The 72,089-nt window shown below is 36.7% G+C and overlaps 1 protein-coding gene across 1 annotated transcript; it reads left to right on the top strand.

Annotated features, from left to right (window-relative positions):
* Positions 1–7,890: 7,890 nt before the first annotated feature.
* Positions 7,891–57,631, top strand: NME8 (NME/NM23 family member 8). Its single transcript, XM_028525995.2, has 15 exons — positions 7,891–7,932; positions 8,011–8,068; positions 8,263–8,369; positions 11,299–11,363; positions 15,487–15,610; positions 23,502–23,568; positions 25,069–25,142; positions 34,176–34,268; positions 35,589–35,776; positions 45,826–46,001; positions 51,575–51,719; positions 52,410–52,517; positions 54,447–54,598; positions 55,170–55,314; positions 55,963–57,631. The coding sequence occupies exons 1-15, from the start codon at positions 7,900–7,902 to the stop codon at positions 56,198–56,200; spliced, it is 1,773 nt and encodes a 590-aa protein (XP_028381796.1). The 5' UTR covers positions 7,891–7,899; the 3' UTR covers positions 56,201–57,631.
* The last annotated feature ends 14,458 nt before the right edge of the window (positions 57,632–72,089 follow it).

Genomic DNA, 72,089 nt, shown 5'->3' on the forward strand with positions numbered 1-72,089 from the left:
TTTGGGGAACATTTATACATCCAACATAGGGGTGCCTATATATGTAAAGTAAATCTTGATGGCTAAAAAACAGAGATTAACAGTAATATAGTTATAGTAGGTGATTTTAACACATCATTGATGTCGATGGATAGATCTTTCAGATATAAAATCAACAAGGAAACAGTGGCCTATTATGAAACACTAAATCAGATGACTTCAGTTGATATCTTCAGAGCATTTCACCCCAAAGCAACAGAATATACATTCCTTTCAAGCAAACATGGACATTTTTCAGAATCAACCACATGTTAGGAGACAAAGCAAATTTCAATAAGTTTAAGAAGATTGAAATCATATAGAACATCTTCTTTAACTGTAATGATAAGAAACTAGAAATCAACCCCAAGGATAACACTGAAAAACCTACAAACTCCTGGAGGCTAAATAGTGTGCTACTAAATAATGAATGGGTTAACAATGAGATAAAGGAAGTAACAAAAATTTCCCTTGAAAAAAATAAAAGAGAACACAGCCCAAAATCTATGGGACATAGTGAAAGGAACCCTAAGAGGGAAATTCATTGCATTACATGCCTCCCCCAGAAAACAAGGAAAAACTCAAACATTCAGCTCTATCTTTAACAAAGCTAGAAAAAAAAAAACCCAACAACAAATTGGGTCCAAAGTGAGTAGAAGGAAGGAAATAATAAAGATCACAACAGAACTAAACAAAATGAAGTCTAAAAAATTACAAAAGATCAATGAAACCAAGAGCTGATTCTTTGGAAAGATAAACAAGATTGAAAAATCTTTAACAAGACTCATCAAGAAAAAAAGAGAGAGAATCTAAATAAATAAAATCAGAAATGAAAGAGGAGAAGTAACAACTGACATCAAAGAAACGCAAAGGATTTCAAGAAATGAACAACTACATGCCAACAAATTGGACAATTTTGGCAAAGTGGATAAATTCCTAGAAACATACAGTCTTCCAAAACTGAATCAGGAAGAATCAGAGAACCTGAATAGATGGATTACAACTAGTGAAATTGAAGCAGTAAACAAAAAACTCCCAACAAATAAAATTCGTGGTATTGATTGCTTCACAGGTGAATTTTACCAAACATTGAAAGAACTAAAACCTATCCTTTTCAAACTATTCCAAAAAATTCAAGAAGACCCCCAAACTCATTTTATAAGGCCAGCATTATCTTAATTCCAAAACACATAAAGACATTGCAAAGAAAGAAAATTATAGGCCAATATCCCTGATGAACATAAATGCTAAAATTCTCAACAGAATATTAGCAAATCAGATCTAGCAATATATTAAAAAGATCGTACACCAATACAGTGGGCTTTATTATGGGGTTACAAGGGTCATACAGTATTCACAAGTCAATAAACTTGATACATCACAAAAACAAAATGAAGAATGAAAATTATGTGATCATATGAATAGATGCAGAAAAAGCATTTGATAAAACTCAGCATCCATTTATGATAAAAAACCTCTCCCCAAAGTGGAAGTTGGCATAACATATCTCAACATTATGAGGGCTATATATGACAAGCCCACAGCCAATTTCATAGTCAATGAGCAAAAACTGAAAGTGTTTCCTGTAACAACCAGGAACAAGACAGGGATGTCTGCTTTCACCAGTCCTATTCAACATAGTACTGCAAGTTCTAGCCACAAATAGCAATAAAATTAGAAGAAGAAATAAAAGGCATTTAAGTCAGAAAGGAGGAAGTAAAACTATTATTGTTCACAGATGTCATAATATGGTACATAGAACCCTAAAGACTCCACCAAAATGCTACCAGATCTATAAGGGAATTCAGTGAATTAGCAGGATACAAAACAATTATTCAGAAATCGGTGGCATTTTTATACACCAATAATGAACTATCAGAAAAAGAAACTAAAAAAAAATTTCATTTACTATTATAACAATGAAAATAAGATGCCTAGGAATAAATTTAACCAAAGAGATGAAAGACCTTTACTCAAAAAAAAATTACAGGATACCAAAGAAAAAAAATGAGGAAGAAACAAATACATGGAAGCATATATCACGTTTATGGATCAGAAGAATTAGTATCATTAAAATGCCCATACTACCAAAAGCAATCTATAGATTCAACATAATTCCTATTAAAATATCAATGGCTATTTTACAGATCTGGAACAAATATTCCAAAAATTTACGTGAATCCAAAAAAGAACCTGAATAGCCTCATCAATCATGAGATAGAAGAACAAATTTGGAGGGATCACAATACCTAATATCAAAGTATACTACAAGGTCATTTGACATACATTTATCAGCTTTGACTTATAACTACTATCCGGCTATACTGTCAGGCTACTAGGAAGTCCTTCCACTCCTGAACAGAGACCTTTTTTAAAGCTGGGAACAACTGAGCTGCAGGACCACTTGGAAAGCTGTGAGTCCCAGACCTTTATGTATCCTACAAATGGGGGTGTCATTTTGGAACTATGGTGGAAGATGATTGAGAAAAGACAATTCTGAGCCCTAGAATATGAGATTATAGCTTTTTGAATCTTTATATATCTCTAGTTATTCTGCAGAGTATTAGTCCTCCAAATGGGCAGGGCAAAAGGGCTACAGAGGCTTGGCAACAAGATATGGTCAGAGATGTTTGACTTCATAGTGAGCTGCTTCTCACCTGCCACCACAAAAATATAATCAGACACCATATGGACTTTTTGATAAGTTGCACTTACACATTATTGCTTGTAAAATTCAAATAGTGCTGACAGTAAACAATGTCATGAGTTGTTTTTATAAATATGTGCAAAAAAATCAATTCACATAAAGGCCTCAGGCAGAATATATTTAAATGGAAAGTTTTGATTTAGATTTCACTAAAGATATTAAATAGTAGTAGCAAAAGAGAAAATTCTCAGAGCTCTTAAAAATTTTAGCATTTAGGAATTTGTCCTTTTCAAACTAGGATCCAAGAACATTTTATTAGAAAATTCAATTTCAGTTATTGTACTATTTGTGACAACCAATTTTTAAAAAATTCTGTAGCTATTGTCAGGTTCTGTCTCAGAGGGGAAAAACCAAAGGAAGCAGAGGGAGAGAAGATAAACAAACATGCCAACCATGGAACACACTCTACATTAATTAGGCACTTTCTGTTATTTATGTTATTAATCTCATAAACATGTTACTATAATTCCCATTTGAAGATAGTTAAATTAAGGTTGGAAAGGTCATAGCAACTTGTTCTAGGTTAGACTGAGGATAAAGGGAATGGCCAGGGTTCAAACCTAAATTTTTAGACTCCAAAGTCTGTGCATGCTCAGACAGATCAAAGAGGGAGGAGAAAGTACTTTTCAAAGGGCACTAAGTTATCTAGTAAAGGTAAGAGGGTGGTATTAAGATGCTTCTGTAAAAATGGCTATTAATAATGGCCAAAAAAAAGATGTCTATGAAAAAATACCCATTGGCTTAAAAAAAGGGCAATATCCAGAAAATAAGTGAAATGCCATGTTAAAGTAGTGAGGAAAACAGATTAAGTGAAAATTAATCTTCATTATTAAAATAGTTGAAAGTACTTGAGAAAGAACCTAAGGACAATCAAAGAAAAGTGACTATAAATATACTGGGAAAAGTGGATTTAAAAATATTTACTGCTTTTTCTGGTTCTAAAATAAATACACTTGTATAAATTATGGAAAATATAGAAAAAGTATAAAAAGTAAAAAAAGATCAGAAGTAATTTTATCACTCAAGGATAAGCAGTAGTATCTTTTCAATGCATTCATTATATTCATCTGTAAGTATTAATCATCTTTAATATAATCTCATAATACTAATATCATTTGGGTCATTTATATTGCTTCCAATTTTTATTCTAATAAATAATCTTAAACATTAGCAATTATTTATTTAGAATTAATATATTTAATTATACAAGTCATACTTAATACTTGACGATTTTCAGTGTCAGTATCCAAATATTGCGGGTATATTTTATGGCTTATTCTATCTACCCTTTGTCACCACTCTATATAAAAGCTGCTATAATCTGGTATGTCTGTATTTTGGTATATTTGTATATATTTAAATGCACAAAACATCTATATTTTATAATAACTGTATTTAAAAAGGCAGGTTGCAGTTTCTGAAGAATTTTTATTTCATCTAAGTTTAAAAAATTGGTAGCATAAAGCTGTTATAATATTTTATTATTGTCATTTTAATTGCTGTGAGATCACTAGTGATACCTCATCTTTTATTTGTGATGCTGGTAATTACTGTTTACTCTATTGTTCTTGATCACTATAGTTCTGAATTTATCAATTTTACTGATCTTTAAAAAAAACTTTTGATTTTGTCAATATCACTTTATTTTTGGTTTTCTGTTTAAATGATTTTTTCTAGTCTTTTTTATTTTCTTTCCTCACCTTACTTTAATACATTCTTTTAGTTCTTAAGTTGTAACTTAAAGCATTATATATTTTAAAACCTGTCTAATATGTCTTTATTATTATAATTTTTCTTTAACCACTGAATTACCAACATCTAACAAATTTTGATATGTTGTGTTTTAATTATCATTCAATTTAAAATATATTCTATTTTCCCTTTTGATTTCTTGATTAATGGGTTATTTAGCAGAGTGTTGCTTAACTATTGGTTGTTTAATAATTTACCAAATATTTTATTGTTTTTGATTTCTAGTTTATTTTCTATTGTGATTAGAGAAAATATGCTGAAAGATTCCAAGTTTTGAAATTTATTGTGCTTTTTAAAACTACCTACTATATGGCCTTGGCTGGTGTGGCTCAGTGGATCGAGTGCCATCCTGGGAACCAAAGGGTCACCGGTTTGATTCCCAGTCAGAGCACATCTCTGAGTTGTGGGCCAGGTGCCCAGTAGAGGGCATGAGAGAGGTAATCACACATTAATGTTTCTCTGTTTCTCTCCCTCTCTTTCTTCCTCCCTTACCCTCTCTCTAAAAATAAATAAATAAAACCTTTAAAAAAAACAGGGTAAAAATTACCTACTATATGATTCATTGTGGAAAATATTCCAACTACACTTGAAGAGAAGGTATATTTTGCAGCTGTCAGTAAATGTCAATTAAGTCAAGATGATTGATAAGTTTGTTTACATCTTCACAAAGCTTCGTGTTTGTGTATACTTATTCTATAATTTACTGGGAAAGGGATGTTAGAATCTCTAATTATGATTGTGGATTTGTCTATTTTATTCATTTAATTCAGGCAATTTTTTTTGCTCTGTATTTTTGAGCTCTGTTGTTAAGTATATACACTTAAAAATATTTGTCTTCCTGATAAAACTTTTTATCATCGGGAAATGTCTATCTGTGGAAACACTCTTGTACTGAAGTCACTTTGTCTGATATTAATATGGTCATGACAACTTTCTATACTTACTATTTATATTATATCTTTTTTATCATTGACTTTCAACTTATCTATATTTTTATTAGATGCTGCACATCATGGGGTATTTTAACTTTGCATTTTGAGTCCAGAGAAGAAAGTTAATCACCTGCTAGAACATTTAAATAGCAATGTTTAAAATAATACAAGAGCCCTGGCTGGTGTGGCTCAGTGGATTGAGTACTGGCCTGTGAGCCAGAGGGTCGATGTTTCGATTCCCAATCAGGGTACATGCCTGGGTTGCCAGCCAGGTTCCCAGTAGGGGACATGTGAGAAGCAACTGCATATTCATGTTTCTCTCCTCTTCCTCCCTCCCTCCCCCTCTCTAAAAATAAATAAATAAAATCTTAAAACAATAATACAAGAGAACTCAGCCAGTGTCTTTACAAGGCTAACATTATTATCTATAATGCCCAGTTTTTGACTAAAACTTACTAGATATGCACAGAAACAGAAAAGTATACCTTTTGCTCAGGAAGAAAAAGGGCAATTAATGGAAATTGATTCTGAGTGTGCCTAAATGTTATATTTAGCAAAGATTTTAAAGCAACTGTTCAAAGAAAGAAAAAACATTTTTAAATTAATGAAAATGTGATATCAATGAATGTATCAGATGGGATATCTCAACAGAAAATGCTAACTATTAAAAAATGGTATTGTAAAGTTGAAAGATAAAATAACTGAAGTAAAGCATTAATTAGATGGACTCAACACATGAGAAATGACAAAGAAAATATTCAGTAAATTTGAAAAAAGACAGTTCATTTTCTCTGGGTCTTCATACATATTATGTTTAGACAGAGGTTGAATGAATATACAAATGAGACAGGTGGCAATAAATCTATGACCCAAGAAAATAATTAAATACTATAAGTAGTGCTGTGCTAGGAGGAAAAATAGGCAGAGCAATGTACAAAAAAACCACTTTCAGCCCTGGCTGGCGTAGCTCAGTGGATTGAGTGTGGGCTGTGAACCAAAGCATCGCAGGTTTGATCCCCAGTCAGGGCACATGCCTGGGTTGCAGGCCACCGCCCCCAGCAACCACACATTGATGTCTCTCTCTCTCTCTCTTTCTCCCTCCCTTCCCTCTCTAAAAAAAAAACACTTTCAACAAATCTTGAAAGATAATGTCAAATACATGCAAGGAGCAAACATTCTATTAGATCTCTTCAGGAATAACATCTCTCATAAGCCACTTGGCATGTATAATTTATGTTTTGTTTTAATAAAATACCATTGCAGTTTCTTATAAATAACATTTCGGAGTGCACTTGTCCTTGAAGTCAATTCTAGGAAGACCCAAATCAAAATCTCATCAGGTTTATGTTTCAAAGCTTTAACATTCAAGCTTTTTGTAATCAATAGCAGTGATGTTTAAAAACCTAATTTCACCTATTGTCTTGCATGGAGGGACCCAGACAGCAGGAGACAGCTGAGGGAGACGGGGAAACAGGTCTTTGTAGTCCCTTCAGGGTGGGGGCACAGGAGGGCTTGATTTTCCTGGCCAAAGGCCAACCGGTCTAAACCGTCAGGGTCTGAGTGCTTGGGTCGAAGCTCGAGGCGCAGGCCGCAGGGAGGGGCCTGAGTGCTGGTGCGCTGGAAACATTGGCTCCCACCCCCTTCCCGGGCCACTCGGGTCCCTCTTTCCGGCTGTTTGCCCGAATTAGGGCAGAAAGCACAGCAGAAGCCCAGCCACCCTGCGGTCTTGCCTGTGGGGCATTCAGGTACACCGACTTGGTGGAGCTCATCCCACAAAGGCCACAAGCTTCGGCAAAGGGGCCGATTTTGACCCTGTTGGGGTGGTTCCTTCCTATTCTTTAAATGTCCCAATCGAATTTAAAGGAGGCTGTGTTTTGTGTAAGGCTTTTTGCAGATTCCAACATGCTTTGTTGAGATGTAGTCTGGTTGTCGGTGGACACACCTCTGTTCCACACTAGTGTCTACTATCACACACACAGACCACACTCTCAATGCTCCTGCTGCCACTGCATAGGGCATTTGGGCCTCACTGATTTAACAGGTGTGACAGTTTATGTTGTCACACAGCTGACTAGTGGCCTTATTCTAAAAACTAAATCTCCTTGGAGAGGGACCCAGAAAAGATCCATGAGCATGTCCATAGACAGTTAACGTGTGAGATTGACAAATAGAGAACACTCCATAATACTTCAGGAAAACAAACACAACTGTTTTTAAGAAATTGTAACTCCTAACATGCTTAGCTTGCTTCAGGAATCTTGGGAAAGTAAGAAGTGTGACTGTTGTAAGTAAGTAGGTTTTTCAACAGCATGAAGAACACTTCAGGGACACTGGGGCCTCTTTTTCTAGAGAGGGGGGAAGCACATAGCTGATACTGAAGGAAAATTTCTATGGTACATTAAGATGCTGTTTGAATGAATAAACAACATTATTTAAATGTATCTGAAATATTTTCTATTTTGCTTCCCTTTTCCATGTGATAGTGGATAAATGGCAGGCAAAAAGCGTGAAGTCCAGTTGCAGGTGGGCATGACATATCAATAATTCTTTACTTGGTACATTGGAGCTTGAAGACCTTTTACAGCACCTTCATTTTTGCAGGCAGTCATCAATAATCAAAGCCTATGGGATGAGATGTTGCAGAACAAAGGTCTAACAGGTACTGGGGCTACCCCCTTGTCCAGTCACCTGTAGTTTGGCCCAGGACACCTCATGGCACCTCAGCACAGAACGTGTCTCCCTACTTCCATCATAGAGCCTTGCTATGTACTTTGTCTTTGCCCCTGGAGCAATAGCCCCTGCTATTCTAGAATTTTTGACTATGTTCTTTTCATAAATACCATCATCTTCTAGTGATCGATGTTTACCAAGCCTGGTGTGGACCTTGCAAAGCAATGCAAACTTTATTCAGAAAATTGAAAAATGAGCTGAATGAAGACGAAATTCTGCATTTTGTTGTAGTAAGGATTTAATTTCTATTTATTGTTTTCTTGTTATTTTCAGTATTGAAGCATGCTCTCTAAGGATTGTTAACTCTTCAAATGTATACTGTTTACTTGGTACTTTTGCTATATGTTTAGTTCTATCTGATCTGAGAACAAATGTGATTTTCATTCCATTCCTATAGTGTTAAGGTTATTGACCATGGTTGTGAATGTTAGAAAAGTATAAAAATGGCTATCTGTCTATTGACCTGTTTCTTTTCACCTGATAGTATGCAGTGTGTCTCTTAGAATACCAGCTGCAAATGCTGTTTACTAAATAGCTTTGGGATGGACTCAGGGCATATACCACATAGTGGTTTCCCTTACTTATTTGCCACCCAAATGTGACAAGAAATTAATTATATTGATTATTCAATTTATCCACATTAAGTTATTAACTACTTAGAGCTTTGTTATTTAATATGGTGGACACTAGGCAAAAGTGCCTTTGGAGCACTGAAATGTGGCTACTGTGACAGAGGAACTGAATTTTTATTTTTAATTGACTTATTTAAATTTAAAAATATACTCAATTCAGTTATTGTAAAACTTTTAAAATTATTTGGGGAAACTTGGGTATGTGAATCTACTTTTTGACTAAATTTTATGAAATCAAATTAGAGATCAATTATTTATGGCTAAAATTTAACCCATAAATTCAGATGTACTGTAAGTGTAAAATAAACATGCAATTTGAAGACTTAGTATGATGAAAAGAATGTGAAATATCTCAATAATCTTGACATTGATCATGTGTTAAAATGATCATATTTTGGATATTATTGTATAAGAAATTTGTATTATTAAATATATTATCACATTAGTTTCCCTCATTTCTTTTTAGGTTTTAAATGTGGCTACTAACAAATAACTGTAGCTCACATTCTACTTCTATTGGACAGAAATATGTTCAAACCAGCTAGACCTAAGATGCAGAAGCAGATAACTGATTACATATCTCTATTCCTTATCCATAAAATGTATAGTCCCTGATGCAAACATGAAACCTCAACCCAGTGCATATTCTCAGGCTTTCCATGACCCCTCCCAACCCAGACATTGGGAATGAAATTCCTTACTGACCTTAACTTGTGTTTGTCCGTCCACCCTCTTCTTCAGACACATTGTTTACAGGACCTTTTTTTTCTTAGTTCTACATTACAAATAAGCAGTATAAAGCTTAGAAACTCACCTCTTATTATTATTTCTCTTCAAGACAGTAAGTGGCAAAGAAAAAACTAAAGAACCAACAAAGAAAAATGTTAAAAAATGAAATAGAGGTTGGGTTGCCTTATGAAAAAAAGGCCCTGTAGTGTTTTAAAAGGCAACATTACATAATAACCTGCTTTATTTACTCTGAAGAGTCAGAACCACCTGAATGAGGCTGGAATGTGATTCTAAATTTGATCCTTGGCAGGGAAGAAAAGCTAATTTTAGAGGACAGAGAATGGGGCCTAAACAGGATTGCCACATGCAGTAGACAATACGTTGGCATAAGAAGTTAAAAGGCAGTATCAGGAGGATCTGACAGCTGAAAAATGGATCGTAGATAATTGAGCATCATTAGAAAATTCTCATGGATCCTAGCAGCTGTCTGGTTGTGGTAGGAGTGCAGTTTCATGGACCAGGAACCGTGGGGGAAATTCCCGTGTCTAAAAGCAAGCTGGGGGTCAATAGAGAGAGGCTGACAACAAAGCAGGCCCCCCTATTTACCTGTCAGGCTAGCTGGAAAGGAACTTGTGCAGGGGAAAGCAAGGAAGACATCCTTATGCAGTGAGGTAGTGTAACTGGATGTTGTGTTTCCAGGTGATCTAGAGTCATCATAACTCTCCTTGGTTGTTGAATCTAAGTTGGAACAAACCTGGGGTGTGTGTGGGGAGGGGATGGTGATGGAGGCTGCCAAGTGGGTGCAGAAGAAAAATTAGACCATTTACATTGTTCGGCTCTCATCTCAGCGCAACTCAGAGCTGTGAGGATATAGGCCTGATGGTTATGACTGTCCTCCCACCAGTACCTGGATCAGACAGAACTCCATAGCCACGAGGCATCAGTCCTGTGACTATGTCAATCCCATTGGAAAGTCTGGTAGTCTCTCCAAAATATGTTGTATTTATAATACTAGCATCCATTGAATTTAACAAAAAAAATTTGTGCATTGTCCCTGAATGGTTTTGTTTCTGTTTGAGCACACTGAACAATGGTCTAGTCACATAAATTGGTGCTAGTTTTATGATATGACTTGCTTGTAAAGGGTGAAGAAAATTCATAGTTTCCAAACTCCACTGTAGCAATGGAGGGGCACCCTTTGCTGGGTATTTTTCTTAGCCAAGGAAAGGGAACCTTTCAGAACTTGTAATTTTAATCCAAAATTAAAGCCTATGAAGTTGATTAGGGTTATTGAAATAACCCTAAGCTAAATGGTCAACATAAATTTTATGTATTATGCCCCCTTTTAAAAGACTTTTACTAACATTATACCTATGCATATAACAATTCAGTAAATATTATAGTTCTTTTACAATATTAAATGCTTTACTTGTTAGTACTTTATTATGATATAAACATTTTTTGTAATGATGATACCTAATTAGTTTTAAATATAATCTTTGCCTTCTGTTCTTTAATATTATAGTTTCTTTCAGCCCCTTTCGTTCTCTTTTTGGGTGGGTGGGTGGTCCATAAATGTGAACAGCCAGAAGTCAGGCTGAGGCCAACTGACAAACGGCCTGACTTGCCAGTGTTTGCAATTTGATCCTTAAAACAACTATAACATACTAGAAGAATGTTGAGTAAGTATAAAAATAAAAATTATATGTGTATCTGTGTTTTTATATATAGTGTATCTAATGACTTGGATATAGTTTCCTTTACTAACATGAGAAAGATTAATGTGTTTTTTTTCCAGGCAGAGGCTGACAACATTGTGACTTTGCAGCCATTTAGAGATAAATGTGAACCTATTTTTCTTTTAGTGTTGTAAGTATAATATTTATTGTCTCAAATGTATTATCAGATTCCAATTTACAGTTAAGAGCAAGTAGCATTGTAAAATTACCACAGAACTCCTTTTTGATGATATTAATTGTAGATTTTTTACTTTGTCTTTGCTTATCTGTTAATGTATTTTATAACCTGACCTCTAAAAGCTAATAATGGATTGAGTGATAAAACTACCACACACTAAACTGATTGGGGAAAAGAAAAACAAGGTGTATTTATCTTTCTTAAGGAAATAATCAAACATTTATATGATGAATTATTTAAAGAAGTGAAAAATCAGAAATTTCTTAGATATGCAGCAGGAGAGAATTGCTTATAGATATTCACATATATCAATCAAGGAAATAGCTGTATGATCACCATTGTGTAATATATATCACTTTTATCTCTGTATTTACAAATAAATGAAGACTGTGTAATCACGAGAATGTCACTAGTTTTCTATGTATGGAGGAAGATTGCGTAATTTCAGTTTTCTTCTTTATACTTACCAATGTTTTCCAAATATTCTGTAATGAACACAACAGCTTTAACAATCAGAAAACTATAATAAATGCTGTTTTCTAAAAGGCAAATATACAGTTAAGTGCTAAGTTGTGTTACACAGAGTATAGCTGCTACATAGAGAGCTGGGAGAACTGGGATCCTAAGGAAAGGCTTCTCAGAGAGGGCCTGGATTTTTCCTGTGTTGCTGGACACCTCAGTTTTCATTTTTGATGATAAAAATACTTCTGGATATAACTTTTTACTCCTGTTAAGTACTACTCTTGCAATTATTTCAAGGAACTGAATTACTGGGTTACTTGAATTGAAAATTGCATTATAGATCTGGGTACGTAGGATTTGATGAGTTAGATGAGGGGTCAGCTAGCTACGTATTTTTAGCTTTCCCAGAATACTGGCTCTGTGTTGGGTCATAGTTTGCTGACCCTTGGCCTGGAGGTAGTTTAGGGAACCAGAATGAGTAACTGCATGAAGCAAAAATGGACTTAGACTCATGGGACAATGAGGAGACTGCAGCAGTGGGAGCGGTTAGGAGCATGGAAGTGAGGAAAAAAGACTGGGTAAGTGAACTACCATGTAGAGTCTAGAGCTCTGGGATGACCATCATCCTGCCAAGTTAGTCAGGTCTAATCAAGGGACTCGTGTCCACCCTTCTGAACTGAACCATGCAGTCAATGTTCTTTTATGTGCAATCAATGCCCAAATTATAAGACCACCTCTCCTTTCAGCTGTGCATGCTCCATCCCAAAATTCAGAATACTTTTCCCTGACCCATTTCTCTAGTACTCCCCCATCTCTCAAACCCTTTCACTGTGTGACATCTGGAATTGTTATAAGTAATTATCAGACTTCAGAAGCTTTATCCTTGGCCCTGAACTTTTGTTCCACTTTCCTGACTTTCCTTAAGTCTGCATCCTTACATAGGACATTCTCTCTGCTGCCCAGAAATAGTGACTATTTTCTCAGATTCTTTCCTGAGGCCAGGTGTAGAATTGATGTTCCTTTACTTGTTACTACAATAACTTTCTTTTCCTTGTGTGTTGGAGGTCCACTCTATTTGACTTCTCCTTCCCCACCTTATTTCTGTCATTCTCTGGCCTTTGGATCAATTGTGTAGATGACTGAAGACTTTGGCATGTGGTTTAAAGTCTTCCTTTCACACCAAGTCCTGCCATCACCCTAGGACTTTATACTGACAACCAACCCAAAATCCTGGACTCTTAATTCTTGGCCACCTAAATTTCAATAAAATTTTCTTGCAGTGCACCTCATCCAATCACTCCTGTGCTTTATGCCTCAGACTTTGTTATCACTCATGTTCCTTATCTGTAATCATTAAGTGTCTCAATTGGTCAGGAACTACTATAAAGAACACATGGACAAAATGAAGGGGAATGGTGGAAGCAAGGGAGGGAGGTGGGTCTGGAGGGGGTGGGGGAGGGGTGAGGAGAAATATAGACAACTGTAATTGAACAACAATAAAATAATTTAAAAAAGAAAAAAAGAGTCTCAGCCTGTAATCACAAAACCACCATCAACCCCACTGTTTATTTGTTCAAATAGTTCCACAATGGCCCTTTGTATTGGTGAGCATGCTAAGCTGACAAAAAATTTATTTCAGCAAATTCCATCAAGATGGGCTTTTTCAAGGGACATTAGAAAGCTCACAGAATTGTTGGAAAGTTCCTTTCAGTGGGAAATGGTTATTAGAATGTCAGATTTCATTTAAATCTTTCTCAATGGATTCTTCTGTTTGGTCTTTGGATATAATTCTTTTCTTTTAAAACAGAATACTTCTTTTTGCTATTATGTCCCTCTCTAACTTCTACCCATCTCTCTCTTTTAGTTCTCAGCTAAATTTATCAGAAGAGTTTTCAATTTATTTTTACTCCATTTCTTCTCATCCCATTAACTCCACACCCATTCAATCCAACTTATGTCTTATTATTCCACAAAATTTTTCTTTTGCTAATGTATCCTGTTACCAGCTTATTGCTAAATATACCAGATACTCTTAGGCCTTCATCATACTCTGCCTCTCAAGTGTATTGAATACAGTGACCATGTCTTTCTTTTTGAAACATTTGCTTCCTTTTTCGACTTGGTTTTTCTTTTGTCTTCCTAGATGCCACCCCCTCTCCATCTCTTTTGCAGATTCATCCTTCTTTATTCAACTGTTAAATATGGACTTTATCATGTCATGTACTTTTCTTAGAAAATCTCCTCTACACAGTTTCAGTTTCTCCTCATATATCGATGACACGTTTACATCTTCAGCTAAATCCTCTTCCTGAGCTCCAGACCTGTGTATCTAACTTATGGCTTGACGTTTCCTCTTGGTTGTCTCAAGGACATCTCACAATGAACTGATTCAATCCTCCTCCTCCCAGAAAACATGGTTTTCTAGTGTTGCTTCTTCTTGTGAATAACCTCTTAATTTATCTAGTTTCTAAAGCCAGAACTGTAAGGTTATCTTAGCAACTTCTCTTTTTAACATCATAAGTAATCCACACCGGAACTTGGACCTGTCAATTTTACCACCCAAGACTTCCTCACACTCATCTCTTCCTTTTCATTCTTTCCATCTCATCACCACTGCTGGAGACTCAGCAACCTTCCCTTTCATCCTCAATTCTAGAATAGCTTCTAATTTGTATATCTTCTGATTCTACTCTAATTCTTTCTCCACATGGTAGGTGAAATGTTCTTAACAAAAAACAGTTTTAAGTATGGTCACTGCCTATTTAAATATTTGAAGTTTTCTCAGTGCAGTGACAATAAAGGCTGCATTCTTCCATGACCACAAAGCTCTGCAGGGTCTGGCTTCCCTGGCTGTGAGCTTCATCTCAGACCTGTCATCCCCCACTTTCTTTGGCTGGCCTTCTCATTGACATATTCCCTTTGGCCTTTAGATGCTTTCATCTCTATTCCCTTTTGTCTAGAATGATCTTTCTTTCTCCTTTTTGCCTAGTTATCTCTGCCCATACTTCATATTTTGTACCAAGAATCACTTCCTGGTATTGATAAATACCTTCTGTGATCAACTTGATCAGGATCCAATTCTTATAGATGCTCCAAGTTCTTTTTTCCTCTTCTGATGGTGCCTGTCATGGTTGTTATTTTGTGTGTGTGTGTGTGTGTGTGTGTGTGGTAATTTAACTAGGTCAGGTATTAGTAGGTCAGGTAGTAATGGGTAAGACTATTATTCCATAACATCATGCCTGGTACAGTGCTAGTAAACAAGTATTTAGTAAATATGTGTTGTAATACAGGTAAAAGCAATATATTGTCAGCGATAATTAGGGACGGTAATATTGGTAGGCCTACAAAGGACCATTAAAATATAATGCAGGGATGGCCTGTCTTTGGTTGTAGGAGGACAGACAAACTGCAGGTAGAACTCAAAGAGTGTGGTTTACCAAATCAAGACATACTTTCACATCACTGATATAATATTTTAAAATGGCTAATTTCAGTTGTTAATAAAATATTGGTGGAGGTGTGGGGTCAGAGAGGGGTTACTTAGTTTAGTTCAAGTATTAATTTTGACTTATCTGAAAATGAAAGTTTTCTTCATGCTTTTTTTTTCCTTTATAGAATGGCAAATTATTGCAAAGATTGAGGGTGCAAATGCACCACTTGTTAATAAAAAAATTATTAGCTTGATCAATGAGGAGAGAAACATTGCAGCAGGTAAAATGGTTCGCCCTCAGGTAATACTTAGACTACTGACTATTTTGTTTTAAAAAATTGCATTACATCTTTTTGTTTGTTTGTTTTTTCCCTAATTTATAATTCTCTAGGTGTCTAAATGTTGCAAAATCTCTGGGAAGTATTTTGGCAATAGGAATCAAAGGCCTTAAAAACACACATACCTTTGACTGAATGATTAATTTTTTTCTAAGAAGACAATGGAGACAAATATAGAAAAGAATATTTATCACAGTGTTTTCTGCTATTAAAAACTTTGAATTAACCCAAATGCTAGCAACAGCCAATAGATTACAGAAAATGTCAATAATTTATGTCATAAATTATACAAATTCATAGTAGGATGTTATTTAGTATGTTTTAACTCTATATTATTGATGTAGAAAGAAGCCAAGATAGATGAATTAAAAAAGAGTACACTTAATAGGGATTTTAGAAAAGATCCTATGTATGTGAAGAATATTACATATGTAATAAGGATGAAATATTTTAAAATCACAAAACAACCATAAAATAAAGTATATGGAGGTATGAACATAACAGTATAGTAAATTAAGGCCACATAAAAAAAGTAATCAGAAATATAGGTATATAAATAGGAGCAACCGGTGTTATTGAAATACACATATATACACATACAACAAAACAACAATAACAACAAACCCAAGGGAAATATGAATTTAAAAAACAGAAAGTTGATATCAGCCACGAAATATTAAAAAATAGAAAATGTTGAGAAGATATAAGCCAACTTTTATAAGGATTTGCTATAAAATGTCAGTTTAAATCAGGAAAGGATACACAATTCAATAAATGGCTTAGAATATTTGCTTACTATTTGTATAAGAAGTTGTGTCATTTCCTCAACATAAATAAATAAATTACATATGAATTAAAGAGCCGAATATGAAGAAACTAAGTATAACAGTAGTAGAAGGAAATATTGTCAGATCCCTATATGTCATAGATTGAGGAATGCCTTATAAGTATAACAATAAACCAGAGATATCAGAAAGGAAAACTAGATTTAATTATTTAAAACTTTGAGGTGCACTCTAAACATGTAAAGGAAGGCAATTAACTGGGAAAATATGCTTGTGTCACTGTGCTAATATTGACATTATATACAAAGAACTTTATTAAGAGCATTAAAAACATTTTATGGAAACTGAAACATGACAAATGTAAGAAGTTTATATCTCTAATAGAGATTTTTTATCATCCAAGGAAATTTTTCTTCACTTTTTCAGATTGTCTTGTTTTTCAGGGAATCTTCTTCCTTCTCTCTCGCTTCCCACTCTCCCACTTCTTTTAAAAATTACCATTACTAGGAATGATTGGAAACTTACTATTTGCTATGATTTGCAAACAGATCTCATTAAATCCTTACAGAAATCTTTTCACCTCTAGCTTTGTGAGATATATTCACAAATAAACAGTGTATAGTTTAAGATGAATGATTTTATATATGTGTACATTGCAAAATAGTGTATAACACCAAGGTTAGTAACATCTGTCACCTCTCATGATTATTAGTTTTTTCTGGTAAGACTTCTAAGGTCTTTCTTAGCAATTTTCAAAGATAAAATATTGTATTTAATTATAGTCACTGTACCCCAGAACTTATCTTAAACTGGAAGCTTGTACCCTTTGACACCTTCACCCAATTCCCCCACTCCACCACCCTCCTCTCTGGCAACAACCATTTTGTTTTCTGTATTTATGACTTTGGGTTTTTTTAAGCTTTCTACATATGAGATCATACAGTATTTGTCTTTCTCTGTCTTATTTCACTTAGCATAATGCCTCCAAGGTCCATCCTATATTGTCAAAATGGTTAAAATGTCCTTTTTTATGGATGAATAATATTTTATCATTTTTATATACTACATTTCTTTATCATTCACCCATTTATGCAAACCTAACTTGTTTTCCATATCTGGTTATTGTAAATACATTTGACACTTGGGCAATGTAGGGGTTAGGGGAAATGACCTTTGCTCAGTTGAAAATCCCCATATAACTTTTGGCTCCTCCAAACCCAGTCCTTCCTCTAAGTGGTATTGGTTCTAGAACATCCTGCAGATACCAAAACCCATTAATGCTCAAGTCCCTTATATAAATGGCATAAAGCAATGCACATAGTCAACCCTCTGCTTCCATGGATTCCCATTCTTGGATTGAAAAGACTGTTTTTGATTTGAATGCCAAACCCAGGGATATGGGTGGCCAATGGTATGTTTACTGAAAAAAAAATCTGCCTATAAGTACTCATGTAGTTCAAATACAGGTTGTTTAAGCATCAAGTATAATGCTGTAATGAACATTAGAGTGCAGATAACTTTCTGAGATAGTGATTTAACAGTTGGTCCTAGCAGTCTCTTAAGATTCTTTGTATTTCCCTTGGTGTCAGTGGTATCATTTATAATGTCTGCCCTTTTATTTTGTTCTATTTGAGTTTTTCTTTCTTTTTTTCTTTCAAGTCCATCTAAAAAGTTTGGCCATTTCCTTTTTAAAAAAATAACCACATTTAGTTTCACTGATTTTTTGTATGTATTTATAGTTTCTATTGTATTTACTTCTGCTCTGATCACTGCTATTTTTTTCATGTGCTAACTTTGGCTTCATTTATTCTTGTTCTAGTTTTTTCATTGTTGTTGTTGTTCTAGTTTCTTGAAGTGTAAAGTTATAATGGTTATTTGAAATTTTTTTAAAATGTAGGCATTTATTGCTGTAATCTCCCCTCTTAGAACTCTTTTGTTGTATTCTTTAAGTTTTTTAAAAATGTATTTTATTGATTATGCTATTACAGTTGTCCCATTTCCCCCCCCCCCTTTATTCCCCTCTGCCATGCACACCCCCTCCCACCTGCATTCCCTCCCTTTAGTTTATGTCTATGGGTTGTACATATAAGTTCTTTGGCATCTACATTTCCTATACTATTCTTAACCTCCCCCTGTCTACTTTTTGCCTACCATTTATGCTACTATTCCTTGTACCTTTTCCTCCTCTCTCCCCCTCCCATTCCTCCACTGATAACCCTCCCTGTGATCTCCATTTCTGTGATTCTGTTCCTGTTCTAATTGTTTGCTTAGTTTGTTTTTGTTTTTAAGATTCTGTTGTTAATAGTTGTGAGTTTATTGTCATTTTACTGTTCATATTTTTTATCTTCTTTTTCTAGATAAGTCCCTTAAACCATTTCATATAATAAGGGCTTGGTGATGATGAACTCCTTTAACTTGAACAAAAAGTCAAGTAAAGTGTTCACCTTACCTGGGAAGCACTTTATCTGCTCTTCCATTCTAAATGAAAGCTTTGCTGAATAGAGTAATCTTGGATGTAGATCCTTGCGTTTCCTGACTTTGAATATGTCTTTCCAGCCCCTTCTTGCCTTTTGAGATGTCTTTTGAGAAATAAGCTGATAGTCTAATGGGAACTCCTTTGTAGGTAACTGTCCCCTTTTTTCTTGTTGCTTTTAAGATTGTCTCCTTATCTTTAATCTTGGGTAATATAATTATGATGTCCCTTGTTTTGTGCTTTCTTGGGTCCAACTTCTTTGGAACTCTCTGAGCTTCCTGGACTTCCTGGAAGTGTATTTCCTTTGCCAGATTGGGGAAGTTCTCCTTCATTATTTTTTCAAATAAATTTTCAATTTCTTGCTCTTCTCCTTCTCTTTCTGGTAGCCCTATGATTTGGATGTTGGAAACATTTAAAGTTGTCCTGGAGGTCCCTCAGTGTTTCCTCTTTTTTTTTTCAATTCTTGTTTCTTCATTCTGTTCTGGTTGAATATTTCTTTCTTCCTTCTGCTCCACACCATTGCTTTGAGTCCCAGTTTCCTTCCCATCACTGTTGGTTCCCTGTACATTTTCCTTTATTTCACTTTGCACAACCTGTACTTTTTCCTTTGTTTTGTGACCATACTCAACCAGTTCTGTGAGCTTCCTGATTATCAGTGTTTTGAACTGTGCATCTGATAGGTTGGCTCTTTGTTGCTTAGTTGTATCTTTTTTGGAGCTTTGATCTGTTCTTTCATTTGGGCCATTTTTTTTTTGTCTTGGTGGCCTGTTATGCAGTAAGAGGCAGAGCCTTAGGTGTTCAGTACAGTGGGACAACCCAAGCCACTGCACTTTGGTGCTGTCAGTGGGGAGAGGGGTCTGAGAGGGAACAGTGCCACTTGCTCTGCTCTCTGCCGGTTTTTAGTCACTTCTGCTGCTACCCACAAGCAAATTGGGCCCTTCTGATGCTGATTCAAGGATGGATGGGTTTGTGTACATTCTAGGACCCTGTGGGTCTCTCCAGTGAACTCTCCTGTGAGGCTTGGAGTTTCTCCCACCACCACAATTCTCACAGGTTTTTTCAGTGAAAGGTTTTGAGGCTTTATTTCCCTGTGCTAGAACCCTGGGTTTTGTGGTCTCTCTCCCCAGTTGTTCCTCCTAGTTTATCTGCACACAAATGTGAGACTGCCTCCTCACCAGCCACCACCTCACCCAGTACACCAGCTGCCACCTTGCATTACCATGAGTCCTGTCCACCCTGGCTGCCCATCTCCACCCCTCCTACTGGTCTGGATGAATATTTCTTCTTTAACTCCTTGGTTGTCAGACTTCCATACAGTTCAATTTTCTGTCACTTCTGGGGTTTTTTTTTGTTGTTTTGTTTTGTTTTTAAATTTTTTGTTGTCCTTCTTTTGGTTGTGTGAGGAGGCACAGTGTATCTACCTACACCTCCATCTTGGCTGGACATTGAACCATGTTCTTTAAATCATATTTCCATTTTTATTTGCCTCAAGAACTTTTTAGATTTGTGTTTTGATTTCTTTTTTTGAAATCCATTCAAAAGATCTTCTTTGATCCATGCAGTAGCATGTTGTTTAATTTTTATATATTTAGGAATTTTCTAGTTTCTTTTTATAGTTGATTTCTAGTCTCATATCATTATGGTCAGAAGATGCTTGATATGATTTTCATCTACTTAAATCTATCGAGACTTGTTTTGTGACCTAACACATAATCTATGTTTGAAGATGTGCCATGTGTATTTGAAAAGAATGGTTATTCTGTTGCTTTGGATGCAATGTTTTGTACATGTCTATTAAATCAATCTGGCTGAACATGTAGTTTAAGTTCAATGTTTCCTTATTCATTTTTCTGTCTGGACAGTTTTACCCATTGCTGTCCCTTCTGGATCAACCAACAGCAGTCCTGCTGGGTGCTAGAGCCAGGCTATCATGGGATGTGTTCTCTGGGAAGTGGCCACAAAAGCTGATGTACCAGATGTGCACTCAATTTATCTTCAAGTTAAGACCAGGGACAGGGATAGGAGAAGAGGGAGAGTGCAAAGATGGCACTTGCTAGCCTCCCTGGATTTGGGGAAAGATTTCAGTTAGTTCCCATCTGTTTTTCAGACTAAGAGCCTGATGCTGAGGCTGTAGCCCCCCAGACATGGAAGTAAGATTCCCTCAGGGAAATATTGAGAGTTGGGTGCCTCTGGCTGCTGCCTGTTTACTGTGTTGAGGGGTAGCCAGTCAAGAACTCTTTTATTGTTAGTTACAGTCCTGAGGGACCTGTGAATGCAAGCTATGCTGGCTACAAGAGCCAAGTGATCAAGGGGTGTGTTTCCTGAGCAGTAACTGTAGAAGTCAGGGTGCCAGACACATGCTCACGCTCCCTCCAGGGAGACACCAACAACCTGGAGCGGGGCAGATGGGCAGCATGAGATGGCTTCGGTTGACCTTCCCAGTCGCAGGAGAAAATTACAGTCAGCCCTTAGACCTTTGTTAAATTAGGAGCCTGACTCTTGGGCTACAGCTTTTTAAAGATTTCCAAATAGGCCTCTTTCAGGGGAAAAAAGGGCATTTCAGTCTGCTGCCACTGCAGTGAGCCCTGGGAGGACAGTCACAGTGAGTCCTCAGGGGTGTGTTGAAAATTGGTTAATTTACTGTAGTCTGGTGGATTTCATTGATGCAAGTCCCGCTTGGCTTTCAGAACTAGGCTTTTAGGGGCCCATCTCCAGTTGGAAGTCTTAAAATTGAGGGCATTACACATTTACTCCAAACCATTCACTCATCAAGAAAATGCTGGAGTTGTGGACTCCTCTCCTGATTGTATGTCATTTTGCCAAGGCTGAAGTCTATGGCCAGACTCTCAGCCTCTCCCAACCATTACATATAGTCGTGTTTTGTTTTTTTTTTTCCATTTGCCTGAGGGGTAGAGTCACTCAGACAGTGCTTGGATTTCTTTGGAAAGAATTGTGCCATATGTAGCTAAGATCTGGTGTGTCCATGGGAGGAGGTGAGTTCAGGAGCTTCCTATGTGCTGTGATAAACTCGAACCTCAAGAAATCTCATGAGATATTTACCAATAAAACAATGCTTGACAACATTAAGTCCTTTCCCCTATAACAGGGAAACTAGAAGGTCATGAGACCAGAATTTGAAGTCAGGCAGAATGACTCCTAAACATTCTAATTGCTATATTCTATTCAATTTTCTCCACTGTGTTCTGTGGTTATATTGTTGTTATCATTTTACAGAATGAAATCCCATTTTAATTAATAAGAAATTTATTAATATAATTTTTATTTTATATTATTCCATTTTGGGGGACAAGTCTGTTCTTTACCTTTATTATTTAATTGCCTGACAATAATAAACTATAAGCCCACAATGTGAGCCACATACATAATTTAAAATATTCTACTAGTCACATTAGAAACAATAAAAACAAACAGGTGAAATTAATTTAATAATAATAAAATTTTTATTAATCCACTATATTTAAGAGATTCCACTTAAAGATATACTTAATATAAAAATAAGGCATATTATCTTCACTTTTAATACTAAATCTTTAGAATATGCTGTGTTTTTCACTTACAGTACATTTTATTTTGGACTAACCTTATTCCAAATGTTCAGATAGGGTTATGTCATTAGTGGCTACCCTACTGGCCAACAAGCCAACAAATACAATGTCAGATTGATTTTGAAGTTATACCTGGCATAATTTTCTCATTCCTGATTTTAATAAGGGTGCATGCTTCCAGTATAGTTATGTCCAAATATTTTTGAGTCTTTATTCTGTTAAGAATCTGAAGTTATTCATTCTTTTGCCAAAACAATGTTTACATATAATATATTAATATATACAGAATCACAGAAGAACTTTCAGGACTTCTCAAGTAATTAAGACCTTCCACTCCCTATCCTTTCTAGTATTTTACTCAATGGTAGGAAATTAGCTATTGTTTTTGAGCAAGCTTTTTTTTTAAATAAATTAAGGTGGTACCTTTCTGTTTCTGATCAATTAATAGCAATGTTCAGGAATGGACCATGAAACTTACTGCCTTTTGATCTTTTAACATAATAATTATGTATTTATTATTTCCTACTTGTTAATTTATGCTTATTTTATTCATTGTGCTCTTCCGAAGTTATAAAGCTTTTTGTTTTTAATCATTTTCATACAACATATATGCATTATTTCTGATGGTCCTCCTACTCCAACTGTTTTACATTTTCTTTTTTTTAAAGATTTTATTTATTTATTTTTAGAGAGGGAAGGGAGGGAGAAAGAGAGAGAGAGAGAAATATCAATGTGCGGTTGCTGGGGGTCATGGCCTGCAACCCAGGCATGTACCCTGACTGGGAATTGAACCTGCGACCTTTTGGTTCGCAGCCTGTGCTCAATCCACTGAGCTACACCAGCCAGGGCTGTTTTAAATATTCTTTATCTATTCTAATGGAAAGCTTGAGAAAAGTAGTGTTAGATAAGTGAAGGCATATTTCCCACTTACCTTTTATCCCTTAGATTATAAATATTTATTATAAACAAATTTCTAAAAACTCACTATCACATTACAATATAACTGTTCTATTTGCATTTTCTTCCATAGTATCATGAAATTGCATTTGTAGACTCAGATGCAGAAGATACTGGGGAAGCATCCAATGAAAATGTTGGTAAGTAAATTTAAAGTAATGACAGAGGATTTGTGTACATGGATGTTCATTGCAGCATCACTTAAAGCAGCAAAGAGCTCATAATGACATCAATATTAATTGATAAGGAATTGGTAGGATAAATGATGAGTTGTGCAATACTAGACTTAGCTATTAAAATGAAACCTCTTATAAGTGAGATCATATGTTATTTATCTTTTACTACCTGGCTTATTTCACTTAACATAATGCTCTTCAGTTCCATCCATGCTGTCATGAAAGGTAGGGGTTCCCTCTTTCTTTCTTCTGTGTAGTATTCCATTGTGTAAATGTACCACAGTTTTTTGATCTACTCATTTACTGATGGGCACTTATGCTGCTTCCAGCACTTGGCTATTGTAAATGACACTGCCACAAATATATGAGCAAAATAGAAACAGAGACATGGAAATAAAGAACAACTGACAGTGACCAGAAGGGACGGGGGAGGGGACTGATGAGGGGAAGAAGGAGAAAGTAGCAAGTAAAGGAACATGAATAGAGGACCCATGGGCATGGACAGTAGGGATTAACTGTGTCCAGGGGAAAAGAAGGGGCAGGGGAGAGCAATGAGGAAAAAGGTGGGACAACTGTAAGTGAACAATAAAAAATAAAGATAAAAAATAAAATTGTACTAATTTATAGAACATTAAAAAAAAGAAAGAAACCTCTTTTGCTTCCCTCCCATTTATCCTTGGTTTCTATGCCTGGAGCCTTTCAGGGTTATTTAGGCAGTACCACAGGTAACTCATCTGAACAGCAGCTTTCTCTTATTTCATCCTTCAACTTTTGAAAATAATCACTTTCTTGATGACCTACACTTCCAATTTAATTTACAGTTAACAATTTCCTGGGTTCACTGGATTGTCTATGTGGGTGTATGAGTATACATTCAATCCTACTTATGTAGTAGAGGTAAAACATCTAAGAATATGTAGATAAATGTGAATAAATCCATAGTGGTAAATTCTTTAGTGTGTGATGTTTGCTTGCATTTGAGACTCCACTCACAAACAACACTGAACTGAATGGATCATGGGTGTGATTCTAATTTATGTGAATTGCATTAAAATAACCAGTGCTTGCTTGCTTCCTTGCTTCCTTGCTTCCTTGCTTCCTTCCTTCCTTCCTTCCTTCCTTCCTTCCTTCCTTCCTTCCTTCCTTCTCTTTCTCTCTTCCATCTCTATTTCTTTCTTCCCTTCCTTATTTCCTTGCTTCCTTGCTTCCTTTCTTCCTTCCTTTTTTCTTTCTTTGCCTGTTGACTATAAACTCTTGAGAGTATTTTTCTTGTATGCAAATATGAAAGTGCACTTTGGTTCTAAATAGAAACTCTTTGGTAGTTGAAATGCCATAATAAGAACAAAGCTGTCAATTGACAAAAATTCAGTGGGCATTAGTTGTTTACATTTTTAATGGCCAAAACCTTGATTGTCTAGACTTTGTACCAAGAAAATAAAATTGGTGTATTTATTTTTTTCATAGACAAAGTGCGCAATATTGTCATTATCAAACCCGAGGCTATGGTTACTGGGAAGACTATAGAAATTAAAGAAAAAGTAAGTAATATTTTGCCATAATAGTTTAAATTAGTTGAAAAATAACAGCCCCTTAATTGTCAGTTTAGAGGCAATCTTATCATTTAAAGTAAGATAGAACATAATGAACTTCTGGTGCCTCCAATGGCTTTGAACAATTTGTCTTTACAACGGCTAGACCAGGGGTGTCAAACTCATTTTCACCAGGGGCCACATCAGCTTCACAGTTGCCTTTCAAGAGTCAAATGTAAAGCTCCTTGCCCCTAGTTAAAGAGTAGTTACATTTATACAGTCTGAAAATTATATTTAGCCCTTTGAAGGCAACTTTGATGTTTATATGGATCCTGGTGAAAATGAGCTTGACACCCCTGGGCTAGACCTACTCAAGTATCTTTACTTAAAGAACTCTGCTCTACCAGCATCAAATATAAATGATAAAAATTATAGTTATTTTTTAAAAAAATAAGAGTTTATTTGAGCCAAACAAAAGACATGCCTGGAAGCAAGATTTCGAAGAATTGAGAAAAATGGTTCCAAAACTATAGTTCTTACATTGGATCATAGCAATTTTTTTCATGTTGAGTAATTAGCAATTGATATATGTTAACTATTGTATAACACATTTGTTATAAGCTCACATTAGCTTGCTTTATTTCCCTGTATGTTGTTAGAAATGAATGATTCTTTTATGTAGATGATAGCCTAAGAACCCTTTTAATGTTTTGCTTTAGAGCATTCTAATGCAAAGGTCAGCAGACATTTTCTTTATTTTTTATCATTTTATTGTTGTTCAAGTACAGTTTTTTGCATTCCCCCCCCCCGGCCCACAACTCCTCCCCACCCCAGCCATCCACACTTCCCTTCCCTGATTCCAACCCCATTGGTTTTGTCCATGTGTCCTTTATAGTGTTCCTGAAAACCCTTCCCTCTTTCCCCCATTATCCCCTCCTACTTCCTCTCTGATTACTGTCAGATTGTTCTTAATTTTAATGTCTCTGGTTATATTTTGCTTCCTTGTTTCTTTTGTTGATTAGGTTCCACTTAAGGTGAGATCATATGGTATTTGTCTTTCACCACCTGGCTTATTTCACTTAGCATAATACTCTCTAGTTCCATTCATGCTGTCCCAAAGGGTAGGAGCTCCTTCTTTCTTTCTGCTGCATAGTATTCCATCCTGTAAATGTACCATAGTTTTTTGATCATTCATTTACTGATGGGCACTTAGGTTGCTTCTAGCACTTGGCTATAGTAAATTGTACTGCTGTGAACATTGGGGTGCATAGGTTCTTTTGGATTGGTGTTTCAGGGTTCTTAGGATATACTAGCAGTGGAATTGCCAGGTCAAAAAGCAGTTCCATTTTTAGTTTTCTGAGGAAATTCCATACTATTTTCTGTAGTGGCTGCACCAGTCTGCATTCCCACCAGCAGTGCACGAGGGTTCCATTTTCTCTACATTCTTTCCAACACTTGTTGTTTGTTGCTTTGTTTATGATGGTCATTCTCACTTGTGTGAAGTGGTATCTCATTGTGGTTTTAATTTGCATCTCTCTGATGGCTAGTGATACTGAGCATCTTTTCATATGTCTCTGGACCCTTTGTATGAGCCTTTCTTGGAGAAGTGTCTGTTTAAGTCCTTTGTCCATTTTTAATTTTTTTTGTTTGTTTTCCTAGAGTAGAGTTGTGTGAATTCTTTTTATATTTTGGACATCAAACCCTTGTCTGAGGTATCATTGGTAAATATGTTTTCCCATATGGTTGGTTTTCTTTTCATTTTAATACTGTTTTCTTTAGCTGTGAAGAAACTTTTTATATTGATGAGATCCCATTCACTTATTCTTTCCTTTATGTCCCTTACTCTAGGGGACATATCAGTGAAAGTATAGCTGTGTGGAATATCTGAGATTTTCCTGCCTATGTTCTACTCTAGGACTTTTATGGTGTCATGACTTATATTTATGTCTTTTATCCACCTTGAATTTATTTTTGTGTATGGTGTAAGCTGATGATCAAGTGTCATTTTTTTGCATGTAGCTGTCCAGCTCTCCCAACACCATTTGTTGAAGAGGCTATTTTTATTCAACTTTATGGTTCTGCCCTCTTTGTCAAATATTATTTGACCATAGAGACTTGGGTTTATTTCTGGGCTCTCTATTCTGTTCCATTGGTCCATGTGTCTGTTCTGATGCCAGCACCAGGCTGTTTTGATTACAGTGGCCTTGTAATACAATTTGATATCAGGTATTGTGATTCCTCCTACTTTTCTCTTCTTTCTCAAAATTGCTGCAGCTATTTGGGGTTGTTTATGGTTTCATACAAATTTCTCAAGTGTTTATTCTATGTCTGTGAAATATGCCATTGGTACTTTAATAGATATTCCATTGAATCTATAAATTGCTTTGGGTAGTATGGACATTTGAATGATATTAACATCAAAATGTTAATTCTTCTGATCCATGAACATGGTATGTATTTCCATTGGTTTGTGTCTTCCTGAATTTCTTTCTCAGTGTTGTGTAGTTTTCTGAGTACCCATCTTTTACCTCCTTGGTTAGGTTTATTCCAAGGTACTTTATTTTCCTTGTTGCTATATCAAATGGGACTTTTCCCCTGATTTCTGTTTCTGATATTTCATTGTTGTTATACAAAAATGCTTTTGATTTCTGAATATTGACTTGGATCCCACTGTTTTACCAAATTCACTTACTAGGTTGAATAGTGTTTTGGTGGAGTCTATAGGATTTTCTATGTACACTATCATGTCATCTGCAAACATTGACAGTTTTGTTTCCTCTTTTCCAATTTGTGTGCCTTTTATTTCTTTTTCTTGTCTGATTGCTGTGGCTAGAACTTCCAATACTATGGTAAATAGGAGTGGTGAGAATGGACATCTTTGTCTTGTTCCTGTTCTTAGTGGGAAAGCTTTTAGTTTTGCCCATTGAGTATGATGTTGGTGGTAGGTCTCTCATATTTGACCTTTATTATGTTGAGGAATAATCCCTCTATTCCTAGTTTGCTGAGTATTTTTATCATAAATTGGTGCTGTACCTTATCAAATGGTTTTTCTGCATCTATTGATATGATTATGTGATTTTTGTTTTCCTTTTGTTTATATAATATATTACACTTTTTGATTTGCAAATATTATACCATCCTTGCATCTCTGGTATGAATCCTACTTGATCATGGTGTATGATCTTTTTAATTATTGCTGGATGTGGTTTGCAAATATTTTGTTGAAGATTTTAGTGCCTATGTTCATCAGTGATATTGGCCTGTAGTTTTCTTTCTTTGTTATGTCTTTATCTGGTTTTTGGAGTAGGATGACACTGGCTTTATAAAAAGAGTGTGAGAGTCTTCCTTCATGGATTTTTTTTGGAATAGTCTAATAGTTTATATTTGGTTTATTTTTTACAGTGGAGTGTTAAAATCCCCTACTATAATTGTGTTGCTGACAATAACTTTCTTGAAGTCCTCCAAGTATTTCCTTATATATTTGGGTGCTCCTATGTTGGGTGTATATATGTTTACAATGTTTATGTCTTCTTGATGGGTTCTTTCCTTGAGTATTATGAAGTGACCTTCTTGGTCTCATTCTATGGCCCTTGTTTTGAAGTCTATTTTGTCTGATATGAGTATTGCTATCCCAGCTTTTTTTCCTGTCCATATTCTTGAAATATTTGTTTCCAGCCCTTCACTTTCACTCTGTAGGTTTTTTGTTCTGAAGTGGGTCTCTTGTAGGCAGCATATGCATGGGTCATGATTTCTTACCCATTTAGCTATTTTATGTCTTTTGATGGGAACATTTAATCCATTTACATTTAAGGCTATTACTGATAGGTACTTATTCATTGCCATTTTACTTCTTTTGTACCAGTGTTCCTCTCTCTCTCCCTCTTTTTCTTCCATTTATTTGAGCCAAACCTTTAGTATCTTTTGCAGTGCTTGTTTGGACAAGGTGTATTCTTTGAGCCTTTTTTTGTATGCAAAACTCCTTATTTGGTCTTCCATTTTAATTGAGAGCCTTGCTCAATTAAAGTAGTCTCGGTTGCAGGCTCTTGGTTTTCATTACTTGGAATATTTCTTTCTATTTCCTCCTGGCTTGGAGCATTTCTAGTGAGAAGTCTGCTGCTAGTCTTATTGGGGCTCCCTTGTGTGTTACTTCCTGTTTCTTTCTTGCTACCTTTAAGATTCTCTCTTTGTCTTGGAATTTTGCCATTTTAATTATGATGTATCTTGAAGTGTGCCTTTTTGGGTTCCTCTTGATTGGGACTCTCTGTGTTTCCTGGATTTGTGTGACTTTTTCTCTCATCAAAATAGGGAAGTTTTCCATCGTTAGTTTTTCAAACAGGTTTTCTATCCCTTGCTCTTCTTCTCCTTCTTGTTCCTTACTACATGGATATTACGTTTGATGTTGTCCTGCAGTTCCCTTATCACCTCTTTGTTCTTTCTGAGTGTTTTTTCCCTTTCTTGCTCTTCTTGCATTTTTTTCTATCTTGTCCTTCAGCTTGCTGATTCAATCCTTTGCTTCATCTAGCCTGCTTTTGATTTCTTCTACTGTTCTTCAATTCAGAAATTGTATTCTGCATTTCCTTTTGACCCTCATGGATAGTTTCTATTTCCTTTTTCATGTTGATATAGTTTGCAGTGAGTTTGTTATAGTTTCTCTGTAGTTTTTGTTAATTCTCAGTGAGCTTATTGAGCTTCCTTATAACCATTGATTTGAACTCAGTGTCTGATAGTTGAGTTGGTTCTATTCATTTGGCACTTTTTTTTCTGAAGCTTCCTCCTTTCCTTTCATTTGGGGATTGTTTCTTTGTCTTTCCATTGTTTGTGAGACTCCGTGTTAGCCTCTGCTTCTTGTGTTTGTGGTGTGAACTTCTATGGTAGGAGACCTGAAGGAATGATGCAATCTCCTTGATCTCCTAAACTTGCTGATCTCAGGCTGTTATTTATGTTGGCTCTCTGGATATTTGGATTTTGATTGCTGTTGTGTCTTTATTTGGTGGGTCCTTCCCTACATCCAGTTAGCTGAGGGTCACTTTGCCCACCATGTCTTGTGTCTGTTGTGCAGGTGTGGACAGGTTGTGTCAAAGCTGGTTCTTCTGTCTGTCCAACATTATGAGGCTTCTCTTTTGCTCTTGTTCAGTTGTTTGTTTTGGATAATTTTTCTACCATTTAGTTGCAATTCCAAATTGGTCCTGGGTGATGGTTAGTGTTGGTTTTCTCTCACTCCTCCACCTTCTTCCTTTATTACATGTTGGTGGTTCCTTTGTTGGTGGGTTTCCTCTTCTAGCAGGTATATTGGCATTTACAGCTACCACCTAGTCTTTTGGTGATCAGTTGGAGGAGGAAGGCAAAATGGATTAAGACATTGGGAGAGTATTCTAGTAAAGTACCAACCCCTAGAAAAGAGATAGGAGATCCTTTGGATAAGTATTGTGTTAACTGTGATATTTCACCCAACTAGCCACTTTTTAGAAAGTATGGAAAAGAGATAAGACTCTTGTTAAAAGGGAAAAGTTTTGTGAGTTGAATCTAGAAAATAGAGAGCTTATGGGAGGTCAGAATAGGAGATATACTTAGAGTAAAGGATAGAAAATAGGCATAGAGTGGAGAGAATAGAATTAACCACAACAGTAATAAAGTCCAGAAGATAGTGAAATGGGCTAAGATCTGTGAGGGGTGGGGGTTGCTGTGTAGTATTTACAATTATATGGAACAACAGTTATTTATAATACTGGAACAATAATCATATTACAGAAACAATGTTATCTGAATAAGAAGAATAGGAAGTACATGACCTATAGTAGTGTGCTATTGAAACACAAGTGAAGTGGAAGAAGGAAAATTAAAATACACTATGACAGAGAGAACCAAGGAAAACCAGTCAATGCAATTAAACAACAAATAAAATGAAGAAAACTAAATAGAAAGAACAATAAAAGATACTAATAAAATAAAAAGTAAACATAATGAAAAATAATAACAAATAAATAATAACATGCAAGTTCTCTGGAATAGCAAAGTGAAATTTGTCTTGGTTTCTCAGTTGTTGGGATTAGCTTTGTAATCCCACTTTGGGTCTCACTCTGGTCATTTCACAATTCCAGGTCTTACTGTCTCATTTGGGGGGGAAAAAAAAGAAAAGCCTCCTGCTGACTTTAAACTGGCCAAGTGGATTCTGTGGGTCTTCCTGACTGCCTCAGGCAGAGGGGCTTAGGCTAAGATTTTCTCCCTTCTTATGGTTTTGTGAGGATGGGGGCCAGGTCTGGGCCTCAATATTCACAGTTACCCACCCTCTAGCCCAGTTCCTCAGTTCACCGCCACACCCCCACTGCCCATCTGTGTCAGGCTGGCACCTTCAATCCACCAGTTGTGCTGTCCTTGAGGTACACTAATTAGGGGCAAATCATACACCACCTTGTTGTTCTTTGCTGTCCTAGTGCTAGGCAATCTTAAAGTCTCTTCAGGGTAGTTCAGCTCCCCCACTGGGGACTGCTAACATCCTGAGCCCTGCTGCCTTCTTCTGCAGGTGCACCTCCTCCTTCCTCTTATCAAGTCAGCCTGGCCTGGGGGTCAGAGGAGGGTGGGGGCATGTGCAGGGCCTAGTCTGCTGTGGGGGGTACAACCTCTGCTGCTGAGGGGTGGGGGCAGGGGCATGGCCTCAGTTGTGGTGGCGGGGTGTGCGTGCAGCCGCCATGGGAGACTTCCCTAAACAGCCACCAGGAAACTTTTTTAAACAAAATCCTTCTGTTCAAGTCTGCTGCTCCTAACGAGTGCTTGGTCTCTCACACAGCCCAACTTTCTAACCAGACCAGAGGCTATCTGGGTCAGGGTCTGTCATAGCCCAACTTATCTCTTCTCTAGGTATCACCTGGCTCCTCAATTTCTCTGGTAATGACCCAGCCAGCATCCACAGACTCAGTGGATGAACACTGCCTCTGTGCATCTCCCACTTCATTTTTATTCCCCCCAGTGACTTCAAGCATCTAAGTCTATCCTGGCGCCACTTTATCCTCCCTTTTCTGTAGGGGAGGGAGCCATTGGCCTGGCTCTCTTCCAAGGATCCTGTGGCAGGTGGCAGATGCCAGCAGATGCTGAGCCAGGGGCTTCAGCAGCCCTGGTCCCCACGCTGGTTCCAGGGACCTTACCATCCCAAAGCAATTTCCTTACCATCTGTTTTTCAATGTCCTCTATAATTTTGGCCTCCAACCTTCATATATGCTGTGATACCTTTGGCTGTTCACTCTGTTCCTCAAAGATTGGCTAGGTGTTCCACCTGTATGCAGGGGGAAGTGGGCTCTGCTCCCACCTACCTCACCACCATCTGCAAAAAGATCTCAGAAGACATTTTCTATAAAGAGCCATTTGGCAACTACTTTCACGCTTGTGGGACATATAATCTCTGTCACAACTGCTTAAGTCTGAGATCATATGGAGAAAGCACCTGCAGGCACTCTGTAAACAAATGGGCATGACTATGTTCCAATAAACTTTATTTCCAAGAGTAGGCATTGTGCCAGATTTTGACTGCAGGCTATAGTTTGCTGACCCCTGAACAATGACTTTGTGTTGAAACAACAAAATTATATAGAAATTTGAAAGAATGTTTCATGCATAGTAGATATCACATAGGGAGCTATGTCAGGAGGGGTTGGGTATCTCTTGAAGAACTTCCCATCATGCATTCTTTCTTTAGGTGTAGTAGCATTATCATTGATTATGGTCCATGAGTCAAGGTAAACATAGTCTCTCTCCAATAACCGGTTGATTTAATTAATATCACTCCCTAAATATAGCTCCCCACCCCCCTCCCCTTTTCCAGATTCTACTGTATACGTGGAAGAGGGTGTTCCAGACCATATCCCAGATCCCATATATTGCTTATACTTTTTAAAGTTTTCAAAAATAATATAACATACCAATGGTTTACTCTTCCTTATTTCAGTATATGTAATAGAGAAGATTTTTAAAATCATATCATTTTTTACCTGAGGCAATACTATTAATCATTTGGGTTTATTTTTTTGTTTTGACATACTAAATGACATTTCAGAAATATAAATTATGAATATCTATTAAATACCTTTGCTCTTTGGAATACCATAAAAAGCTACATAAATTCTTTTTTCAATTTTTTGAATAAAAAGAAAATGAACACACTGCATTTTCAACTATAGTAAAGGAGAAGCTATCAAGTTTCAATGTTGCTTGGATATTATCTTCTTTTGTCAGACACTTAGTAACTTAACAGGCATGATTTGAATATTTAGAAATTTTTCAAATTGGAATGTCAGGAGAGAGGTCACTAAGATGCAAGTACAGCTATGCAATATCATACAAGCCCATGGAACCAGTTCAGGGCTTGCTTACATGATAGAAGCAGAGGTAGTTGATGCTGGGTACTCCCAAACAAAACTGAGATCAAATTATTGGTATCATTTAATGTAATTACTAAGTTGCTTTGACCCCAGGCAACACTTATATTTAATTGTTTAATAACTCATTGGACTTGTTGTATTAGCTTCAAAACTTCTACCTGTTACATTTTATTATACTTGAATGACATGCAAGTTGAATTTGTCATTAAATTTTCTTTGAGACAAGTAAAGCATCTCTAAATCTTAAATTCTGTCCTTTCCCATAATTTGCATAATTTTTGTTTCTAAGAGGAAAATATAATAGATTATAAGTTATAGCCTTAACAAAGTAAAGCTTTAAAGAAGTTAAAATGATTTTGAAAATAGATTATTAAAAATTGCTTGTAGATTTATTTTTATGAATGATTCAGAAATCTATGATACTTTTTTTGGAATTCAGTTAGTTTTTTAACATCTTGAGGCAACTCACTTAAATAATATAAATATTGTGGAGTTTGTTTGTTTATATATTTTTGAGGCTCTTCAAATCTAGTGCCCAACAGATTGTGTTGAGGTTCTTACATGAAATACATTGAAATCTGGGTGATATGTTAAGCCTAGGGAACAAATCTCTTTGACTTGTTTTGTATGTGGTCCCACAATGTCTGGATCTGACCATACTCTCTCATTGAAGATTATCAATGGAGGATTTGTCATAGAAGCAGAAGATACAAGAGTGCTCACTGAAACGGAAGTGAGGGACTTCTATAGTCAAATAGTAGACCAGGTAAGAAAGTTTAAAGAAAGCCACTGTGTTTTCAAATACAACAGATTCTTATAAGTTTTAGATCTTCATTATAGAAAAACAAATGAATAAGTGTGACCAACCAAATAACCTCCCAGTGTCACTGTTGATGTTCATATCATGGTAATACCAAAGACAGTGACTCAGGAGAAATCTCTAGTAGAAATAGTAGCAGTCAAGCAAAAGTGGATGGATGATCTGATGGCGTTATTTTGGAGTGAAAACCTTGTTATGTTATGTACTTTAAGGCTCCCTGCATCAGCCCTGGAAGTTAATATCTAGGTACTTCCTATAGATTTTTATCCTAGGTTGAAGTTTTCTTGTCATACACTTTACAGGAAAGTTTTAATTCTTTCTGTAGTCAAAGGCCTTTCTTTCAAGCTATTTTTGAAATTCCTTCTTGCCCAGGGGAATATAATAAAGGCAGTGCTGTATATTGGAGAGGGCACTGGCTTGGGGGACAGGAGACATAGCTTCTACAAATTTACTGTCCAATATGGTGGCCATTAAGATACTTGTGTCCATTTTAATTTAAATTCATTAAAATTAAATAAAAATTCTGTGTCATTTTCACTAATCACATTTCAAGTGCTCAATAGCTGCATGTTGCTATGTATGTTAAAGAGCACAGAGTATGTTTGTCATCACAGAAAAGTTCTACTGAACAGCACTTTGTAAACTAGCTGCACCACTCAAAACATCTCTCTTGGCCCCAGGAAAGGGTTGGACCAGCAACATCAGCATCACCTTGGAGCTTTTGTGAAAATCCAAATCTAAGGCCCCTCTAAGTTTACTGAATCATAAACTCTGGGACCAGACTCCAGAAACTGGTGTTTTGTTTTGTTTTTTTTTTTAAGATTTTATTTTTATTTATTTTTAGAGAGGGAAGGGAGAGAGATAGAGAGAGAGAGAAACATCAATGTGCGGTTGCTGGCGATTATGGCCTGCAACCCAGGCATGTACCCTGGCTGGGAATCGAACCTGGGACACCTTGGTTCCCAGCCCGCGCTCCATCCACTGAGCTATGCCAGCCAGGCAGAAACTGGTGTTTTAACAAGCCCTTCAGATCATTTGGAAACATCCTAAAGTCTGAGAATAGTTATTAGACAATCTTTAAGGTCAATCCATGCTAGCTGTGAACTTTTATCCTTGAAAGACGTGTTTGTTAACAGAAGCTTTATAAAGATACCGTACTCTTGCCCACTGATTATAATGGGGAAGATGCCATTTAACAGAGGAAGTAGCTGCCATGTTAGTCTATCCATTTCAGGAGACTGAACAGTTTATCACTTTATTTTGTAGCCTGAATTTGAAGATTTTGTCCCTTCAATGACAAATGGCCTAAGCTATATTCTAGTTATATCTCAAGACAATAAACAAGAACTTCCCCATGAAGAAAATGTACCTAATCCTGAGACTGAACATAAAGAACCATCTGAGGATCAGCATGAGATGGCCACACCTACAGTGATGAAAAAGAAGTGGGACAGGTAGTTCAAGACCAGGAAGTGATTTACAATGTCTTAGTAGATAATGAAGTATAATGTCCAAATATTTCAAAATCTAAAGGAAAACATTTGTGTTGAAGCCACCAGTATTTCTCTCAGTCAATCTAGAATACCATATATTCAGCAAAGCTGGGGTTGCCCTGAAAGTTTATATCAAGAGGATTAGCAAGAGAAAAAAACTCAATTCATCTTTCCATAGCTGGGCACACCAGTCTGGCCTCACTGGCTGGGTCAGCAGAGGTAGGCTAGGACCATGCATAATCCCTCCTAACCCTGTCTCCTCTCCCATTTCCCCACATTCCACTTCTACCTTCCCTGTGTCCTAAAGACATCAAACATACTCTGCTCTTCTATTTAATGTAGTTAGGGGTTAGACATTAAGAATTAAGTAGTTATATGTTATTGTTAATGCATTTTTAAATATTTGAAACCAAATGTAAGTAATTTATAGAATGTTGGTTTTATGCACTACTATTTGAGCCTTTTATTTCTCTGTTGACTCAGAAAATCCAGAATTTAACACAAAGGTTGTCTGAGTGTGCCTGAAGGAAAGGTGGTGAATGGGAACATACTGAGATTAGTTAAATCTTGAGGCTTCATTGTTACCAGATGAGGACCAGGCTGGAGTGGGTCTGCCTTGGGTCTGCTGATAGTATGTGGATTCTTGACTCCATGCAGGAAAGATTTCACAATATGAATCCAAGTGATTTTGAGGGTATGTTTATTAAATATGGGGACAGTGAAACAAAGGGCTTAAGGTATAGGAAAGAAGTGAGCTTAGGCAGAGTTGCTTTGGCTTACTGAGAAATAAAAGTCACAATGAAAGAAGTGAGCCAAGGCAGGGCTGCTTTTAGTTCACTAGAAAGTCAGAGAAAAAGGAGACAGACTCAGGGGGTAAGCATGAGATAAGCTGCCACTGCCTACTTCTCCTCCGGTTGCAAGCCTTATGGAGACCCTTTGAGTTTAGCAAAGATACAAGTTATGGGTGTATTCTAGTGACAGTGATCTGTAGGTCCTTTGTCTTGAGGCTATTTACCTATTTTTAGCCAGAGTCCTAGGGGAGGTCTTTACAGGATATTTATTAGATTTTCAGGTATTTCCTTCAATATGCTGATTCATCAACATGTGCATAAAGAGGGATCAGGGTTTATTTTCTGTTTAGTTTTATTTTCAAAGAATGTCATCAAGAACATCATTGAAGATGGACTGGGATCAAAGCTGATCTGTCCCAGGAAGATCTGGAATGTATAAACCATTTTTTTCTAAGTGTCCTTGATTAGGGAAGATAAAACCTTGTGATTCATTAGCTGGCTGTAAATTGCTCAAATTATTTTGCCTTGTTTAATTATTTTTGTCTCAGTTTCTCTCATTCCACTTGTCAAGGAATTTCCCTGGCTTCTTACTATCCTGCTTCATTTCCCCCTTAGTGACTTCTGTCCCTAAAGTCTTTTAGGGTAGGTTAAGGAAGATGATTTGTCTTCAGTAACTTCTTCCTGCCAATAAGGTATGTGGTCCATGCCTATATAGGGTATGGAAGTTTCTCCCTATCTGATCTAAGGCGGGCAAGGGAATGGGATCTGAGACCAGACCAGAGAGGCCATTGGCTGCTTCTTTTAAAATACAGATGGGTTGAAATTTTTGAAGTGTCATCATCTTGACGTGTAATTATAGCATAGAGGTGACAAATTTGACAAGAAGGTTAGTGGAGTGGAGAACCTAGGACTTTATCTGATAAGGGTTAAGTCCAACAGGGACAAAAAAATTCCTTTCCAGGGGAAGGAGGCTGAGTTAGAAAGAGTGTCAGAAATTTGAGAAAGAGAATTATATTAAAGCTCCGCTATTGGCCCTGGCTGGTGTGGCTCAATGCATTGAGTGCCAGCTTCTGAAACAAAGAGTTGCTGGTTCAATTCCAAGTCAGGGCACATGCCTGGGTTGTAGGCCAGGTCCCCAGTAGAGGGTGCGTGAGAGGCAACCACACGATGATGTTTCACTACCTGTCTTTCTCCTTCCCATCCTCTCTGTGAAAATAAATAAATATATTTTTAAAGCCCAGCTATTATATTACTTATCTACAACAGGTTTTTGTTTCTTGAAAAGGAGTTTGAGGTCTTTGATGGGTTTGCAAAACAGGTTTCAGGTTGTGATTCCTGTGGGGACTCACAAGAAACAGGTTTAATGTGAGATAAATGAACATAACTGCATATCCCTGCGAGCTTTACTACAGTTGAGGTGCTTAGTGGGACCTTATATGGACCTTTCCATCTGAATTGTAACTAGGACTTAGGACAGTTGTACCTCCAGGTTTTTAAATAGACCACATATACCCTGGTTTAATTCATTTGTATTTGTGGTCTTTATTGTGGGCAGGTAGAGTTTCTTTCTATATTCCTGTAACACTCTTTGTACCTGCACTAGATTAATGGGGTAAGACAACAGTTGGAGGGCTTCCTCACTTATTAGCAGGTCAGATCTGAGAAAGGGAATGCCTGACCCTTCTATACTCACATTGCATTTTCTGGCTGGGAATCTCTAGAACTTTCCTTGTTGTGTTGCTAATGAATTGTATTGGCTTTTCACAAGTAGTTACATCTGCTGATACCTAGCAATGTCATAGATTTTTAGGTAACAGAGAAACCCTAACATCACTAATTCCAATTCTTAAGTAGGGTAGAGGGACTCATTAAGGTAAGCCAACTGCTGACAAAGGGCTTTTTAAACAGTGATACCTATTTTGAGAGTTTCAGGAAAAAAATGATAATCAGTTATCAGAAAGAAGGTTTGGATGGGCAGAGTTAGGCTCAAAACAGTACCAGATTTTTGGACAATAAAGTAAAGAAGAGTTCTGTGCAATTCTCATTAATGAGAAGTCAGTATTGCTTTGGTGGCATTGCTCAGGTAAGTCTCCATTACATCCAACTTTGAGAAGGAGTTGTCTCCAGTTGTTCAGTAACCACATAACAGAATGAACAATTTATGCAACTGGCAGGGTGGGAGTGAAGTGAGATGTACTAATCTTGTTTTGACAAAGTCTGCAGTATTTTCTTTCTAGACTTAGAGATTCCTTTCGCCTTTGGCCGTGTTTATCCTGAGCAGTGGCCACAAGGGGGCAGCATGGAGTGGTGAAGAGCTTGTTGGTGGGACTCGGATTTCACAGCTCTTGTTCTGGAGGCAGGGCCTAACAGTTGCTGTGTACTTCCACTTGCCATCTTTTAGTAGATCTGGAAACTAAAGAATCAAGGACAAAATCTCTCATGAGTAATTTACACATTTGTTCACTGTTCTTTTTCTTGCCACCCTCTCCTACCTCAAAGCTTCCTTGCCTTCCTCTCTAGGTGGTAGGGGATAGGGGTGAGGCAGAATGGAAGTTAAAAACAGATTAGTTATGCTGTGAGTGATAGGTGGCCCCTTGTGTAAACATGAGCTAGTCCCAGGACAGCAGAGCCTCAGGTCTGTCAGGTTGGTTATCCCTGCAGAGAAAAAACACAGGTTGTGAACCCACATGGTGTGGGGAAACTGTCCATGCCAACAATAACCCACTTGATCCAATAGTTGGCCAGGGAGGAGTGAGAAAGAAACAGGAAAGTAGGACACAGGAACCCAAATTTTTCACTCAGAATTCCCAAATTCATTTATGATGCCTTTTTATCACATAATTTGTGTTATCTGTTTACATGTCTGTCTCCTTACCAGTCTGTGTATTAATAACCCGAGATACAATGTCGTTTATCTTTGTTTTCCAGTCATCCTTCAGAAGGGGGAAGGTGTGGTTCCTCAGCTGTATTGCTCAGTCATATAAGTAGTTTCGGGCAGTCTTCACTCATTCATTCATTCATTCATTCATTCATTCACTCACTCGCTTATTTATTTTGTTTTGTATCCTTTCATTCATCTCATATTTATTAAAGTCTTATGTGCCCAGTCCTGAAGATACAACATGAAGAAAAAATTAGATGATTTCTAAGGTTCCTTTCAGCTTTACATCTTTGTGACTGAGTGCAGATAACAGTTCCTACTTCCTATAATATATTGTATTTCTCTCTATATAGAATGTATGTATGCTATATGTATCCTATTCTTGGTAACCTATTTATTTCTGTACATGTCATAGCTACAGATATTTTACTTTTTGTTTTACAAAATTCTCTTTTAAAAGCGTTCTGGGATCAGAGCAGTCTGAATTCTATAACTTCACCCTCTACTCCCCAACTCCAGACCTTTCTTGCCTCTTTAGAATCAAAGGAAATCTGTACTAATAAGCAGCTGGCCAAAGGTCAGGCCCGGAGTTCATTAGTCTTCCTGACTCCTGAAAGTCCAAGATAGAGCTAAGCAGGGTTAGTGAATTCCTTGCCTTTGAAGTCCAGCTCTCTATGGCTTTTTCCAATTGTTTCTGTGGGGAGATGACACCCTGCTGGCTTGTAGCCTAGAGGCCATTTTTGCCTTCCAAGTGAGTACAGGATTTTTAACACACCAAAACCCAGACATTAATCCTCAAAAAGCTAATGCAGAAAAATGACTATCCACCTAAGGGAGCCCAGCATCCAGAGAAAGGAAGATGTACCAGAAATCAAAACAAGCCAAGTGAAAATGAACTGCTAGGGACAGAAAAATCCTTAAATGAAATGATAGTAATACTTCTACTACTACTGACAGTAAACTTTCAAATTTGCATTATGAAAATCACAATCTGAATTATAAATTAAGTGAGAATTAGAGGGCATGATAGTCATTTGAGACTTGAATTAAGGACTTGGAAAATGAGCTGCAAGAAATAACTCTAGATACAGAAAAAAAAAATGAGACAGACATTCTGAGAACAGACATAAGTAATCTGAAAAATATGCTGGAGAATCATGTTGTAATAAAAGACTCCATACAGAGAAGAAAGGATAGATGGACAAGCTATAAATCAACAAGTAATAGGAGGAAAATTCCCTGGAATGTAGAAACACATGCAGATATCCTGGGGAAAACACTGTACACTGTTTCTAAAGAGGAAGAACAGGCAGTGGTATACTTAATGTTTGAGACTTAACACCCCTTTCCATTACATGGAAATGTTAAATTCAATTATTGAGTGAGACAAATTATAATGGACAGAAAAAAAAGACATAGTGAAAATTGTCTTTTATGGCATTTGTGTATAAATGAACAAAAAACCCCACAAAAATGGAAACAATAGGTTACTACTGTTTAATTATATCAATGCATTTTAAAAAAGTATAGTTTTTTTTTGATAAGCCTTAACTTTGAAGACTTGTCAGTGACAGTCTCAAAACTGATCTCCGCTATTTGAAGTCTGTCCAGGAAGTACTCAACCATGTAATATGAAAAATGGAGATATTTATTGATGAAGGTACAAGATACAAGAAATATTGTACCTAGGACAATGATGCCTCACTCCCTATAAAGTTGGCATCATGGGACCCTCACACAGTTCTCCTAGCATCTCTTCTACTGTTCAAAACATGGCAAAATCCTTTGTTAGAATTGCCATCATCTGCCGCATCATATTTTCCCCGAATCTCATCGACATATAAACCTCTTCTTTTTCAAAGGTGATTCTAGTTTGGGAAAAAAACAGAAGTCACTAGGGTGCCAAATCTGAACTGTAGGGGAACTGAGTCACCGGGTGATTGATGCCTCACCGAAAACTCTACACAAGATGTGAAGCATGAGTGGGTGGGTTGTCGTGATAAAGCAACCAATCACCAGTTGCCCATAGCAGTGGCTGTTTTCATTGTATTGCATCACTCAATGAGAAAGAACATTGAGGTAATACTCCTTATTAATTGTTTGGCCTGGAGGGGGTGTACTCATGATGGACAACATCTTCCCAATCAAAAAACACAGTTTAACGTGGTTATTATCTTGCTGTGACTTTGCCACACCTTTTTCAGGCATGGAGAACCAAGTAATTTCCCAATTTCCATTGGGATGACTGGGCTTTCATTTCTGAATTGGAGCCATAGACCCACCATTCATCTCCTGGTTATGACCTTGAGGAATCCGGTTCATTGTTAATCGTTTTAATCAAGTCATTAGCAACTGTAGCACGATATGATATTTCTTCTCTGGTAGCAGATGCTGTGGAATAAATTTTGCCATGACACATATCATGCCAAGATCCTGCATCAAAATCTTGGACACAGTAGTTTTTGGAATCCCTAGATCAGCTCTAGTTCTTGTACTGTCAGTCACCAATTTTGTTGATTGTAGCCCATACACAGTCAACATTCTCAGGTGTTCTGCTTGTTGCAGGCCTCCAGAACATGGATCACTTTCAACAGATTCTCGACCATCTTTGAAGCATTTGTGCCACACTTTTATTTGTGCTGCACTTATTACATTGTCCCCAAATCCTCCTGAATCATCCAAATAGTTTCTGCAGAGGAATGTCCAAGCTTAACACAAAATTTGATTGCAGACTCATTTCCTCTACTTGCTCAGTCATTTTGAATACATTGACCAACAGTACACATGCTAATTCAATGGTGTCTATTGCCCCCACTGACTAGTACAGTGAAGTTGTCATTGTTCACATATGCACATTCCAGTCTACTTTCCTTGGCTACTAATTTACATTGATGTTGCGCAGATTGTTCTCATTATATTAACAATGGCTGGACTTTTTGTAAAGACCTTGTATATTGATGTTTAATAAACAGAGATGCATAAAAATCCTGCTTCACAATAATTCCAAAAATTCAAATATTGCCAACAGCTGTTATTTTAGGATTGATTCTTTCATGCAGAGTATAATGTCAAGTATGCTGTTTATTAAGATAACTAACTTGAAACCTAATTATACAATATATTTAAAAAATTCAAAAATTTGGAATCGAATTCCATATTTTGGAATGGAATAAACAATCACAGGAATTGTTTATCATGTAGATAAACAAAATATTCTTTTCAAGAAAGAGTAGTTTATCACCAATATTGTTTAGAATTGCTGGTGCATTGATGATAATAAAGCAACTCAGTTTTAGTTGGTTTTACTATGGCTTAAAATTTCCCTACAGACAAACACAACCTGCAGGTCACCCCTTCCACCAACTCCATTGTTGGCAAGCCTCTGAGTTACTTACAAAGGAAAAATCTCTGACTGCAGTAGGACTTGTTATCAGGCTACTAAGAGTTGTTGTTGGACTACTAAGAGAAAAAGACTCCAGCACCTGCATGCTTTTTTTTTTAAATCCTCACCCAAGAATATGGTTTTAATTGATTGCAGGGAGAGAAAAGGGAAGATAGAAAGAAACATCAAAGCAAGGGAGAAACATTGATTGGTTGCCTCCTGTATGTGCCCCAACTGGGGATCAAACCCACAACCTAGGTATGTGCCCTAACCAGGACTCAAACCCACAACCTTCTGGTGCAGAGGATGTGCAGAATGATGTTCCAACCAACTGAGCTATCTTGCCAGAGCCAACTCCCACATTATTAACAAAGCTAAGATATCGCTTACCTGGTGGAGCAAAAGGAAGATGTTCAAGGAATGTTTAGGAATATATCACCTATGTAATCTTTCCATGGAAAATGTTTGAGGAAGGACTCAACAAAGCCAAAAATAAAAAATGACACCTTAATATGAGGATAATAAAAGAAGGGAAACAGTTGTTACCAGTGAACCTTGGAATTTATGAACACAGATACCCTCCATCCCATGTAACACACACACATTGCATAATTCTGGGTTATAATATAATAGCTAATGAAGGATGCTTTAAACAAAAGAGAACTCTGATAGGTCCTAAATTATCTTAACACAGCTAGCAGTTACATAGTATGTGTGGAAAAATGGTTAAAAAATCCCAGAGAAGAGAAAGGAAAGATGAGATGAATAAGGTAATGGAACTATTTTAAGATTCTTATTTGAATTTGCAGAAAGAGGATGAATGGAGTGTGAGTTACAGAAATAGTGTGCCAGAATGCAAGAAATATTTGGCATGTATGTCTTTATGGAAGCAGGTAAAAGATGGCAAAAATTAGCAAACATTGGTGTGGTGGATTAATATAATAAAATTGCTACATTAACAAGGAGGAAAACATGGAATGAATAGCAATTTATTCATACCAGCAAAATAAGGGAAAGAACCCCCCCCCCCGACAATACCATTTAAAGTAATAGTACATATAAAATAAGATGGAGGGATCATAGTCAAGTATATGGTTATTTTACTAGTTATAGAAAGGTTCATTATCCCATTAAATACAGAGGTTATGAAGCCAAGGTAAAAAAAAAAAACTAAATTAAAAAACATTAAATAAATTATCAGTGTAGAAAAGAATCATCAGTGGGTGCTAAAACCATTGTGTGAAAAATATATAGTTTCAAACAGTGTCCTCAAAGATATCTTATTATTTACAAAGTGGAAATTGTAAGTTTTCAGTGGAGAAAACTAGGGGGTACCACTTTAACCATATTAATATCACCAGTTAATTGGGAAAACTGGCATAGTGTACTCCTACTGTGATGTACCAAGAAGAATACAGCACAATTTATGCAGTATTCCTGCCAAAGGTTCATACATGAATGTAACAGGAAACTACTGGGCCATCCAAGACTTTGAAACCATTCAAAATGAGGAACAGTGTACACAGCAACTGACTTGGATTCCAAAATATCACTGTTTTAAAAGACAAAAACAGCTGAGGCACTGGAGATAAAGAAAGATTAGGGAGATAGGACAACTACATGCTAATGTAATCCCAGATTAGGAAAAAATTACTATAGATAAGACCTTTTATAAAATTGATGAAATTTGAATGAGGACTGTGTATGAGATACTAGTATATGACAAAATGTTGACAGTTGGTGAATTTAGTGCTCATTATCCTAGTCTTGAAACTTTCTGTCATTTCAAAATAAAGCTTTAAAAACTGCAGTCATATTGTTTAGAAAAAACACACAAATAAAAAGAAAACTAAAGGGATGGCACCCCTGCCCCCCAAAAAAGCCAGGAAAAATAATATATTAGAATTGAGCATTAAAAGTGTTAACTTGATTTTAAAAAAACATGATGTAAAAGGCAACACTTATGAGAAGATATAGTAGTCAAAATGCCCCAAACAATGTAACAGTTAAAAATACAAAAATGAAAGTATTAGAAGAATAAGGAGTAGACAAAAATACCTTGGTAAAAAATTTCAATACATAGCAGGCAAAGATAAATAAGGATATATGTGAATGGAAATGCACATTCAATAGTTATATATAATAATCTATAATATATGAAATATAAATATAGTTACAAATAAAATTTTCTTTGTTTACAAAGAAAACCATAACAGGTTTTTTAGAAATTTATTGGACTGACATTGGTTGACAAAGCTACAGTTTTTAGGTGCACAACTCAACCAAAATTCATCTTCACACTGCATTGTGTGCCCATCACCCAAAGCAAAGTCTCCTTCCATCTCCACTTATCCCTCCTTTGCCTACCTCCATCTACCCCCATCCCTTTCCCTCTGGTTATCACCACCCTGTTGTAGTTTTGCTTAATCACTTCACCTTCTTTTATCTAGTCCCCAACCTCCCTTCCCTCTGACAGATGTCAACATTTTTTTTATTAAGATTTCATCACACACATTTTCTGATTATAATCCAATTACATGGGAAATAAACAATTAAAAAATGAGCAAAATGTCTTACCCATTTGAAAATATGAAATGTGCTCCTTAATAACTCTTGATTCAAAGACAAAATAAAAAAGGAAAAATAGGAACCATCTGAAAATCTTTACAGAGAGAAAAGAAAAAATGTTAAACATTTTATTTTGGTCTTTTTTATCTTCTCATGAAGTGAAATATACATGATTTCATTTGATTGATCTGTGGATTGGCTCAATAAAAAGTTGAATTAAATATATTATTCTTTGATGTGATAAATGCAACTTATCTTTATGTGAAATTATATTTTTGTTTGTTTTACTAAACCCCAAATTATTTGTGAACTTATTATTGGTTTTAATTTTATGGCATGGTTATTAAACTTCAGTTTATAATCTTAAATTATGTTTCGATTTCAACAGTTTACAAGAATATCTGGAAAGACAAGATATATCTCAATTTTGTGATGTTGAAGAGAATGTAGATAATGTTAATAAGCTTATTGATATCTTCTTTCCTGATTTTAAAAGTATGACAAGCTTAAAGTTAGAAAGGATACTGGCATTACTTCGACCAGATCTCTTTCGAGAAAAGGGAGGTAAGAAATAAGGTGTAAATTGTTAGAGTATTTCATACATTGATTTGAATAAACCCTAGTGTAATTACATTAACATATATTATTTTAGAATTTTAAAAATTACCTAAAGTAAGAAATTTAGTTAATACTAATTTAATAATTTCTCAATAGTAAATAATAAAACATTTTTGCAGTTTGAGAGTTTACAAAGTATTTTTTAACCTATGAATTTGTAAGAGTAAATTTCAACGTGGCAAGAATTATTACATAATAATGATTGGAAGCTTTCATGTCTGAAATGCCTTAATTCAAATCTAGGATCAACCCCTTATTAATAGTGTGCTTTGAAAAAGATGCTTTATCAAATCTATTTCTTCTAATACAGAATAATACTGAATGCAAACTTTAATTGAAAAATAAGTTTAAAAAATCCAGATGTAAATGAGAAAACATAAATACAGTGCCTACACTTAAAAAGTTCTAGTCATTCCCTAATTCTGTATTCACATAGCAGAGTGAACATGGTGGTAGAATAAGAGTGCAACCGTAAATTCACACTATTAACTCCTTTTCATAGCTAGTGTGTGAAAATACTGTGATATTTTTATATTGACTTTGTATGACTTGCTGAACTCAGTTTTAGAAGTTTTGATGTGGTCTGCTTGGGAATTTCTGTGGAGACTAGAATTTCTTAATCTCAGACCTATTTACATTTGGGGCAGATAATTCTTGGTTGAGGGAGGCTGTGTCATGTGCGCTGTAAAATGTTTACAACACCCTTGGTCTCAACTGAGTAGTTGCCAGTAGCACTCACCCGTCGTCCCCGACAACAAAAAATGACGTGGTCATGTGGACTCTTGGGGAAGAAAAACTTTGGCCCAGAGCTACTGATGTAGACAATATCATTGCAAATCAAGATAGTTATAACTTTTCCTTTCCAATCTGTGTACCTTTATTTCCTCGGCTTGCTTCATTGTTCTGACTAGCTAGAACTTCCTAATTGATGTTGACTGGGAGAGGTGAGAATGGACAGGCTTGCCTTGTTCCTGACCCTATAGTGAAAGCACTCAATTTTTACCATTAAACATTATGGCATTGCTATATATTCTTTATCAAAGTAAAGAAATCTCCACTTATTCCAAGTTCTGGAATTTTTTATCATGAATGGATGTTGTATTTTCTCAAATATTTTTTTCTGTATCTACTGATATAATTTTTTTCTTTGAGTTTGATAATATGGCAATTACTGTGATTTTTGAATGTTGAAGCAGCTTTGCATTCTCCAAATGAACCACATTTGGTTGTTATATATTTTTTTACATACTTCTGGACTTGGTATTTAAATATTTTGTTGAGGACTTTTGTGCTTATATTCATGGGGGTTATTTGTTGTTTTCTTGTAATGCAGGCCTCATCAAATGAGGTGGGTTGTTACTCCTACTTTCTGGAAGAGACAGTGTATAATTAGTATATCTTTCTTAAATGTTTATCAGAGTTTACTAGTGTAACTATCTGGGCCTAGAGTGTTGTTCTTTGGAATGTTTTGTTTGCCTTTAAAATCTTTCTTAATATTTACTTGCTTGTTAAATGGGTAGATTTTTATAAATTAAAACACTTGTAGCTTTATAGAAAAATTAAGATAGTACAGAGTTCCCTCATGCCTGCTTAACAATTTCTCCTATTAACATATGACTGTGATATATTTTTATAATTAATGAAGTGATATTGATACATTGTTAATGACTAAAGTTCATAGTTTACATTAAAGTTCTTTATTTTGTAACTTCTGTGGGTTTTTACAAATGCATAATGTCATGTGTCCTCTTTACAGTATCATACAGAATAGAATCACCTATTCATTCCTCCCATCCTCCTCCCAACCCCAGGTACCCACTAATCTTTTTGCTATTTCTATAGTTTTGCCTTTTTCAGAATGCCAAATAGTTGGAGTCACACAGTACATAGCCTTTCCAGATTAATTTCTTTTACTTAATATGCATTTCTTTTTTTTAGGATAAGTAAGTAGAATTTATTTATTTTTATTGTTCAATTATACTTGTCCCCATTTCCCCCCATTACTCCCCTCTGCCTTACCCACCATCCCACCTCCCACACTCAATCCTTCCCCAACCCCCAATGTCTTTGTCCTTGGGTCCTTTATACATGTTACTTGACATGAACCTTCCACTTCTTTCCCTCATTATCCCCTTCCCCACTCCCCTCTGGTTACCTCCAGTTTGTTCTTTATTTCCATGTCTGTGGTTCTACTCTTCTCACTTGTTTGTTTTGTTGGTTAGGTTCCACTTATAGGTGTTATCATATGGTATTTGTCTTTCACCACCTGGCCTTATTTCATTTAACATAATACTGTCCAGTACCATCCATGCTGTCAGGAAGGATAGGAGTTCCTTAATTCTTTCTGCTGTGTAATATTCCGTTGTGTAAATGTACCACAGTTTTCTTATACATTCATTCACTGATGGGCACTTAGCCTGTTTCCAGCACTTGGCAATTGTAAGTAGTGCTACAATGAACATTGGGGTGCATAGGTTCTTTTGAATTGGTGTTTCAGGGTTTTTAGGGTATAATCCCAGCAATGGAGTTGTTGGATCAAAAGGCAGTTTTATTTTTAGTTTTCTGAGGAAGTTTCATACTGTTTTCCACAGTGGCTACACCAGTCTGTATTCCCACCCACAGTACACTAGGGTTCCCTTTTCTCCACATTCTCACCAGCACTTGTTTTTTGTTGATTTGGTTAGGATGGCCATTCTCACTTGTGTGAAATGGTACCACATTGTGGTTTTAATTTGCATCTCTCTGATGGCCAGTGATGCTGAGCATTCTTTCATATGTCTCTGGGCCCTCTGTATGTCCTCCTTGGAGAAGTGTCTATTCAGGTCCTTTGCCCATTTTTTAATTGGACTGTTTGTCTTCCTGGTGTGGAGTCATGTGAGTTCCTTATATATTTTGCAGATCAAACCCTTGTCCAAGGTACCATTGGCTAATATATTTTCTCATACAGTTGGTTCCTTTTGGAGATCTGGACAGCTACATTTTAAAAAATGAAACTTGACTGCCAATTTACACCATACACAAAAATAAACTCAAGATGGATAAAATACTTAAATATAAGCCACAACACCATAAAAGCCCTAGAGGAGAACATAGGCAGGAAAATTTCAGATATTCCATGCAGCAATATTTTCATTAATATGCCCCCTAGAGCAAGGGATATAAAGGAAAGAATAAACAGATGGGACTACATCAGATTAAAAAGCTACTTAATATACATTTCAGTTCCTCCATGTCTTTTTGTGATCTGTTAGCTCACTTCTTTTTATTGCTGAATAATGTTCCATTTTATGGCTGTGCCAAAATTTACCCAGTTACTTATTAAAAGTCATCTTTGTTGCTTTTAGTTTTGGTTTTTATGAATAAAGCTGCTATAGGCATTAATATATGATTGTTTTACATGTGTAGACAGAAGTTTTCACCTCAACTGGGTAAATATTTCACCTAGGAGCATGAATACTGGATCATATGGTTAAACTATGTTTAATTTTGTAAGAAACTGTCAAATGCCTTCCATAGTAGCTGTTGCATTTTCAACTTCAAACAGCAGTTAATGGGAGTTCCTGTTGCTCCACAGGTTGTTATTTAGATTTTTTCTATTTTAATAAGTATATGATGGTATCTCACTGTTGTCTTGATTTACAATTTCCTAATGACATATGATACTGAGCATCTTTTCATATGGTGACTTCTATTTCTGTATCTTCTTTGTTGAGATATCTCTTCAGATTTTTGCCCATTTCTTAAGTGAGTTGTTTGTACTATTGAGTTATTAGTTCTTTGTATATTGTGACCATGTCCTTTATATACTCATATATGTGGTATCTGCGAATATTTTTCTAAGTTTTTAATTCTGTGGTTTTTAAACAATGTTTTTCACTGAAAAGTTTTTATTTTTAATATAGTTCAACTTATCAGAGTTTTTTATTGTTCTTTTAGTGTTTAAATTAAAATATCATTGCTAAACCCAAGATCACCAAGATTTTCTCATCTGTTACCTTTTAGAAAGTTTATAGTATGGTGTTTTATATTTAAGATTATAATCCATTTGAGTTAATTTTTGCAAAAGGTATAAGGTGTATGTCTAGATTTTTTTTGCATGTTTATGTCCAGTTGTTCTATCACCTTTTGTGGAAAAGCTGTCATTGCTCCACTGTATTACCTTTGCTTATTTGTCACAGATCAGTTGACATATTCATGTGTGAATATGTGTGGGTTCTCTGTTCAATTCTGTTGATCTATGTGTCTATTGTTTTGCCTATCCATCTCTGTCTAGTTTTGCAGTCAGTCTTGAAGTGGGTAGTATCAGTCCTCCAACATTACTTTTCTTTTTCAATACTAAGTTGGCTATTCTGGGTTTTTGCCTTACTATGTAAACTTTAGAATAAGTTTGTCAATATCCATATCCATGAAGTAACTTACTGGGCTTTTGATTGGGATTGTATAGAACTTAGAGAACAAGTTGGGAAGAATTGAAACCTTAACAACATTGAGTCTTCCTAGCCAGGAACAATGAATATGTTCCCAATATTTAAGATCTTTGATGCTTTTCACCAAAGGCTGTAGTATTTCTCATTTAAACCCTATGTATATATTGATAGATTTCCACTCATGTATTTCATCTTTTGAAATACTAATGTAATTGGTATATGTGGTTTGCAAATATTTTTCATTTAATACAGTTGTAATACTAATGTACTAATGCAAATGGTGTTTTAAAATTCAAATTCTGATGTTCATTGTTAGTGTATAAGGAAGTCATTAACTTTTGTATATTAATTATAACTTGAAACTTTGCTATAATAGTTTCTTGTTAGTTATTTTCAGGAATTTTATTATTCTTTCTTTGGGATTTTCTACATAGACAATGATGTCATCTGTTTTGACAATAAACACAGTTTTATTTTCTCCTTCCCAGTCTATATACCCTTTATTTCCTTTTCTTGTGTTATTTTACTAGCTAGGTCTTCCAGTATGATGTCAAATAGGATCGATGGGAAGGGATAGCCCTGCCTTGATTCCAGTCTTAGAAACAAAGCATATATTATAGAAAATATTTGCTAATGAGATACTTCAATGTGTATGTGTATGAATGTTATATCATGAAAAACTGGACACAGCATTATAATTTGATATGTTAAGAATATTGTTCACCTTAAATTAAAATCTAATGAGTATTTTCGCCAAGTTTTAAATTGCATAATAGGATAAAATGATTATATGCCACATGATAATATATTCTATATTGTGCGTATAAAAAATAACCTAGCAGCCCTGGCTGGCGTAGCTCAGTGGACTGAGCGCGGGCTGGGAACTAAAGTGTCCCAGGTTCGATTCCCAGCCAAGGTACATTCCTGGGTTGCAGGCCATAACCCCCAGCAACCGCACATTGATGTTTCTCTCTCTCTCTCTCTCTCTCTCTCTTTCTCCCCCTTCCCTCCCTAAAAAAAAAAAAAAAAATGGATGAATAAAATCTTTAAAAAAATAACCTAGCAATTTAAAACATGTGAATTTTTGTTTAGAGGATGTCTTGAATATTATTCAAGATGAAGGTTTTAAAATATTGATGCAGAGACAAATAGTATTATCAAAAGAAGAGGCACAGACACTTTGCAAGGAATATGAAAATGAAGATTATTTTGGAAATCTTATAGAAAACATGACCAGGTAAAGTAGATTTCAGCTGTAGAATGCATACTCTGATTTGCTTTTGAATAATTTAAATCTTCTTTTAACCTTTTTTTTCTGCTCAAGTTGCCATACCTCTCAATTCTGTAAATAAGTGCTGAGTCTGCTTTTTTTCCAATTTCTCTCCCATGTTGATACTCTGTTCAACTGTCTGCCTTCTCTGGTCCTCCTGGAATGTTATTGGAGTAATGGAAATATTCCAGGTGAAGTTGCTGAAGTCTGCTTGAGTTGAATGCCAGAAATTCAGGGTGTACAACATCATCAAGTCCAAACAGAACTGACTGACTCTCAAGGACGTTTGTAATCCTAAAAATCACTAGTTCTAAGAGAGGCATGCGATGCTAGGCATCTGTCAGGTTTCTAAACGAGTAAGTGAAATAGAAGCTGGGATAGAAATCCAGCAAAAGTATGTAAATCAGCAGGAGTATGGGAATTATACAGAAACCACTCTATTAGAACCAAGACTCTTCTTTTCCCTTCATTTCTGCTTTCATCCAAAAATTTTATAAATATGCTCTTAAGAATACACCAACAGAAATTAATTTCAGACTTTTGATAAAAGGATTACTTTGACATTTTATAGTCTATTTACAAATATGCTTGTATCATCTATGTATAATTAGCTACTGAGTCATATTTTTATTAGCTTGTTTTTTTCTTTTCTAACAGTGGTCCATCTCTAGCACTTGTTTTATTAAGAGAAAATGGTTTACAACACTGGAAAAAGTTAATTGGACCAAGCACTGTTGAAGAAGCAAAAGACAACCTTCCAGAGAGGTAGGATCCCAAAATGTTACCAGGGGAGCCATTATAATTTCCTTTTGATATGGAGTACAGAAAGAGCTCTAGCTCAGGGGAGGTTCTCAGGATGGCTACTTTTCCTGGGTCAGGAGTGGACTGCTGTTGATTGGAGGCCCAGCCCAGTGCCAACCTGAATGTTGCCAAAGCTTTGTAAGAGAAGGTTGTGAGCTGTTTGGTTTGGAGCTGTGAAATAAGTGGTGCGTAGCCAGCCCAAAGGCCAGCTTTTGGCAGAAATAACTACTGCATCCACTGTTTGGGAGAAATTCTTTTGAGAAGGATGTGATGGCAGCTGAAGGTTATTTAGTTGATCATAAGCTTTTCAAGACAATTATGATTAACTTGATGTGCAGTCTGTAATTTGGTAGGAACCATTACTAAGTTAGTTTACTGATGAACCTTAGATTACAGCTAAACTTTGTAATCAATTTAACAGATGATATATTACCTGGCACATAGGGGGCACTTTGTAAATATTTTTTGATCTTAACTGTCAGACTTACTATCACCTGGAGGATGGGGATAGTATCTCATGCATCCCCATTCTTGGGATGTCACTGAGGGAAACTAACTGAAGTGAAATTAGCTTAAATTCTTTGTGCCAATACTTAATTGAAGAATTCAGTTTAGGGGAAGAAAGGCTCTGCCTTCAAGTGAGCAAGAATAGAGATGCTCTATTAGGCAGAGCCAGCTTAACACATATTTATTCAATAAATAACAGTGCTTATGAAACATCACTTATATAAAAGTGTGCTCACTCTGGGCCTCCTGGAAGATGCAGGCCAAGATCAGCTGTTGCCTGTGCCCTGCCCTAGAGCCACCCAGCATGTACTACAGAGTGATCTGTAGGTGGCTGCTTCTTGTGCTGGGCTTGGAGGTGCCCAGAAATGGCAAAACTGCGAACTGAGTCTGGCTGCCATGAGTGCTGGGTCTGGGGCCACTGTGCAAGAGGTATGGGACATACTGAGGCCAGATACTGTTTGTTTGAGGTTTGTGAACCTTTGAGAGATTTTAAGAAAGTCTGTGGCGAGAGCCAAGGCAGGCTGTTTTTATGGAAAGGCCACTAGAAAGCTTGACTGGATCTGCAAGCTGATCTTGGCCTATGGCTCTTAGGAGGCACAGAGCAAGCACACCTGGTGCACAACTTCAGACCCTGCCAGAGCACCACCCAACCACCTCCACAAGCAAAACACTCAGGGGCTGATTAATCAGGCACCAGGACCCCAAGGAAGTGAGTTCTGCTTTGGGCTATTGCCCTCTGCACAGCAGCTCCTTAACTGTGGTCATAATCATACCTGGGTTCCTCTTTTTTTGCTGCTCTTGCTTACCAGGAGGGTTCCATTGTAGTTTCATTTGGATTTACAGTTGATAGTTTGGTATCTTGGGTGTAGAGTGAAATGCCATCTCTGGTGCTTGATAATAGTGGTAAAAGAAGGGAAAATAATATTTATTGAGAGCTTAACCTGTACCATATATTTCAAATACATCATCTGATTACATCCTTAGAGTCACTTTCCAAAACAAGTTTTATTGTCATTTTTATATGGGAGGCAACTAACACACAGAGAAGTAATATCACATAGCTAGCAAGTAGTGAGATCAGGATTCTGTCACTGGGCCAGGGCATCCATCACTCCATTCACAGCTGTCTGTCAGTATCCATGATCAGGATTATTTAAATGTCCATATCCTTTCTTCCTAAAGACTACTATATACTTAGAATGAAGTAGCATGCCCCAAGTACTCAGCAATTACTTCCCTTTCCACTATATCTATATCAGGAATGAGTTACTATTGCTTGGTAATTTTTGAACAATTTATATAAATAGTGTTACATTGTGTTTGTTATGTTATGTTATGTTATGTTATGTTATGTTAACAGTTTTTAACTTGATTTCTTTTCCAAAGTTTATGCATACAATTTGCAACAGAAAGTTTGCCTATCAATCAGTTGTATGGAAGTGACTCATTAGAAGCTGCTGAAAGGGAAATACAGCATTTCTTTCCTCTTCAAAGCACTTTAGCACTGATTAAACCTCATGTAACACATGAACAAAGAGGTAAATATTTAAAAATAAAAGCCAATGCATACATTTCTCCAAATTGAGTGAAATTTTCCAAACAGAAAAGTTGAAAAAATAATGCAATGAACACCTTCCACTGCAGAATATAGCCACCAGAGTTTAGGCTGTTGGTGAGATTTTAACAAGATTTGCTTTATTTAATTCCCTCAGTCATGCCCTTATACTTCAGGGAGAAGAGTTCAGATTGGTTCTCACCTCCAATCCACCTCTAGCAAGAAGTTCCTTGGCATTTGCAGCATGGAGACATAACAAGTCTTCACTTGTAGCACAGGAGCAGATCTCCTTCTCTCCCACTTCTGTAGTCTACCAGACATTTCAGGTGGTTTCTGGGAAGATGGATCTGAGGGACTGAACATCTATAATAACATATTAAAGTGCTTCTGAATGTCAGTCTGGTGCTTTTTAAGTTCCAAAGTTTAGCATAGCTTTTTTTTTTAATCACAGTCATGCAGTAAAAGTATTACTTTCCTTAGTTATTTCAGTCTTCTTGAATATGGAACAAAAATGGAGGCAATCTGTATGATTAACATATATCTGTTTTCCCTAGAGGATATCTTCAACCTTATCAAAGAGGCTGGATTTGATATAACACAGATGAAGGAAATGCTACTAATCAAAGAGCAAGCAGACAAAATTTATTTTAAAATTGTAAAAAAAGACTTTTATAAAGATGTACTGGAAATGCTGTCTGAGTAAGTTTCTGACATATATTTCTGTTCATTATTAAGTAGTAGATGTTCATCGTAGAAACTGAAAAATATAAAAATTAATTAAAACATTCCATCTAATCTCATTTGTGAACAGACACCTTGTTAATATTTTGGGTTCATTTTTTTTTCTATTTCCTTCTTTTCTTACCTTTCTCCCCTTTCTTCCTCCTCTCCTTATTACTTCTTTCCTTCCTTTCCCTTCCTTCCTTATTTCCTTTCTCTCTTTTATTTAGTTATTCACATTGGATATAGAGGCTATTTGAGTTTAAATCCCTGTTACCAACAAAAATGATCTGTGTCTTAGTTTTCTTATATGTAAAATGGGGATAGTAATATTACCTACCTCCTAGGTTTGTTGTGAAGGATAAAAAATGAATACACTGAAAGTACTTGAACAGTGTCTGGCATGTGTCCCTAGAATTAAACCACAGCATTTTTTTAAGTGTACACACAGATAATGTTGAAAGAGGTATAAATGAAATGAAAAAAAAAAGCACAAAATCTCACTGGTAAGTACAAAGAATAAAGAAAAGGTCTCTGGATGAAGCTATAGCATTCTGTCTTTAGCCATGTATGCAATTTGTACAGTTGTAAATAGCCCAAGTCTTCTGAAAGCATTGTTTTTTGCAGGGGTCCATCTTTGGTCATGGTTCTGACCAAGTGGAATGCTGCTGCAGAATGGAGACGATTGATGGGTCCCACAGACCCAGATGAAGCAAAACTATTGTCCCCAGACTCCATCCGAGCCAGATTTGGAAGAAGTGTTTTGAGAAATGCTGTACATGGATCATCTAATTCCTATGAAGCAATGGAGACAATTAACAAAGTGTTTGAAAATTTTGTTCCTGCAAATACTGAGGCAAACTAAAGCACAGCACCTCTTTAGCAATTGTTATTTCCTTTTCTTTGGTTGTTATAGTGATCCTGTCTAGGACAAGATTGTTCTGAGCAGAACATTCCCCATGTTCCTGTGTTAAATGATTTCCTGCCAGACAATAATATTACACTGTTCCATAGCAGCCTTGAAGCCTCAAAGTCAAGTCTTATAGGTGTCAGGGACCTGGGACATAGTAAGGCAAGCAAGATACGCTTGGGTTTGAAAGCCTTGGTCCCAAAATCTTTGTGCTGTCATGACAGTTTCATGAAGTCCCTCTCCTTGAGTCCTCTTCATTTCTTCTCTTTGAATTGCCAAGGTCTCATTCAGCAACCTCAACTCAACTCACTAAGTAGTTGAGAACCTGGAACCTATTAGCTACTTGTGGGTGATATATGATAATAGAATATTAAAAGTCATAAAGCAAAAGGCAGTCATTTGTATTCCTTGGCAAATAGGTATTTATTTGGAGAGAGATATTAGTGCAATATGCATGTAAATTGAGCCTGCTTAGTTGTTGAGAGATAACTTGAACACTTTTTAATCCTGGGCAATGTGGGAGATAGAGTGTAAAACAGGTGACTTTTCCCATTAAACCTCCTTTCCTTCTTTATTTTCAAATGGAAGTCTCACAAATGTACACATGTATGGCCCTGAGTGCAGTCTTGAATATGACTGTACAGACTCTTCACATGTGCAGCGTTGTCCCCAGCCAAATTAAAAATCCATTTCCTGAGCATAATGAGAAAACAATGTGAAATGGAGAAACCCCTCCACACCCATCCAGGTTCCTCAGGAAGAGAAGAGTACATTGTTCCCTTAATATTGTCATTTAGGCTATGATTTCTCCACCCATAAGAACATTATATCAAAAATTTAAATGCAAAAATAAAAGTGAATTCTGGCATAGTACTGCTCTTCCCATACATTTATTCAATTATAGACCAAAGCATCATTGTACAACCTATAAACATTTATGTTGGAAAAATATGTATTATATATCTGTTTGAACTGTGGGTTTTGGTTAATAGAAAACTGGTTGAATGAAGGTTTTTGCCTTTGGGGAGATGCAAATATAGTGGAGAGAGAAAACTCACAAAAACAATAATTATAGCCAACATAAGACAGCATATTATTAGGCATATCAGTGATGAATAACAGGTTGGGGGGGTAGTGGAATTGCATTGTGTTAATAGCATCTATGAGCAACATGGTATAGATCTATCCTAACATTTGCATACCCATCCCTTTTTTTTTTTTTTGATGAGGGAAGCATTATGAATAGTATCAGGCACTTCAGATGCGTGTATAATTCAGTACCAAATTGACAAATGTATATTTGATGGGTAGGGGTTTGAGGAGGTAAGAAATGAAGTAGAGCTTGAATAAAGGGTACAGTTTTCAAAATCAGGAGTAAGGAAGCAAGAGAGTGAATTCAGTTTTAAAAGTTTCTAAATTGTTATGTATATCTTTATGTTTATACATATATAAGGACATTTTGATGGTTGATTTTATTATGCCTATTATATTATATCATAACATTCTGAGGGATAGTATTGGGGGTCAGTTTCAGACATTCATGAATCATTTGTTTGGCTCTTGGTATATACTGCACTGTTGCAGGGCTGAATACAAACAGTCCTTGGTCTAAAGGAGTGTGGAACTCTAAAGGCAGGAGATAAAAAAAAATAGGGTTAAGCACAGAGGTGCTTTGAGCAGATGCATATAGGAGATGGAGAGGGGAAATGAGGTGCAAACTATCTAAGCAAGAGTGATTCTAATATTCAAAGTGGAAGATGACAGCAACCTGTAGAAATGGTGAGTTAGTGATAACTAGAATGTTCAGAGAATCCTTGAAAGGCTGCGTTTTATCCAAAGGACTTGGTGATTGACCACCACTCTACCAGATAAGTGGGAAAAGATAAAGTCTCCTAGCTTGAGTAACTGAAGAATGTTCTAAACATTCTCAGACAGGGAACCCAGCAGAGAGAAGCAGGTAAGGAAATACCATGATTTCTGTCTTGCTCACATTGGGAAGAAGGCATCTGAGTTGAGAGTACGTCGATGTGTGGCAAAGTTAAGAAAACTCCTTTGGAATGACAACAGCCAAATGATAAAGTAGGCAGTTATAATGTCTACAAGGGCATTGAAAAAATAAGTAGAAACTGTCAGAGCTCTGGAAAATAATCAAAGGTTTACAGTAAACAAATGAGTGCTGAATCAATAAGAGAGCAAGTTAAAAATGGTATGAAAGCTTTGTGACATTTTTCCTTGCCCTTGCCCTTCCAAATCCCCAACTTGGTCACAGTCTTGAAGATCGCAGCCTGTGTTCTCAGCATGGGACTCTGGTCTCTGGTTCCAAAGAGAATAGAGCAGATATTATTAACAGATTATTGTTTTTCTGTTCTAACCTGTCTGGAGGCTGCCTGAAAAAATGACACAGGGCACTCATCTCTGTTTTGCCTAACTGAAAAAACCACTTAGAAAGGAAAGGTGATGGGCATTGCTCAAAAACGCTATATGGTGATCAGAAATCCCACAGCTGCCTGGGGTTAAAGATTAATATAAAATTAATGTGGTATTAATGAAATTCTTACATGCCCATTGATATTAATTAAAATATGAAGTTTTTCTGTAACAACAATAACCACAACAATATAACCATAGAACACAGTAGAGAAAGCTGGGGAGAATATAGCAATTAGGAGAATATGTTTAGGAGTCATTCTGCCTGACTTCAGATTCTGGTTTCCCCACCTACTAGTTTCTTGTTTCTGGGGAAGGGACTTAATGTTTTAAGCATTGTCTTACTTGTAAATATCTCATGAAATTTCTTGAGTTTCCCGTTCATGATGGTAACATAGGAGACTTCTGAAGTCACCTTCTCCCATGGACACATCAGATCTTAGCTACATATGGCACAATTCCTTCTGAAAGAAATCCAAGCACTGTCTGAGTGACTCCTACCCCTCAGGTAAATGAAAACAAAACAAAACAAAACAACACAACCATATTGTAATGGGTGGGAGAGGTTGAGACACTCTGGCCATAAACTCCACCCCTGGCACAATGACATACAATCAGGAGAGAAGTCATACTCCCAGCATTTTTCTGAGGAGTGAATGGTTTGAAATGAATGTGTAATGCCTCCAATTTTGAGACATCCAACTGGGAGATGGGCCCCCCAAAAGCCTAGTTCTGAAAGTCAAGTGGGATTTGTATCCATGAGATCTATCAGACCGTAGTAAACTAACAGTTCTTTCTTTTTTGAAAATATTTTATTTATTTACTTTTAGGAAGAGGATAATGGAGGGAGAAACAGAGGGAGAGAAACATCGATGCACAAGAGTAACATCCATTGGTTGTTCCTTGTTTGCTCCCCAATAGGGGCCCCTGCCTACAACCCAAGCAGGTTTTCCAACTGGGGATCAAACTGACAACCTCTTGTTTTGCAGGATGACACCCAGCCAACTGAGCTATCCCAGTCAGGGCTAATGGTTATATTCTTAAAAATATTTTTTTAATTTTAAATTACAGGTGATGTACAACATTATATTAGTTTCAGGTATAAAACCAGTGATCAGACATTTATATAAGTTATGAAGTAATCACTCCAATAAATCTAGTACCTATCTGACACCATACATAGTTATTACAATATTATTGACTATATACCCTATGCTGTGCTTTAATTCCCATGACTATTTTGTAACAATGAATTTGTCCTTAATCCATTCAGCCCTTTCACTCATCTCTTAAACCCCTCCCATCTGGCAACCATCAAAATATTCTCTGTATCTATGAGTCTGTTTCTATTCTACTTGATTGTTTATTTTGCTCTTTAGATTCCATATATAAATGAAACCACATAGCATTTGTATTTTTGTCTGAACTTAGCTTACTCAGTACAATACCCTCTAGATTCATCCATGTTGTTGCAGATGGTGAGCTTTCATTCTTTTTTATGGATGAGTCACATTCCATCATGTATGTGCAACACTTCTTTATTTTCCATCTATTAATGGGCCCTTAGGTTGCTTCCATATCTTGGCTACTGTAAATAATGCTGCAATGAATATATGAATGTATATATCTTTTTGGTTTAGTGTTTTGGGTTTCTTTGGATAAATACTCAGAGGTGGAATTTCTGGGTCCTTATTTGTCTCTTCTTATAGCCCTTGTTTTAAAGACTATTTTATCTGGTATAAATATTGTTACCACAGCTTATTTTTTTAATTTCCATTTTCTTGAAGTATCATTTTCCATCCCTTAACTTTCAGTCTGTGTGTGTCTTTTGATCTGAAATGAGTCTTTTGTAGGCAACATATGTAAGGGTCATATTTTCTTATTCATTCAATTATTTTATGTCTTTTGATTAGAGAATTTAATCAATCTGTATTTAAAGTAATTATTAATAGGTATATATTTATTGCCTTTTTTATCTTTATTTTTATTCTTAAATAAGACCCTTCAAAATTCCTTGTAATACTGGTTTGGTGGTGATGAACTCATTTAGCTTTTTCTTATCTGGATGCTTTTTTTCTGTCCTTTGGTTCTAAATTATAGCATTGCTGAGTAGAGTAATATTTCATGCTAGTCCCTCCTGGCCTGCAAAGTTTCTGTTGAGAACTCAGATTACAGTCTAATGTGAACTCATACTGCCTCTATGATTCTCTCTTTGTCTTTAACCATTGCCATTTTAATTATGATGTGTTTTTTTGTGGGCCTTGTTGGGTTCATCTTGTTTCAGACTCTATGCATTTCTTGAACTTGTGTGTCTATTTTCTTCACCAGGTTAGGGAAGTTTTCTGTCATTATTTTTTCAAATAAGTTTTCAATTCTTCTGTCTCTCTCTTCTCCTTCTGGCAACCCCATCATGTTAATGTTGGCATACAGGAAGTTGTCCTATAGACATCTTTACTATCCCTATCTTTTCTGAATCCTTTTTTTTTTTTTTTTTGCTGTTCTGCTTGGATGATTTTTGCTTTCTTATCTTCCAAATCTCTGATTTGATCCTCTCCTTCATCTACTCTACTGTAGTTTTCCTATAATGTGTCCTCTATTTTAGTTATTGTGGTCTTCATTTCTATTTGTTTTTTACATTTTCTATTTGCATTTTTATGCTTCTGATCTCTATTAAAGTTCACCCTAAGTTCATATACTTTCCCACTAAGTTTATTGATCATCTTTATAACCAGTGTTTTGAGCTCTGCATCCAGTAGATTGCTTTTCTCCATTTTATTTAGTTCTTTTTCAGTTTTGTTCTTCTTTCATCTTCATTTGGGGCATGTTTCTTTATCTGCCCATATTGGCTATCCCCATGTTTTTTTTCTATGTATTAGGTAGATCTGGTACATCTCCCAGTCTTGGTAGTGTGGACTTACATAATAGGTGTTCAGTAGGGCCAAGTGGTTCAGCTTCCCTGGTCATCTGAGCTAAGAACTGCAAGAGCAAACTTCACGTAGTTTCTGTGCACCTTCCTGGTGTAATTGAGACTTGACTGCGGTAATGTCAATGGGAGAGATTTACCCCCAGGCCAATTGCCTGTGAGGACTGGCTATGACCACAGTTATGGAGCTACTGTACAGAGGTCAGTAGCACAGAGAAAAACTCACTTCATTGGGGCTTTGGTGCCTGATTAGTCAGCCCCTGAGCATGTTGCTCATGGAGGTGATTGGGTGGTGCTCCAGCAGGACCTGAAGTTGTCTACCAGGTGTGCTTGCTCTGGCTCTTCTGGGAAATGCAGGCCAAGATCAGCTGTTGCCTGTGCCTTTCCCTAGGACCACCCAGCAAGTTGGGTGGAGCAGGGTCTTAGGGAATCAGTAGGGCAGGAGAACAATGATAACTAGGTTGATGGACACTCATATATGGCACCCACCAGCAAGCTCTGTGTGGGGAGGGATCAGCAAAGGAACAATGGTTCTTCCAGTACTTTTTTTCTGGGAGGAGGTTGCCTCTCCAATTCTCACCCCAAAGCCATATAATTCAGTTCTTTCCCATATATCCCCAGTGCCTTTCAAGTTGCTGCCCCATGCTGGAGCTCAGAGCAAGGCCAAGTAAGTTTATGTGTGATCCCTTCAAAAGGAATGCCTGTGACTCTAGAATCCCTCTGTCTCACTCAGCCACAATCCCCACTGGTTTTTAAAGCCAGAAGTTACGGGGACTTTCCTTCCGGTCACTGGAAACCTGGGTAGGGGGACCTAGTGTGGGACTAAGAGCCCTTGCTGTTCAGGGGCTAGATATTCTTCCATAGCCTAGATAGTTCTCCTGATTTTTTACCACCACACATTGGCATGGGACCAGCTGTACTGACTATCTGCCCCTCCTATCAGTCTGGACATGATTTGTTCCCTATATGCTTAGTTACAGGACTTATGTTCTCCTAGTTTCAGGCAGTTCTGAATGATGGATGTTCTGTTTTTTAGCTGTAATTTTGATGTGGATGTGAGAGGATGTGAGTATCACATTTACCTATACTGCCATTTTGTCTGAAAGCCTCTAGATAAAAACTTTAAACCAATTGTCTTAATGTTACAGAACAAACAAGGGGGGCCTGGGATGATATACTATTATTGAAAAAAAGCCCCCAGGTCTGTCATGTCTGCCACCCAATGCCAGAGATTTGTGAAAAGGAAAGGAAATGTTTATTTAATGCTATACAAACTTAAAGTAGTGACCTAATGTCTTTATCAAAAAAATCCTAAAGTCCCTTAAAAGACCCACAAACAGACACAGTCCTTCCTTCCCCCTTTGCCCAGTCCAGAGTACCATATCTCAGGAAAGGAAATAGAAGTCCATGGCTCAGGCAGTCCTCTGGTTCTTCCCAGTTAGTACTCCATCTCGACTGGGAGACCTCCCTGGGTTCCCGGCACCCTCAGCTGAGTCACCGGGATTTCTGCTAAAACCAGGTGGTGGTTCCCCCTTCTAAAGCTGTGGAGGTCCCTACTCTGGCAAAGGCATGTGGTCCTCTCTCCCAGGGCCATGGGAGTCCCCACTCTGCCAGAGCTGCATGGTTCTCTCAGGGCTGCGGGAAGAGAGAGTCCCCACTCTGTCCAGGCTGTGTGGTTCTCCCCCAATGGCTGCCGTGTCTGGGTTTAAATCCCCGTGCCAATCTTCTTCTGCAGCCCCATTTCCGACTCCTCCTACACTTGGGCACACTTGCCCTCAATCGGCTGTCTTCTCCAGCTTTTCTGGTTGCCATCGTGGGTCTGGGCAGGTGTCACCCCATGTCATGGAACCAATCTTCTCCCAGCTCCCATGCACGCGCTGTAACTCAGGGGACCTGCCCCCCCCAGTCACATCTTGTGGGGAAGATCCCTTTCCATCCCCCTGGCCTTGAGCCTGGCCATAGCTATTTAGCATATTTAAGCAACCAGCCAAAGGCTATAGGTATGTTAAATGACCATGCTATGGATTAGCTGCAAAGCTGCCCTGCATGTTCCTGCTCTGTGTGCCCCTTCCCCCAACTCACACCTGTGGGGGAAGGGGTGAAGACACCTTAAAATCTCCTGGACACCTTGAGTTCTGGACCCCATTTCAAATGCCTATTTGGGATCCTCCCTCTTGGCTGCACCCTGTAACATTAATATGCTTAATAGCTGAGGAAAGCATTGAAAGCACTGATAAAGGAATTTGGGAAGATTATGTATGAACAAAATGAGACTATCAATAAAGAGAAATTGTAAAAATAAGCCGAGTAGGAATTTTAGAGCTGGATAAATGCAATAACTAACTTGAAAAATTCACTAAAGGGTTGAAAACAAATTTGAGCAAGCAGAAAAAAGAATCAGAGAACTAAAAGATTGGACAGTGGGAATTATCCAGCCTGAGGAGCAAAAATAAAAATGAATATGACAAAAAATGAACAGAGCCCAGGAGATCTGTGGCAAACTGTCCATCAGACTAGCATATGCACTATGAGATTCCCAGAATATAAAGAGTGAGAAGAAGGAACAAAAAATACTTGAAGAAAAATAGCCAAAAACTTCCCAAATATAATGAAATATCTAAATCCACACATCCAAGGAGCTCAGTAATTCCAAGCAAGACAAATGGAAAGACATTTACACTGTGACACATAATTGGATTTTCAAATGCCAAAAATAAAGGCAGATTCTTGAAAGAAGCAACTGAGAAGCAGTGTGTTATGCACATGGAATCCTCAATAACGACTTATTTCTGATGAGAAACCATGGAGGCCAGAAGGCATTTAAAGTGCTGAAAGAGCAACAACAACAAAGAAAACTCAACCAAGCATTCTACATCCAGCAAAACTAAAGTTCAAAAGTGAAGGTGAAACTAAGACATTTTCAAGTTAACAAAAAATAAAAGAGCTTGTTACTAATAGACCTTTTCTGTAAGAAATGCTGAAGGGAGTATTTCAAACTGAAATGAAAGGATGCTAGACCATAACTCAAAGCCAAATAGAGAAATAAAGAATGCTGGTAAAGGTGACTACACAGGTAAATATAAAGGCCAGTATTATTGTACTTTTGGTTTCTCATTTTTCCTATAATGTGGAAAAATATTAAAAAATTATAAACATGTTAATGGGCACAAAATTATAAATATGCAAGCTGTAATTTAAAGGACAAGAGACAGAAATGTATAGGAATAGAGTATCAAATATACATAAAAATTTAGTTGGTATTATTTAACTAGGTTGTTATAAATTTTAGAATATTAATTGTAATTTCTAACATAACTACTAAAATATTTTTTAAATTACAGAAAAAAGAAGAAATCAAGTTGTACACTACACACACACACACACACACACACACAATCAAATATAAAAAGAGCCTGTAATGGAAGAATTAAGGAACTAAACCACAAATGACATATGGGAAACAAATAGCTAAATGGCAGAAGCCAGTCAGTCAGTAATTACTTTCAATGGAGTAAATGGAATTTTCTCACTTAAAGGCAGAGATTGGCAGGATGAATTATACAGATGATCTGTATACAGGCATGCTTAGTATTATTGTGCTTTGCAGAAATGCATTTTTGACAATATGAAGGCAAGATACTCCACCTGTAAAATAATTACAACTTGCTGAAGGCTAAGATTATGGTTAGCATTTTTTACAAAAACATTTAAAATTAATGTATGTACATTTTTAGACAAAATGCTATTGCACACTTAAAAGACTACAGTATAAACAATTTTATATGCACTATGAAACCAAAAAAATGTGTGTGTCTTACTTAAAGTGATATTTATTTTATTGCATTGGTGTGGAACCAAACCTGCAATATCTTCCAGGTTTGCCTATATGTATTGTCTGCAAGAACTCACTTTAGATTTAAAGACACAAAGAGCTTGGAAGTAAAAGGATAGAAAATAAAAAGATACAAATATTAACTAAAAGAGAACTAGGATGGCTATATTACTATATGAAAAGTACATTTTGCATCCAAAAAAGTTTATGAGACAAGAAAAAACCATTATGTAATGCTGGCAGTGGGTTATCATATATGGTCTTTATTATGTTTAGGTGTGTTCCCTGTAATCCCACTTTGCCAAGAGCTTTTATCATAAATGGGTGCTGGATTTTATCAAATGCTTTTTTCTGCATCTATTGACACAATCATGTGCTTTTTGTTCTTCATTTTGTTTATGTGGTGAATGACATTTATTGATTTGTGAATGTTGTACCAACCTTGCATTTCCAGAATAAATTCCACTTGATCATGGTGTATAGTGCTCCTATGTATGTAACTAACCTCTTTTCTCTTGTGACTTTTAGGATTCTCTCCTTGCCTTTAAGCCTTGCCATTTTAGTTATGTGTCTCTCTGCAGGCCACTTTGGGTTCAAATTGTTTGGGCCTCTTTGGGCCCAAATTATTTGGGATTCTCTGAGTTTCCTGGACTTGTGTGCTTTTTTCTTTCACCAGATTAGGGAATTTTTCAGTCATCAGTTCTTCAAATAGATGCTTGATCCCGCCCTCACTCTCTTCTCCTTCTGGTCTTCCAGATATGATATGGATATTGTTATGCTTCATGTTGTCCAAAGTGTTTTGTAAGCTCTCCTTATATTTTTCAATTCTTTTTTTCTTTTTCTGTCCGGGTTGAGTAGTTTTTTCTAGTTTTCCAAATCACTGATTTGATCATCTGCTTCATCTAACCTACTGTGTATTCCTTCCCATATATTATATATTTCAGCTATTGCATTTTTTAAAAATTTCTGACTGGTCCTTTTTTATGGTTTCTCTGTCTTTTTTTCATGCTGTTGAGCATCTTTATAATAATAATTACCAGAAACACTCTCTCTAATAAGTTGCTTGCCTCCATTTTATTTAGCTCTTCTCTAGAGAGATCTCTCATTCTTTCATGTGGGGTCTGTTTCTTTATCTTCCCATTTTGGCTGCTTGTTTGTAATTTCTACCTTAGTTAAACTCTGTTTTTCTTCAACACTTTGAATATCATATCACTCCCTTCTGACCTGTAAGGTTTCTATTGAAAAATCTGCCAATAATATGGAGTTCTCTTGTATGTAACTGGTTTACTTTTTTTTACTGTCTTAAAAATCTCCTAGTCTTTAATGTTTGACAAGTTGATTATATGAGTTTCAGTGAGTTTTTGGATTTATTTTATTTTGTGAGTTTGGGAGTTTTTAGATCTGGATATCCATTTTCTTTTCCAGACTTAGGGAATTTTCAGCCTCCTTGTCCTTTTTTCCTTTCTTTCTCTTTCTCTATCTCTCTGTCTCACTCTCTCTCTTCTGCCTGAGACTCCCATAATGTGTGTGTGTGTGTGTGTGTGTGTGTGTGTGTGTGTGTGTTTGGTCTACTGGATGCTATTAAGTACCTTAATCTTTGTTCACTTCTTTCTTTCTTTTCTTTGTTCCTCTGAGTGAATCATTTCCAAAGGCCTGTCTTAAAATTTGCTCACACCTTCTTCTGCTTGGTCTAATCTGTTGTTGAACTCCTCTAGTAAATAGTTCAGTTCTGTTACTGCATTATTGTTTCCTAGTATCTGTTAGATATTTCAAATATTTTTTATCTCTTTGTTGAAATTCTCACTTTGTTCATGCTTTGTTCTTTTGACCTCAGTGAGAATCTTTATGACAGCTATTTTGAATTCTCTGTAAGGTAAATCATAGAACTTCATTTTTTAGGGTCAGTTTCTGGAGATTTATCTTGTTCCTTTGTTTAGAACATCCTCACCTAATTCTTAATTTTCCTTGAATTTCTGTGTTGATGTCTGTGCATTAGACAAAAAAGGCACCTCTCCTGGTCCCTAATAATGGTCACAACTGCCACAGATCAGTTTAGCCAGCAATTTAAAGACCTCTACCAACTTTTTTCCTCCTCAGGAAGGAGTAGGTAGTTGTGTGTGTGTGTGTGTGTGTGTGTATGTGTGTGTGTGTGTGTTTGTGTTTGTGTGGTCAGTTCCCACTCTGCTGAACCAGGAGGGGCAGCTATTCGGGTGCCAATCAACATGCCATCTTCATTCTTCCCCAGGCTGCTAGTATATGGTGAACTCATCCAAATTCCAGAATTGGCAGGACCAAGGTAAGTCCTCTGGAGAGCACCTTTGGATTAATTGGGGTGATATATAAGCAACTCTACTCTTCCATTCCAAGGGAAAACTGAGACTCGGGTGTTTTATTATGGTCATCCTGTCCATATGGGATGCAGGCCCTCTCTTGTAATCAGGAGTCACAAGTCTCTCATTTTTAGATTCCTTGGTGCAACTGAGCATGGCATGGCTTTGGAGATTCCACAAGATCTGGCTTTAGGGAAATAACCCCTTTTGTTTTGGAGTGGTCTTGACCTTGGCAGAGTGGTGTGGACCCCAGAAACACACACCCATGACCTAGTCTCTTCCTCCACAGCCCAGACACAGTGATGGGCACATGGGCTCCCTCGATGCTCAGAGTTGTATGATGTATGTATGTGCAGTTTGCAACCTTGCATTTGGTCTCAGGCATTTATGCTCTAGGCCATCATGGCCAGGGTTTTCCCTTGCCCACATGGCCATCTGCCTGTGACAAGTGAGTCTTCATTTTGTGTCTCTGATGCACAAGCTGGATAGATTATTAGAGCTAGGCACCATATATCCCTGTTATCTGTATGGGATGTGGGGCCTCTCTCAATATCTGTTTTTTTTCTTATCTGCTTTGTCTGCATAGGGCAAAAGAAGAAGCTATGATGTTTTCCATCCCAACATGTCATCTCTGTTCTCCTCTAGGCTGTTAGACTGTGGTGGATCCATCCAACTCTAAGATTGACAGAGGTTATTCCTCTGAGATCCTTCTCAGAAAAGTTGGGGCACTGGACATGGGAACAAACCCTTTCAATCCCCTATGAGAAGTCAAGACTTAGGGAGTCTCTTTCTGATTGTACAGTGCTGCACTGGGGGCAGGAACTGCAGCCAGAGGGTGTCCCAAATCTCCCTACCAGCTTTAATGAGCCTGGTTTCATGGTCATCTAGAGTATAGGGGCTTTTCACTTAGTTTATGGACTTCTCAAATATGGAATTTGTCCATGAATTATTGCTGAGTTAGTGAGTTTTGGGGGGAAGGATGGTTTAAAGGTACCTGATCTGCCATCTTGCTGATGTCACCTCTTGAACATTTAGTATTGGTAACACACTACTCACCTCAAAACTCTGGTATTCAGACACTATGAGAAACACATCTGTGGACATTCATCTGTGTTGTAAAATGTACAAAATCCAGTCACATGTGAATTATCAGTAAGGGTGTTCCTTAATATTTTTCAGAACGCAATTTTTAAAAACCTAGGACAAATTAATTATTGGCTTTCTTTGGATTGTGCAGAGAAATAAGCATAGTGAAAATCTTCACCTTTCTCACTTCCTTCACATTCTACATTCATTCAAATCAAATACTCTTTCTTTTTTTAATCCTCACTCAGGGATATTTTTTTTTCATTGCTTTTATAGACAGAAGAAGGAAGAGAGAGAAACATTAATGTAAGAGAGAATCATTAAGTGGTTGTTTCCCGTACACTCCCAGGCCAGGGATTGCACAGACCAGGGATTGCACACACCCAGACTGGGGGTCAAACCCACAAACTAGGTATTGCCACAGCTGGGTATTGAACTTGCAACCTTTCATGTATGGGATGATGCTTCAGTCAACTGAACCACACTGGCCAGGGCCAAATCGAATACTCTTATTTGCTGCTTTACATGCTTGATAGTATTTGGATGTCCATAATATAATATAATTGTGTTAATTGGTACATTGCTATTAAATGATCTAGAACTTCAAAAGCATTAAAAAACAAACTCTTTCTAAAAAATTAATGACATATGAGTACTTCACCAGCAGACAGCAAGCTTCACTCAGTTGCTTATATATGTGTACATATCTGTACAAAGATTTTATAAGTAATACATCAAGAAGGGCTATTTCAGATTATAGAATTAGTCCTGAGGTAACTAGTCAGAAATCTAACAATCAATGTGCAAAGAGATATAGTCGATCGAACTTTAGTTTATATCAATGTTGGTGTTGAGTGGATTGAATTCAGTGGGTAGAACACCACACTATGAAGCAAGCATATGAGGGCTGGGATTAGTGGTACCTGGGAATATCTTATTGGCCTTGGGAAAAAGGTTAGAAAAGGCCAGAAGTTGTCAGGGCTCCAGCTAAAGGGGCTGATCTTAAGTCTCACCTGGACTTTAGGCTAAAAGCGCATGTTTTGGGCCATTGTGGCTGAGGTGGACCATATTGAGGTCTGCAATATTGGTGGACACACATTATAGCTCTGAGCTGAGATTTGCAAGCATGATGAGAAACACATGATGGTAAAGAGATGGGTCCAAACACAAGAAGTGGCTCAGAGGTTAGACAATCGTATGCCTGTGGTGAAAGCATCTCTATCTCAATAGTCAAACAGAGCTGGGGATGAGGTTTGTGTCTTCATGATTTTAAGCATACAGAACAGGGCCCATTATTTAGTGCTGGCTCAGTCATGTACCTTGACTCTGAAGCCAGAGTTTCTTTGATTGCCCTACTTAGCCCCTCTAGCATCTTTCCAAGACAGAAGTCCTGAAGCATTCTTGATTTGAGACTAATACTTTCTATCATCCCCTCCCTGCATCCTGTGCCCTGTAAGATGCTCTGTGAAAAATGGACATATTTCCTAAAATATGCTATGCTTTGTTTTATGTTCCTCTTCTTGGACTCTTTTGCTGCCCTTTCTTTTCACTGGAATGATCCAATGACACTGATTCTTGCCTGAACTGTGGCTAAACTTCCTTACTCCTGGAGGCTACTTTGGATGACCTCCCAAGCCAGTTGTTTAAATGCTTTTAATAAAGAAATAAAGACCACAAGGTGATTTCCCATGTTATTCAGCTGCTGAAATGTTTCAGTGACATAATATTTGAAATTGTTTGAGGACTAAAAATGTTAATGAATTTGAAAAATCCATCAGTGTGATTCAACAACAGCATTTTATATATTTCTCAGTACCATCATGGAATTTTATTCATAATATTTTTGCTTAAGTCAGTTCTTTACACCATGTTATATTATTCATGTCATTACAATTTTGTGAGATTTGGGTTCAGCCCTCTAGTTACGAGTCTGCTCTTAGGTAAATTTAATGTTAAAAAGTATACTCTTTTTCCCTCTCAAAGTATTTAACTAATGTGATCCAAACGTCCCATTATAAAGTGGTTCTCATCCAGATATTGCAGCTACATATTTTAGGTTTATCAAGTTATAAAATTGTTCTCATGAAAATGTGGAAGCTAGGAATATTAGGCTTCTACTGTCTGAACAGGTAATGGCAAAATCATACATCATAGCATTTCTTCTTTTTAAGTACATTTTATTGATTATGCTATTACAGTTGTTCCATTTTTTTCTCCCCTTTATTCTCCTCCACCACCTACCATCATTCCCCTCCCTTAGTTCAAGTCCATGGGTTGCACATGTAAGTTCTTTGGCTTCTCCATATCCTACACTATTCTTAACCTCCCCTGTCTATTTTGTACCTACAAATTATGCTTCTTATTCCTTATACCTTTTGCCCCCATTCTCCTCCTCCCCCTCCCCACTGATAACCCTCCATGTGATCTCCATTTCTGTGATTCTGTTCCTGTTATAGTTGTTTTCTTAGTTTTTATTTTTGTTTTTTAGGTTCAGTTACTGATAGTTATGAGTTTGTTGTCATTTTGCTGTTTATAGTTTTTTATCTTCTTTTATTTCTTAGTTAAGTACCTTTAACATTTCATATAATAAGGGCTTGGTGATGATGAACTCCTTGAACTTGACCGTATCTGAGAAGCACTTTATCTGCCCTTCCATTCTAAATGACAGCTTTGTTGGATAGAGTAATCTTGGATGTAGGTCCTTGACTTTCATACTTTGAATACTTCTTTCTAGCCCCTTTGTGACTGTAAGGTTTCTTTTGAAACATCAGCTGATAGTCTAATAGGAACTCCTTTGTAGGTAACTCTCTCCTTTCCTCTTGCTTCTTTGAAGATTCTCTCCTTATCTTAATCTTGGGTAATGTAATTATGATGTGTCTTAGTGTGTTTCTTCCTGGATCCAATTTCATTGGGACTCTGAGCTTCCTGTACTTCATGGAAGTCTATTTCCTTTGCTGGATTGTGGAAGTTTTCCTTCATTATTTGTTCAAATAAGTTTTCCATTTCTTGCTCTTCCTCTTCTCCTTCTAGTCCCACTATGATTCAGATGTTGGAACATTTAAAGTTGTCCCAGAGGTTTCTCAGCCTCGCCCCATTTTATTAAATTCTTTCTTCATTGTGTTCCAGTTCAGTGTTTGTTTCTTTCTTTTGTTTCAAGTCATTGATTTGAGTTCTGGTTTCCTTCCCTTCACTGTCGATTCCTTGTATTTTCCTTTATTTCACTTCATATAGCCTTCATTTCTCCTT

Source organism: Phyllostomus discolor, chromosome 10, assembly GCF_004126475.2.
Source record: "Phyllostomus discolor isolate MPI-MPIP mPhyDis1 chromosome 10, mPhyDis1.pri.v3, whole genome shotgun sequence".
Classification (NCBI taxonomy): domain Eukaryota; kingdom Metazoa; phylum Chordata; class Mammalia; order Chiroptera; family Phyllostomidae; genus Phyllostomus; species Phyllostomus discolor.

What these genes read in the sequence shown, in the direction of transcription:
- NME8 (XM_028525995.2), top strand. Translation starts at nt 7,900, where the DNA reads ATGGCAGGCAAAAAGCGTGAAGTCCAGTTGCAG. An exon ending in AGCGTGAAGTCCAGTTGCAG is followed by an intron (nt 7,933 to 8,010) that starts GTGGGCATGACA and finishes TCATTTTTGCAG; the next exon opens with GCAGTCATCAATAATCAAAG. An exon ending in AAATTCTGCATTTTGTTGTA is followed by an intron (nt 8,370 to 11,298) that starts GTAAGGATTTAA and finishes TTTTTTTTCCAG; the next exon opens with GCAGAGGCTGACAACATTGT.